At 39.3% G+C, this 72,089-nt stretch overlaps 1 long non-coding RNA gene and 2 pseudogenes across 1 annotated transcript in view; 2 read left to right on the forward strand and 1 right to left on the reverse strand.

The window, feature by feature from the left end:
* The first annotated feature begins 8,888 nt into the window (after positions 1-8,888).
* LOC138411818 (tissue factor-like) lies at positions 8,889-14,880 on the forward strand (annotated as a pseudogene).
* Positions 14,881-38,531: 23,651 nt separating this feature from the next.
* Positions 38,532-45,932, forward strand: LOC138411817 (tissue factor-like; annotated as a pseudogene).
* A 22,831-nt stretch (positions 45,933-68,763) lies between these two features.
* LOC138411819 (uncharacterized) overlaps positions 68,764-72,089 on the reverse strand; it is a 7,140-nt gene continuing 3,814 nt past the window's right edge. Inside the window, exon 3 of the long non-coding RNA XR_011244298.1 lies at positions 68,764-68,876. This is a non-coding gene — a long non-coding RNA (uncharacterized lncRNA). The remainder of the gene's footprint in view (positions 68,877-72,089) is intronic.

Consider the following 72,089-nt stretch of genomic DNA (forward strand, 5'->3'; position numbering starts at 1 on the left):
TTATTAGAGTAAACAGGTTGGTGATCTGAGAGGAGGTCACAGAGTTAAGGAGTAGTGTTTGTTGATTTTAATACACTTGTTATATTGGGTTCTGACGTCGAGCTCATGATTTAACAAACTATGATATAATATAGTAAATAGAGTTTTGCACTGGAGATGTGACTGGGACTGAAGGACTGAGACCTGAGCCAGGATAATCTCGACACTGCAATGAATCTGCTTTAATAAGAGAAAAAAAAAAAGAGAGAGTGAGAGAAGTTCTCAACCGCCAAAGGTAAGTAAAGGTAAGTAAATTTAAGTAAACTTAAGTATATTAGGGGTATAATTGGTTTTTTGAGGTTATTAAGAAAGACTTAAATCCTAAAATTAAAATCCTAAAAACAAATTTTTAACAAAAGGAAATTAAAAAGAAAGAACGGATTAAAATAAATTAGGGAATTTCTAAATGTCTTTTCCCATATCAGCATAACTTTGGTCTTCCAAATTTTGTATTTTGTTGAACAAATTGGGAGTTTAAATTGATAAATAAGAGTTGTGTTAAAACTGCTGAGACAACCTACTAGAGAAATGGGTTTAAACATCTGTAAAGGAAAGAAAGATAAGGAAAATGCTAATCCACTTCAGCTTTCTTTTCTTAATGTTCAGTATATGTTAATAAGTGATGGTAAGCGTAGAGTTAGAGAGGAAAGAGTTAGAGAGGAATGAGTTAGTGGGGACAAATTAGAAGGAAAAAAGAAATGTAGGGATATTTGTACTGGAGCGTGTGAATTTTGGTTAACTGAAGTGAATATCAGGGACAGTTTGCAAAAGGTAGGGATTGAACTAATCTCCAAGTCTCAGTGTGTCCGACTAGACCCTGATCTGGACTCAGCTCCACCGAGAGGACAACCACAGCCAGCAGCGGTGCAGTGTGATGACCAGCAGGACACTCAGCTGCTACCGGTGCAGAGGGCGCAGGCGGCAGCTCCAGCCGTCCCTAACCTCCATCCAGACCTCGACCTTGTTGCAGCAGAGGAGGTGGACAGGCCTCCATCATGCACCACTCCATATGTGGCAGCACATACTCCACGGCGCACCGGGAAGGAGGCAATTTATGATTTGAATGCAACCCCGCAAGCACCGATGGTGGAGGTGGCTGCAGGAGATGGAAACACTCAGCTGATCTATAGACCATGGACATTCACCAATATGAAAGAACCTACCATTTCATCTCTCCCACAAGTGTTAAGTGGGGGAGCGGTATGCAGTGCAACTGGAACCAGCACTGAACAGCAGAGACTGCTGATGACTGAGATGGGGACTCAGTATTCGAAAGTGGCAAGATCCGTCTCTGCACAGGAGCGGAGAATGGTGAATCCAGCATGGGGTCATGCTGATCATGCAGAAAAACTCTTGAACAGCAAGAAAAAGAAAAAGGCAACGCAGTTGACAGAGGGACTGCAGTGGCACAGCTGACAGCATATCGAAACCAAGTCTGCGGGCACAAGAAAGGTCATGGAGGGAGAGGAAGGGGACGTGGAAGAACTGACGCTTGTTTCAAATGTGGCAAAATTGGACATTGGATCAGGGATTGCCCTGAGAACCAATACACATAGTGCGATTGAGTAGCGGTGGAGCTGGGGACAGTGAAGGATTCATCTGGTGCAGACGCGGAGACAGAGAGAAAGTTTCAACCTACTCACCAAATTCGTAAGAGCACTGTAACACGCACACCATGTGAATTACTGTTAGAACTTATGCATATATGCAAAAACACACAATCAAAGTAAATGGTAAAGACACCACATTTTTGGTAGATTCAGGTGAAACAGAATCAGTCATTTAATGTGAAGAGTTTAATATAACTCCAAAAATGAATGTTAGAGATGTTTTAAAACAATTGAAGCAACAGGTACGACAGTGCTAGAGAGATACACTGTACCATTGTTTTAAAAAAAAAAAAATGAGGTTAAGGAAATTTTAAACATTAATTTTTGTTGTCACCACGCTGGCTGATAGATATTATTGGTAGAGATTTGATGTGTTCATTGAGTAATATGCTAATTTTAACATCACAAGGCGTAGATGTAACTAGAGGATTTGATATATGCATATCAATTGAAGATTCTGAACTCTTCCCTCACCTCTGTAAGTAACACTTTCTTGTGAGATGCTGAGGTACTCACCCAGATGTAATTACAGATGTTATGCTAACACAAAGGATGGTAGAGAAGGTTAGAGTAAGTAGTTAAAGAATGTGATAGAGAAAGTTAGATTAAAGATTAACGATAGGTTAGGTTGGTTATACTAGAACAGTAATCACTGTGTTGTCTCAGTAGCTTAGATTGACTCACTGGACAAATTGTTTAAGGTATCAAATTCTGATCTCCATGTTCTATTAAGCAAAGGAGAACAAAAACAATTGGTATTGAAAGTTTTGGAACTTTGGACCAAAAGGGGTTATGGGAAGGGAAAAAACATCAGATCCCAATAATAAAAATAACTTAATCAGAGGTTTAGAGGTAAATCACAAAAGATTTCTGCAGTGATAAATGCAATTAGGACTGTGGAATTTATTATTGTCAGACTGAACACTTTTCAAAAGCTAAGTGACTCAGATACAGTACAGCTGATAAATGCAGATATGAAGCTGTTTGTGGACAACTCAGCATTAAAAGATCCAGCAACTGGTAGAAGCCAAGTGGGTTTTGACGTTACAACTTTGTATGACAAATTTGGCTGAATCACTCATTACATTATTCTGCAGAAGCTGCAGAATTGGTTGCATTGATTGAGAAATGCAAATATGTAAGTGACAGGTGTCAACATATACACTGGTAGCAGGTATGCATTGGGAGTGGTATATGATTTGGCAGATTTTTGGCTAAAGGGAAATTCTCAAACCCATTACCTACCATACATTGGTTGCTGTTCTGATTGATGCTGTGTTGTTATTCAAACTAATTGCGTTCTGCAAATGTGAAGCATTATTTTTTTAAAGACTTTTCAGTTTCACAGGGGAATGTGAGAGCAGAAGCTGCTGCAAAAGCTGCAGCAAAGCACAGTCTGCTTGTCCGAGGCGTTTCTGAATCTGATAGGTCATTAACACCTAATGTATTTGATGGGTCATTAACATTTAAATACAGATTTACAGGAGCTGCAGATAAGGGCAGCTCAGTTAAAAACAAACAAAAAAACAGTTTGAAGGAAAGTGGATTGTTTGGTGGCTATACATTTTGGTCTGGAACAAATAGGAAATCCTGTTTAGAAAGATATCTGTTTCCTCATAGTTGACACATGGTCAGAACCAAGTGTCAAAGGGGGGATGCCAAATGTAGGAAGAGATACAGATATATTGGTTTACAAAAGAATTGTCAAACTCACAAATTACTCACAAATTATTTAAAAATTTTCATTAGAGTTATATAATTGGTACTATAATAATATACAAAGAGGAATCCAGATTATATAAAGTGAACTGTTTGAGGGATTTTATGGAAGAACAAAGTGAGGGAAAGCAATACTGTCTTGGTTTTATTGACATGTGTGTTTCTCCACATTTAAACAGGACTCTTCAGCAGTTGCGAAGGCACTGCTCAGGGAAATGTTTTATTGTGCAACCTGTCCCCTATGCTTTTTGAGATCCACAGATAGGTGAAGGAAGCCCTACCAAAATCCATAGATGGCAGTGAAGGCTGCTGAAAGATCAACTTGGATGTTTGCAAGCCATTGCAGGGAGGTTCCTGAGCAAGGAGTGGATTCTTCAGAACACAGCGTGCATTGATGTCAGTGAGTGCACCTCAGCCTTCAACTGCTTTGTGTCCGCGAGCAAGGAGGGGGTGGAAATCTCTAGGTCCACACGTCTCCAATCTCACGAAGAGGCGGCACATTGATTAGGGGGTTGGCTAGGGTGACGCTGCTGATAAACGATGACGCCGACAGACAAAAAGTGACACCTGATGGGACGACTGGGATGCAGTTCGAGGGAAAAGATGTGTTCCCTGTCCTTGCTCACAGTCATCATCGTCCTGCCAACATTGCTATGGCAGGTGAAACCTTGGCAGGAAGAACAACACCAAACTAAACTGAGCATCATAAGCAAAAACAAAAAATGGAAACTCTTGTTTGAACTGACAAAGCCTGAAGTCAATTCATGGTATGCAGCCATGAAGACAACTGCGAGGAAAGATCATCAATGAGAGACCTAACCTCACTTACTTCCATACAGATTGCACTCACTATTATGAAGATTTGAGTGTTCCACATTGAAAGTGTCTCCAAAGGATTTGGGGGACTCTTCCCATGGTGGGGAAATGTGCGAACAACACACACAGAATAGATGGGAGTGTACTTAGTGGGGGTTGGGTTTTCATTTTTGTTTCTCCCAATATTCAGGGCCTCAGAAATGTGGCTCTGCGAAATAGGATGGCTTTGGACATTATGCTCACCAGCCAAGGAGGTGTTGGTCACATAATCTGATCTGATTGCTGCACATACATACATACATACATCTGACAATTTGATGCATACTGTTTTTCATTTAAATTGCCTATTGTTTGAGGAAAAGAACAAGGACACACAGATTCCTGAAGCATGGAATTGGTGGTCATAGTGAATTTTAAATGTGAAAAAATGTGTCATTGGAATTTTTGACATCGATTCAGATTTTTGTTTGTATTTAAGTGTTGTTGGTCTGGTGTATTGATTGTGTACTATTTGTGTACTTTAATCAAGAATGCAATTGGATATGTTAAATTTCCGGGCCCTCATCTAGAATGAAATTCTCAATTTCAAGATGATGCGTTTGTCTAAAAATGATTGTTGTTTAGTGAGCATGAAATGCTCAAAGGGGGGAAATGTAATGGAAATTTTACATTTGTCAGAATCAGAATCAGAATTCTTTTATTTGCCAAGTATGTTTGCACATACAGGAAATTGCCTTGGTGTCATTGGTGCACTACTTATGTACATAAACAACAATATAAAAAAACAACAATATGTAAGAAATTGAATAAAATAAAATAGAATAAAATAAAATAAAATAAAATAAAATAAAATAAAATAAAGAATATACATATATACATTAACAGATTAACAGGGTTATGGGCACGTGCTGTGCGAAGGTGCAGAGATTGGTGATAATGCCAGTGGTATATAAGTAATAAATTATAAATTATGTGCAGGGGGTGGGGTGTGGTGGGGTAGAGTCAGTGTGGTGCAGAGTCAGTGGGATGCAGGGGGCTTGTTTGTTTCCCCACTGCTACGGGGAAAAAACTGTTCAGATGGCGAGAGGTTTTAGTCCTGATGGCCCGAAACCTTTTTCCGGAGGAAAGTCTCTGGAACAGGTGGTGACCGGGATGTGAAGGATCAGCAATGATCTTGCCTGCTCTCCTACTGGTCCTGGAGTGGAACAGGTCTAGGAGGGCCGGCAGGTCACAGCCGATGACCTTCTCAGCTGACCTTATGATCCGCTGCAGTCTGCCCTTGTCCTTGGCAGTGGAGGCAGCGAACCAGACGGTGATTGATGAGGTGAGGATGGACTCAATGATGGCTGTGTAGAATTCAACCATCACTTTCTGCGGCATGTTGAATTTCCTCAGTTGCCGCAGGAAGAACATCCTCTGCTGGGCCTTCTTGGTGACGGAGGTGATGTTCTCCGCCCACCTCAAGTCCTGTGCAATGATGGTCCCCAGGAATCTGAAGGACTCCACTGTTTTAACTGGGGAGTTGCACAGGCTGAGGGGGGCAGTTTGGGCTGGGCTCCTCCTGAAGTCTGCCACCATCTCTACAGTTTTCAAAGCGTTCAGCTCCAGGTGGTTCTGGCTGCACCAGGAAGCCAGGCTGTTAACTTCCTCTCTGTAGGCGGCTTCGTCCCCATTGGTGATTAATCCGATGAGGGTCGTGTCGTCTGCAAACTTCAGGAGTTTGAAAGAGGGATGGCTGGAGGTGCAGTTGTTGGTGTAGAGGGAGAACAGTAGAGGGGAGAGCACACAACCTTGTGGGGCTCCAGTGCTGATGGTCCGTGACTCCGAGACAAGCTTGCCCAGCCTCACGCGCTGCTTCCTGTCAGTCAGGAAGTTAGAGATCCACCTACAGGTGGGCTCAGGCACGCTCAGCTGTGTCAGCTTGTCCCGGAGAAGAGCTGGGGCGATGGTGTTGAATGCGGAGCTGAAGTCCACAAACAGGATCCTGGCGTAGGTGCTGGGGGAGTCGAGGTGCTGGAGGATGAAGTGGAGTCCCATGTTGACTGCGTCATCTACGGACCTGTTGGCTCTGTAGGCAAACTGCAGTGGGTCGAGGAGGTGGTTGGTTATTGTCTTGAGGTGGGTCAGCACGAGGCGCTCAAAGGTCTTCATTACTACAGAGGTCAGGGCGACCGGTCTGTAGTCATTAAGGCCTGTGATCCTCTGCTTCTTGGGAACGGGGATGATGGTGGATGTTTTGAGACAGGCGGGTACAGCACATTCAGCCAGTGAGGTGTTAAAAATGTTCGTGAACACTGGCGAAAGCTGGTCTGCACAGTGCCTCAGTGTGGAGGGGGAGACAGCGTCGGGTCCAGGTGCCTTGCGGGGGTTCAACTTCTTCAGAAGCTTGTTTACATCTCTCTCCTGAATAGAGAGAGGTGTGATGGGGGGGAGGGGGGTTGAGTCTTTGTCCAGGCTGGGGTGAAGAGGTGTAATAGCTGTGTGGGGGGGCTCGGAGTCTGGGTTAGAACTGGTCCATTGTCTTTCAAATCTACAGTAAAAGTCATTCAGTTCATTTGCAAGTTTCAGGTCTTCCACAGAGTGGGGGGATTTGGTTTTGCAGCCGGTGATCACTCGCAGCCCCTTCCAGACTGACGAGGAGTCGTTGGCTGCAAACTGTTGTTCCAGCTTCTTTGAGTACTGTCGTTTGGCCTCCTTAATCTCCTTGCCAAACGAGTATTTTGCCAGTCTGAAACTATCCATGTCCCCACTCTTGAAGGCCGCCTCCTTCTCCAAACAAAGCTGTTTGAGTTTTGCAGTGAACCAGGGCTTGTCGTTGTTATAGCTCACCCTGGTGCGTGTTGGGATACATCTGTCTTCACAGAAGCTGATGTATGACGTCACTGCATCTGTGTATTCATCGAGGCTGTTGGAAGCAGTTCTAAAAATGTCCCAGTCAGTGTTATCCAGGCAATCACGCAGCTCCTCCACAGCTTCTCTGTTGCTCCAGTTCTTGGATCTCAGCACAGCAGGTTTAGAAAGTTTGAGTTTCTGCCTGTAAGCTGGGATCAGGTGAATAAGAGCGTGGTCGGACAGGCCCAGAGCAGCGCGGGTAACTGCATGATACGCCTTGGTGATGATGCTGTAGCAGTGATCAAGAGTGTTCTCCCCCCTGGTCGGGCATTTGATCAACTGTTTATATTTCGGGAGTTCCTGAGATAAGTTCCCCTTATTAAAGTCCCCGAGGACAATAACAGGGGAATAAGTGTTCTCTCTCCTCCTCTCCACCCCCAGTACCTGCTCGGCGAGTAGTCTTTGTGCTTCGCGCACGTCAGCTTGCGGGGAGATGTACACGCCGGCCAGGGTGAAAGAGGTGAACTCACGGGGAGAGTAGAACGGTCGGCAGGTAATGAAAAAAGTTTCCAGGTCCGGAGAACAGGACTGTAAAATGACTTTCACATCGCTGCACCAGCCCTGGTTTATATAAAAACAAATCCCTCCGCCTTTTGCCTTGTGTGAGAGGATCGGGTCGCGGTCCGCGCGTAACAGCTGGAAGCCGGTCATCTGTGCGGCGGAGTCCGGTGTGGCTTCAGTCAACCACGATTCCGTGAAACACAAGACAGAAGTAAGGGAAAAGTCTCTATTTGTCCGGATGAGGAGGCGCAGTTCGTCCATCTTATTGCACAGCGAGCGGACATTGGAGAGGAGGATGCTCGGGAGAGGTGAGCGTAATCCCCGCTCCCTGAAGCGCACCAGGGCCCCAGCGCGCTTCCCTCGTCGTCTCCGCCGGAGTCTCACTGCGTGTCCGAGGACCACCGCACCTTTGATGAGTAAGTCCACTAAATCCACGGAAGAGGCGATAAAGTTGGGACATAAATCGGATGGTGTTGTGTCCCTGATGGAAAGAAGCTCGTCCATCGTGAAAGTAATCCGAGTAGGGTCGCAGTAAACAGAATTAAATACTAAAAACAAACACAAAAGTGCACACCAACACACCGAGGCGACCGTTCGTGGCGCCATCTTGGTATTGTGAATGTGTAATTGCATGAGCAGACATGTATGTGGATGACTGACCAAATGGTTCACCAAATTGTTTATCTGAAAGGGCAACCTTAAGGTTTACGATGGTGGCTTAAGAGACTTGAGTTGTATGGCCCCGAGAAACCAAAACTTTATGGTGTCTCATGGTATCTCTGATTGGGATCTCACACCTGGGGTCTCACAGGGGGGTCATCCACAGAACATGTAAACAAATGGACAGGACGTCTCCTCCACTGAGTGAAACTACAGGAGGGTAATATACCTTTGAATGCTTAGTGGGAGGGGGCAGAGAGTTATAAGAACACAGATTCTCCTATGTTCTTTGCTCATTTGTGCATGTCATTCAGGTGATGTGTACTGATGAGTCCATCTGCAGATGCTGAATTAAACTTTCAGAAAGAAGTGTTTGACTTTGTGCTTGTTTCACAGAAATTGCCACCACACTGACCAAAACGTCGAAATAATAATAACAATAACAACAACAATAATAATAATAATAACAATAATATGAATAACAATAATAACTAATAATACATCAGTAAGGTTGATTGCGTGGCGGATGACCTCAGCAGGACAGCATGCTGTATAGTAATTTGCAATACTGTGGCTGTGTCAGTCTGGTGACGCCACGGCCGGACGCTCCATATTTGGCTATGCCCCGCTTGTTGCTAAAACCACTGGTTTCCAGCAAGAGAGTCAGACGATCGACAGACTGCACAGGGTACTCGCTCAGTAGCAGCACAGACACAGAACAGAACCTTTAGGAATACATCAGAGGAGATGATGTCAGTCACAGCAGCTCTCGTCTCTACACTCTTCTTTCTCTCCACACGCTCCGCCTCAGGTGAGTCCACGCTGCTCGCCCTTCATTCCACGCGTTCTCTCAAATGACCTTAAAGTCAAATTGTAGTAGCGCGACATATGATATGTACATACAATATCAAATACTATGATTCTCTGTGTGGAGCAGTTTGTTTTGTAGTATTGTGAGTGTGAAAATGTAAATGTATAGCAAATGTAAAGTTGGATTCACATGAACAGATCTACATGAACAGGTCACTGGAGGAGCAGCATTCAGTCATTCGTTTAGTGTTTATGTTTAGATTTCCGGCACACATAGAAATACTCTTTACATGTCTTATAGAGTTTTCAGTACAAGTCACTACACACTTTGCAGGATTAATATTTGAAAAAAAATGTTTGAACACCAGTGGACACTCGTGCTTAATAGGCTGTAAATCACATTTAAGAATTTAAGATTACCTGTAACAATTTAATGTTGAGGCATTTGTTAGTACCTAAAACATTATGTAACATGAGGGGGGGGGGGGGGGACTGCTGTTTCTTCTCAGTATTTGCTCACACTGCGAAGAAACAGCAATGACTTACCACAGTGTATAGCTGTTGTTAATAAGAAATGACTGATCTGACTTAAACAACTCAGGTAAGGTAAGGTAACAGACTGCTGATATAAAAACAGCCCTTCTCTTATGTTCTTTGGGCGCCACACTTTCTACTGCTGCTTTGTAGTCATAAAAACCACACATTTGTGGTTGTGACAGAACAGTCAGTCCAATAAAATATAGGACCAAGGATATTTTACACTGACAATCGCAATGTGCTCTATTCACAACATTATCTTATCTCACTGACAAAGTGCTGTATCTGAACTTGTGGCTTTTTTAATTATTTCTGGTCCAAGCTTTTTTCTCTCTAATGAATGTGTGTAGTCCTACATATTGTGACGGGCCTCAATTAAGGTGTTAAGTGTTTATTACTTAAAAGTGTAGTTTAGTGTTAAATAGTGTTCAGTGTGTAGAATTTTGTGATATCTAGTGTTGAAATTGCATTTTGCAACTGATTACCCCTCACCTCACGCTCTCTTTCCAAACATGAAAAAGAAACTGAAGCAGCCTTTAATTGTCATGAAAACTCAAAAGGTGTTTAGTTTGTTCAGTCTGGACTAATGTAAAAAACATAGTGGCCTCTGTAGAGAGGGTCCCCTCGAAGTATTTAAATTTAAAGGGCCTTTTCTGGGGTAAGGAAACTACAATTCATACAATTTAGATGAAATAAACTAGTGAAAACATTATGAGAATTATTCAACATTAAATAATAGTTCCCTTTCACTTAAATCTTACACACTGGGCCTTTAATAGTTTAAAACTTATGGCACTAAGGCCCTATCACTGTGTGACAGTCCCCTGTACAGCTCACCTATGGAAATTACTTGTATAAGTTAATAAAGTATATAAAACACCTTTGGTGTATTGTTTTCTTTCATAATGACAGGAGTCAACATTTGTGTGTCACTATAACCTTCATTTAAATCATGTTAGTATAGTATCTTACACAAATTGTCTCATTTTCCAGGCTCCTATCCCCAAGCACAAAATTGGAAATCAACCAACTTTAAAACCATTTTGTCCTGGGAACCAAAACCATCAGCCACTTACAGCTACACTGTGGAGTACTCTACGTAAGTACCTGCATCCGAACCCTCACCCTTTAACTCTTTTAACAAATGGCATTTAATTCCCAGAAACATTCATCTTGTCAGTGTGTCCACGGAAAGCAAATGCCCTCACACTTTCCCGCTATGTGACCTTGCAGGAATGAGTCTTTCCATTATTGATTCAGTAAAAGCTTTTACTGGAATGTATATTTTAGGCCAGAGCTCTTTAAATAGTAAGATAACTAAAAGACAATTGACCTTTGTGATTCAATAAGAGAAAAATGAAAGAGGCAAGAGCAATGTCAACAATCAAATAGAATTAACAAATGCCAACAGCTGCAAACAGCTCTTTCAGCTCATTGTTCCACAGTATATTCACATCAATGTTATTTTGCACAGATAATAAATTATTTATTTCTGACTGTATGCGTTATAAATGATACCCAGACTAGACAGACTTAAGACCTAATTTATTGCTCATCTGGTGTCTATTATAGACTAAATAAGACTATTTTCATCCATCATTCATGTCCATATGAAACTTGTCAAATTTTACAGGGTTTCAGGGAACAATCAGAGGACTCCTCACTGTATCCAGACCACAGAAACAGTGTGTGATCTGTCCAGCTCTCTGACTGACCTGAACGCCTACTACACAGCTGACGTCCTGTCCGAAACCCCGAGGGGGCCACCACTGACCTCATTGAGTCCCCTCACACCAGCACACCACGGTTCTGCCCCTACAAAGACAGTACGTTCTTCTGCTACACTCGTGAAGACTTTTTTCTAATTGACAAAACGTGTTGGAAATAACAGCTGTTAAATTGTCCCAGAGCCTGTCAGTGCTCCGGTCCTTCCCAATGACCTCTTGTTGCAGCGCAGCTCTGTCTTTCTCAAGCTGCTTTCTGACATGCACCGAACTCAGCAGTTCCTCAGTATATTTGCCAGAGGAGGTGCATGTGTGAATGCAAATGTCCAAGTGAGACACTCCCCAGTTTTTGCAGACTTTCTCCTCCTGGCCTCCTAGTATAATGTCCGTAGAATTTCAGGAGAATTCTACGGAAGTGTATTGCATTCACTTGAAAAAAAAAAAAAACAGTTTTTTCTGAGTAATTTATTTTTTGGTTTGTTTTTTGAATATTTTTTTCTGTTTTTCTGACAATTTTTTTTTTCTGTTTTTCGCAGTAATTCTTATCTGTTTTTCGGAGTAGTTTTTTTTCTGAATTTCTGAATTATCGAGATACTTCGAACTCCCTCGGAACCTCCAACCTGCAAGTGACTCCCATGGACCTATGGTGACTCCTGCCTGCACATACATGCCCCATCTCAGCAGATCTGAATGGGCTTTCCTTCTGAGCAACCGCAAAGTCCTCAGGTGCCTGCGTAGATTCGACAAACTAATGATAATACCATCTATATGACTTAAAGACAGGACTATCTCCCAGTGTCTTAAACCCAGATCAAAGTAAAACTTGATTAAACTAAACAAGCAGGTCATGTTTGTTTCCATTACATCTAGCTCTCAATAAAGGAATGAAAGCGTCTATTGTTTCAAATGCTCTCTAAACGCAGAAAAAAAAAAATAGTCCGAAAAACAGAAGAAAAATTACTCCAAAAAATAGGGAAAAAAAAAGTGAGAAAAACTGAAAAAAATATTGATTTAGACATGCATTGTAAACAGAGTTTTTTTTTTTTTTCAAGTGAATGCAATACGCTTCCATTCAATGTGAAAGCACTGTGAGAGAGAGTGTTTGTGTGTGTGTTGCTGTTGTGAACATGTCTGTGCAGAGAACCTCCTGTTGTGTTGTGCATGTTTGAAAGTCAGACTATGGGTAAACTCTGTAGCCAATATTGCTCACTTTACCTGTCATATCTAAAAATGGCTTCAGCGTTGTCAATGCTCACAATTTTTTGGCCTCTAACATAATTAAAATGGTAACTTCCATGAGAGATACAGTGGTGTACATGCACAGGTGACAGTCTCCCTCCCTTCTCCATAGCTGAGATAGGCAAACCTGACTTCAAGCTGGAGGTGATTGAAAGCCAAAAGAAAACCACCCTGTATGTGACTGACCCACTCACCGCCCTGTTTAAAGATGGCCACCAGCTGAACATCAGGGACATCTTTGCTGACCAGCTGCACTATAAAGTCACCTATCGGAAAAACAAAAGCACTGGAAAGGTGAGTAAAAGGAGACATCACGATATCGGTCTCAAACAGGCATACATTTTTACTCATTACATACTGCATGTTTTCCATTCTGTGTTTTCTGCAGAAAGCCCACATCTCTAAGACCAATTTAATAGAACTGACTGATCTGGACTTGCCTGTATGCCAGATGCGTCAGTGGAGAGCAACACACACAGCAGTAGTCTAGTCCTGACACTGAAGTTTTGGTGGCATTTACTTTTCATTGGTATTCTGTGTGAACTTACACACCAAATAAGACATTGTGAAGTATTTTTGCTCAAAACCAAGCATGCAGTTAAAATCTCTATAGCTTCTTGATGTCAACAGTGTTATTTTCTACATGAATAGACTGGAGCATCTAAATGGAATTGAAATGAAAGTTGTGCGAAAGGATGGAAACAGGATGTATCCCTATATACCCTGTTTTATTCGTGGCAAAGCAAAGAATCAGTTAAAGCCGGATCTGACAGGACACTGGGTGTATTGCTGTGTGTGTGTGTGTGTGGGTGTAGCTGAAAAAAAAGCAGACAATCGCAATGTCCCTTCTCGGGTTAAATAAAATGGTTGGCTGGTCTGGGAGTATGTCTAGATATACCACATGGCTCTATTCAAAAGATGCAAGCATCATATGCAAATCAAAACTCGTAATTTAGTCATCTAAACATGGCACTGGTTTTTGTTATGTTGCTACGCACGGGTCCTTTATCTAAAACTCTCTAAGTTTTACATTAACTGGAGCTGGGGACCATCAGTGAAGTAGAGGTAGCTGGCCACTGCCTCATATAATAATAGCCATGCTCATCCTGCCATTCAGATGAGTTTTGATTTCTGTAGCATTAATTTGATCATGTTTTGGTCTGGAATTTAGTTCCTGTCAGCCTTATCAGTTGAATTTCTTTTTTGTTTTAGTTCTTTATAAATTACTTTTTGTTAGAAAAACCTGATCCATCATGTGTCTTCCCTTATTTAGTGCCAGATGACTCTGATGCGCCAAACCAAGTTATAAATTGCCTGTGAAAATAAAACTGAAAATCTTGTAATTGGTACTGATGTTCAAGGACAAAAGATTATCAGCAAAGTTGGAGCAGCAAAACAAATCAAAAATAAAGAACCTGGGTGTTACTCAGGACTAGATTTTAATCCGCACATAAACAATGTCACAAAGATTGCCTTTTATCATTTAAGAAACATTGCAAGAGTAAGACTGTACCTCACTTTGGAAACTGCCAAAAAGTTCATTCATGCTTTTATACTTTCTCGCCTGGACTACTGTAATGCACTATATTCAGGATTACCAAAAAAATCCATCGTTAGCCTACAGCTTTTGCAAAATTCAGCAGCCATGGTTTTAATGAGAAATAGGAAAAGATTCCATATTACTCTTATTTTAGTGTCTTTACACTGGCTTCGAACATCACTGAGGATTGATTTTAAAATTATTTTACTTGTTTTTAATTCTCTTAATGGTACAGCACCGTCATACATCTCTGACTGTTTATCGGAATATGTTACGAATCATTCCCTCAGGTCGTCTACAGCGGGCTTGCTCAATGTCCCCAAAACAAACTATAAAAGGTTTGGGGAAGCAGCAGGAAAGCTGTCTCAAAAGCCATCCTCCTGGGAAAGTAGATACAGTAAACACAAAGATCGATGTCATGAAGAAAAGCAGGAACTTGAAAGGTGCAAAAAAATATCAAAAGAAATAGAGAAAACAACAACAATTTTCTTCTACAACTCCCAACATGCACTGAACTGTGCCTGTGGCCCCATATTTTTCTCATATTACTTCATGTAACTAAAGTCCATTGTTTGTGCTTCCATCTCTCTATCTCTCTCCCTCTCTCTCCAAATTTCACTACTAATACTACCACCATATTATGATTATGATGATGATGATAAACTGTTATTATTAATAATATAATTGCATCTCAATGTATCACTATTCATTATATTTATATTTTTATGACAACAGTCTCTCTCTGTCTCTCTCTCTCTCTTCTCTCCCCTCTTATCCATTCATCTCTCCTCTCCTCCATTACTCTCCTCTAGTCAAGGCAGATGGGCGCCCACACTGATTCCAGAAACTTGTTGTCGTCACTCACTCATAGTAAACTCACTTGAATACTATAATAATAATAATAATATTGATACTACTACTACTACTACTAGTAATACACTTTATTCATATAGCACTTTAAAAAAACGGAAGTGCTTTGACTGAAAAGCAAGCAAAGTAAATAAAAACTTGAACAAATAAAAGCAGTAATATGACAATCAAATATTAGTTTGGTCCAATTTTGAGTGAAAATGGCAGAGCAGATGTTTTGGTTGCAAACCTAACAATGCTCTACTTGGCTCTACTATTGCACTACTACTTACTTGTATGCAAGTAAAGCTATAATTCATCCTGCACATTGAGGCCTCCATCATGAAATACAATGCACAACAAAAGACATAAAACAGTTTATATTTTGTTACATGTGTAAAACATTACATACAGTACAAAATACTATGAATATACACATTTCACTTAATAGTAACATGCCATCGCCCAAAGATATCAGTAATCATATCTTCAGTTTTAGAGCATTCCATTACTTCTGACTATACGTTTTGGCAGCTCTGTGCGGTAAACACATTTCCCATTAGTCTGCATGAAGGTGACTGTCATCTTATGCTCAGTGACCTGGAAGTAAGCCACGCCTCCTATTGTGTGATTGACAGGACTGGAGTAGAGCTGCCAGGACTGAGGAACACTGTCCTTGTGAGTGGTGTCAGGATCGCTGACCACCCCACTCCCACTGACTACATATGAGCTCCCATCATCCTCTCTGATGAACTGTTAAAAATACAGAGACAGACAGCATTAAAGGCATCAATGTTGTGCTCAATTAGACCAAGATACAGCGACAAAATTCATTAAAGGTTCAGTGTGTAAGATTTAGGTGAAAGGGAGCAGAAACTGAATACAAAGTAATCCTAGTGATGTTTTCACTAGTGTGTTTTAACTAAATTGTACGATTGTTGTTTTCTTAGAATGAGCCATTTATATTTAAATACTTTATATTTACATGGGGAGCAGGTCCTCTCTACAGAGGCCACCATGTTTTTACAGTAGTAAAAACTGGACAAACTAAACGCCTCTTGAGTTTTTATGACAAGTGAAGGCTGCCACAGGTACTCTTTCATGTTTGGAATTCAGGAAGACTTTCTCATAAACCGTTCCTGGCAGAGGCCGTCCACACAGAGCCCAGTTCTGCCGGAGGTTTCTTACACCTGGGAGTTTTTCCTCCCCGCTGTTGCTCATGCTTGCTTGGTGTGGAACAAGTTGGATTTTGTGTTTCTTCTTGGACTTGGACTTTTGTGCAGCACCCTTAGACAACTGCTTGTTGTGATACCGTGCTATATAAATTTGAAATTTGAAATATTCAATTACTCACAAATCTATCTCTCTATATATATTTCTTCTTATTAATCAGCTTTGGGCATTTTGAATGGCCATTCAGATATTGCCACAATCTCATCCAGCCAGTCGTGCGGTTGTGATTAAATTTGAAATCCTTTCTCCTCTCTCCGGCAGTCAGCTGTCATTAGTGATCCGCTGTAACTCCCCTTCAACCCAATCTCCTCCGGTTTAATCCGAAGCCATGGTCCAGTCCAGCAGAGTCATTCATAATTATTTCTCCATCAACCCCTCTGATGCCGATGACATCACATAGGGGTCAAAATGCCAAAAGACTTAATTGCATAGAAATAAAAAAAAATATTCAACTGTCAAGTTAAAGTCTCTCCCGATTGAACTGTTTTCATATCCACCACTTGTTTCCAATCTTATTTCATTGTAGGGCTTTATGCAGCACATTGATTCCCTCTTACACTGACACACACATATTGACAATCAACACATCTGTATGCTTAGACTGCAACACTCACGTTGCACAGTAGATTCCTCTTGCTCCAACGTGTTTTACAGACACACAGATCACTTTATAATGTTGAGGTAATTATAAAATTAAATATAAAACCATATCATACAAGTGGTAGATTAAGTTACCAGATATTCCATCACAGTGTATCATTCTATGTTATTGTTTCCATCTTTTCAATCCCCCCTCCCTTTCTGCTTCTGTTGTGCAGTGACTTTAGTTTTTTTACGGTCATTTTGTGCCATACAGACTTGCATAGTGAAGATAAGGCTTACAGTGTACCATTCTTAATGCTGTCTTTACTCAGTAGCCATCACATTGTGCAATCATTTATTTCATTGACATGAGTTGAAGCCAATTGTTGGACTGTAAGTTATACTACTGCAGGAAAAACAAATGCTCATCTTCCTGGAACAATATGTCAACACTGTGCTCATATAAAATAAATAAGATTTCATCTTTATGACTAATTATATTGATCAGTAATATCCGTTGAAACAAAGTATCATTTAACCCAATAACTATCTGGATGGTTTCTAATTTTTGGAAATGTATAAAACCTGTGATTGTGTAATGTGGGCACATGCCAGTCTTGGTGCCAGAAAATGATGCAAACTAGCTTTGAACTATCAACAAGTACAGTCTTTGTAGCACCCACTAGTGAATGCCACCTCCTGTACAGAGAGGGGCAATCTTGCACATACTCTTCTCAAACACAGTGTGATAAGTGGGATATGAAAAAGAATAAATAACTGTCAAAGAGACAGACAGACAAATAACAACACACTGAGATACACTTTCTTGATGAATCTATGTACACATGATATTTTTTATGATTGAGCGTGCACTCACTTACATACCTGCAGATTGTGGTCATGGCCAGACAAGTACACAGTGACTCTGTATTTCTTCAGCAGGGGCCTCAGTCTGTTGACCAGACAGGATGTTGGTCCGTGATGGCCGATGGACCAGACAGGATAATGACCAGCCACCACAACATAGGCTGATCTGACACATGTCATACATACTGGCACTTCAGTTAAAAGGCAACAACAGAGCAAAATGTAACTGTATCACATTTTAGAGAACAACCACAGTTCTGTCTCATTTGCTTCTGTTTCTGTATGTTAATTGAGAGTGGCATGATGATGCAGAAATCGTTTGTATTTAGTGCCGTGCAAAAATATTATAATTAATAACATGCATAATACAATCATGCACATAGCAATGACTCCAAACATATAGCCTTATAAAGATTTATCAAGAACTATCTTCACAGATAAGAGAAACAAGTAGCTCTTCACATCATCGAGTTATTTTTTGACAGCATGACGTAACAGAGGAATGTTTTTTGAGCAATGTTGCAGACCATCAAACACATTTTAATATAAGGTAAAGACAATGTGAGTACATCATTGGATTTATTGAAAGGAAAGAGTTAATCTAAATCCCCCATTGAAAGGTAATCCACCCCAAAACCTAAATACTGTTCTATTTGCAATAACTTTAAGTCTTTTACATCCCTGTGGAGGAATGTTTGAACCATTGCCATTGCAGGACTTTTTAAAATCCAGCACATAGGTTTTTGAGCATGAACTGTACATTCATGCTGTACTCTAAAGTCTTGCCACAGCATCATAACCGGGTTCAAGTTGAGAGCTAACATTTGGTGTTTGTCCTGATGCCTATGTAATTACGTGCTCAGGACATTATGTGTTGCTCTACAAATTGTTTGGAGTGTCCAGGCAGTTGTTATTGGCAGTTTGCTACCGCATGGCGTAAGTTTGGTTGCTTTGCAGCTTGTTTTTTCGAATTTAACTGTTGCTTGTGGGTATCGTTGTGTTATTGTGAAGTTGTGGTCTCCCTGTTGTTAAAAAAAATCCACTGTGTGTGTGTGTATGTGTGTGCAGAGGTGATAAAAGCACACACATTCTTTACTCAAGTAGAGGTACAGATACTTGTATTAAAAATAACTTGAGCTGAAGTTTAACCACTGTTTCGGCTTCTTTAACCAAGTAAAAGTATAAAAGTACAGGTTCTGAAATGTACTTTGACTTCTTTAACTGAACTACTCTTACTTCAAATAAAGTAAAAAACAATTCACTTAAACGGAGGGTTAAAGCAAAGATTTTTGAGCATGAAAAACTGTCCACAAGAAAATGAGTACAATGTATTGAATAAAGTATTTTCTTAAAAGGTCCAGTGTATAAGACTTAGGAGAAAGTGATCTATTGGCAAGAATTGAATATAAAATAATCCACCAGTGGGCAATCGTCAAAATTGTACAGATTGAACAGAATGGGCCCTGCTAGATTTAAATACTTTATATTTACATCAGGAGCGCGTCCAAACTTGACAAACTAAAGCTTTTGAGTTTTTATGTCAGCTGAAGTTCACCACAGGTTCTACTTCCCACCTCTGAGAGTGTTTATGTACATATGATATTCATTAGCGATATTCACTGCCACTAGATGTCGCACTAGCAGCAGTATCTCAAACCATAGCAAATGTGGAGGTAATCCTGTAATTCTCCATTTACTTTATTTAAATCTCAATAGGTATATGTTTATATCAGTGATGTAAGTGTGGATATTTCAGTGGATAAGATGCATGGTGCTAAAAAGGGAACCTTTTTATTAAGAGCACCTGCTAAAATGCAAAAATTAGACTTTTTTTCTTTTAATTTTTTCTTTGCCCAAACAACACCTAGCATAATATAAGGAGATTCACTTGGGGGTTGGGGGTTTACAGATAGCAAGTGGCTGATCCCTTATTCAGTAGAACATGTACTTGTACAATGTAACTTGTACAATGCTCAATTATATAGATATCCATTTCAGATTTCTGCAACATACTTTGTAATTTTATCCATAATTAATTATGAAAATAAATCCAGTTTATGATTTGTGATATATGACAATTTGATTCTGACTGATCATAATTCAAAATCAGCTTTAATTTGCCTCAATTCAAGATACTTTAAATTAAGTTTAAAGTGAGAATGTCATCGTAGAAATCCTGAACTTGAATTGTGACTAATGAAGCATTGTGTTAGTTCATGCAGAACACAGAGTCATGTGCTCAGCTACCGATAGGTTCATGGGTGCTCGTCAGTCACCCACCAATCACAGCCCATTCTCTCACCAAAGCGGTCTCTTTAAATACGACCTCATCCTCCCGCAAATTAGCTGAAGTAGCAGAGTAACATTAAATTTCTCATATTCTAATACTAGAGCATATTCATGTTATGGTTGTAATGTTTACTGTCAGTTGCAGCACTTAGAGAACAGTTCAAAAAGTTATTCTAACACCAGCAGCAGTAAGAGCATGTGTAGTTACCCTAACCAGACATTTGAACCCAAAAGGCCCCAAATTTGACCTGCAACACCCAGAGCTTTTTTTTTTTTTTTCAATTATCTTTTTTATTGATTCCACATATCAATATTCCATCAATATTTTACATAATGTGTATAATTTTACAACAGTATAAAACATTCCTATACTTCCACCGCAGAGCAGAGACATAATTGGACATGAATTCTCAAGTAAAGTTACAGTAGAGTAAATGTGAAGTAAAATGAACCGCTTTTTCACTCTTGTCCTTATTTTCACACCTCTCCTGCATTGTTCCTTGTCTCCTGATTGGGGTAAACAACTCTTTTCCCAAATATAAAACTTCAAATGAAAGTGGAATTTGCACTTTCAGAATTGTTTCCATACTCTTCTTTAACTCTTGCCAAAAAGGTATAATACAAGGGCATCCCCAAAAGATATGAAAATGGTTGGCCTTATTTTCCCCACACAGTCTCCAACGTCGTGTGTCTTGAGATTTCTGTTGTGTTGGTGTAATAAAGTATCTTACAATGTTCTTCCAACCATATTCTCTCCATGAGAGGGAGCATGTTGTTTTCCACTGTCCTTCATTTACCTTGTTCCATTCCTCCTCTGATAATTGCCACCCAGCCTCTTTTCCCCACTTTTCTTTTATATATGTCATATTGTTACCCTTTAATCTTTCCACTTCTTTATATAGTTTTATGATTAGTTTCTTTCCCTGGTCTGAATCATATGCTGAGATAAAGAACTTAATGATTCCTGACTCAGGCTCATCTGAATTAAACTTTTTTATAGTTTTCTCCATATAATACCGCATCTGTAGATATCTGTATAAATCTTGATTGTTTAATCCATACTGATTTTTTAGATCCTGAAAACTTTTGATGGTCTTCTTTTTAAAAAGTTCCCAAAATATTTTTGGTCCCGCGTCCCATCTACTGAATCTACTATCTGCTGTGTTTGGTGTGAAGTCTGAATCATATGCGATTCATCTCAATACCTTACTCTGTTCAATCACTTTATTCTTTGATATAATCTCAAGAAATTCCCTCAAGCAGTCCAAGTTACCAGATATAATGAAATTCCCTACTGACAGTCCTAACATATCACATTCACAGTGATGTTACTCTGACCTTTAACTTCAAAGGGAATACAATCCTTCATCTTTGAATTGAAGTTAATATTTTTACCAAGTTTGACGACATTCCCATGAGCTGATCTTTAGATATCAATTTAAGGAAAAATATTTACATACTTTGTGAGAACACTGTGACATTTGGCTACCAAAATGAAACCCAAATTCATGTGAATGTGAAAGGCATTTGGGATATATCACATTTATTAGGCAAGTAGTGTGCTTTGTGAGGTCCTAGTGACCTTGCCATTTGATCTTTGACAACTGAATTCTATTCAAGTCATCATTGAGTCCAAATGAATGTTTGTGCCACATGTGATAATATCCTGGACAATCCTGATAAATTGTATTCAAAACAATGCAAAGTCATGTGAGCTTGACCTTTTGACCTTTGACTAACATAACGTAGTTGTTCATGAGATATCGCATTCATATGAATGGGCAAAACAGATGGATGGACAACCTGAAAACATAATGCCTCTGGCCATACTGAATGTGAAAATGGTAAAGAAATAAATATAGCAATACATGATAAATAATTTGTTCCATGTTCTTTTATTTTACATGGATGATTTCTTGACAAAACAAGCCAACTCTATAAATGTGAACTGAGTGTCAGAAATTAACATGACATTCATAGCATCTGCAAACAATTTTTCCCAACAAATTTCTGTAACTTTCTGAGAATCTACATCACAGTATATTGTAAAATATCATGTGTTTCAATACTCACCTTATTGATGGAACCTCAGTGATGTCTACTGTCCCTGGCTCAGACACTCTCTCAAACATCTACAGTACATGTCAAGACAGGTAATGGTAGCATTAAAATAACATTAGATATCTACAATTCAGTTGAACTATTATAGTTTGGTATATATTACCCTTCTGTAGTTTCACTCAGTGGAGGAGACGTCCTGTCCTTTTGTTTACATGTTCTGTGGATGACCCCCCCCCCCCCCCTGCGAGATCCCAGTTGTTTGATCCCAATCAGAGATACAACGAGATACCATAAAGTTGTGGTTTCTGGAGGCCATAAAACTCAAGTCTCTTAAACCACCATCGTAAACCTTAAAGTTGCCCTTTTAGATTAACAATTTGGTCAACCATTTGGTCAGTCCTCCACATACAGTACATGTCTGCTCATGCAATTATACATACACAAATGCAAAATTTCCATTACAGTGCTAAAAGTGTTATAGCTGAGCAGGGATCAGTGAGGATGAGGTCGTATTTAAACGGACCGCTTTGGTGAGAGAATGGGCTGTGATTGGTGAGTGACTGACGAGCACCCATAAACCTATCAGTAGCTGAGCACATGACTCCGTGTCCTGCATGAACTAACACAATGCTTCATTAGTCACTATTCAAGTTCAGGATTTCCACAATGACATTCTCACTTTAAACTTAATTTAGGTATCTCAAATTGAGGCAAATTAAAGCTGACCTTGAAATATGATCAGTCACAATCAAATTGTCATATATCACAAATCATAAACTGGATTTATTTACATAATTAATTATGGATAAAATTACAAAGTATGTTGCAGAAATCTGGAATGGATATCTATATCATTGAGCATTGTACAAGATGACAAGTAAATTATTTTTAAACAAACAGCATGGAACATGGACATGTTACTACATGTTCTACTGAATAAGGGATCAGCCACTTGCTATCTGTAATGCAAACAGTCATCATCAGGGACATAGTCATCAGAGAGATCATAGTTAATAATCATCCCAAGGTACTTGTTCCGTAGTTCTTTACAAAGTCTACCACCTGCCCCTTGATGATAGTACTCTGAGAGTTTGAGGGCTGATGCCTAAAACTCATGTCCTTGGTTTTGTCACATTTAGTACTAAAAATGCACAGTCACACCAATACAGATTCACAATCCACAATGGGACCATGGCTGTTCTCATCCACATGGAGGAGACTTACTGTCACAGAGTCATCAGCAAATTTGAAAAGTAATCTGTTGTCATGCCAGCTGCGGCAGTCATCAGTATACACATTACAGAGTGAAACGATCAGGAGAAGACCCTGTGAATGATGACAATGTCTCTTAGGTGCATTTGTTTACCCTCACTTTCTGTGTTAGTTGTCAGTTGCAGCTTGAGGTATCATGCATGTATCCAAAATTATCTTTTCCAGGCACTATACTGGTACTGTATTCACTACAAGTTACGCACATTCCATTTTGCCTGGGGACATTTAAAACAAACCAGTCTACAACACAGTTAACATCACATGAAAATCAACCGTCCTCCTCATCTTTTCATATTTTTTTATTCCTCAATTTTTTGATGTGGATTTAGAATTTGATACTGAGCATAGCCATTTCTATTGGCTCCCCAATAGAAATGGTACAAGTTGTCAAACTTATGTTACCTACATAAATCCCCACAGATTTCAAAAACATTCTCAGAACACAGTTTACATCACAGTATATTATAAGGTATCACATTTTTAATTACTCACCTTATTGATGGAACCTCAACCATATTTACTGTCCCTGGCTCAGACTCTCTCTCAAGCATCTACAGTAGGTGTTTTCGGTCCCAAAACACAGGCTCTCTTGTGGTTCCAAGAGTCTGTAAGAATAGAAGAGGAGAGAGAGATATACTTAACACCTTTCGTCAAAAAGTGACAGTTTTACGACTTTGAACTTTTACCTAGTGAGGTCACGAGAAGGGGGGGGGGGGGGGGAAGAGAAGAGGAGGAGAAGGGGGGTTTAGGAAGTGGGGGGTCATAAAAAAAATAATATATATATATATATGTACAAAAGTGAGGGGGATTAAAAACCAGATACGGGGTGAGGTCAGAGAGCGCACTTAGCTGCAGGAGAACTCAGTATGTAAACATCCAAAGAATAACAACAGGTGTGATTGTATGGCTCCTCTCTCTCACAGACAGAGGCCCAAATGATGCAGAAAAATAAAAAACTAAATGGGTAAAACAGGAACAAGGGTCCAAGTTGACTTTCTATGGCTTTGACTGTCTCAGATTTGGTCAAGCTTGTCAGGGTGTGTTATCACAGATCAAAAATGTTATGACTTTTTATTTTAAGGCTGGAGGTTCCCTATCTATCTATCTATCTATCTATCTATCTATCACAAACTGAACTAAATTCTCAAACACTTCCTGTGTGCTCAAAAGTCCTGTTCGTTTAATAGAGTCTAGAGCTCTAACTACTACCACAAACTAAATCCTCCAGGCTGCTCGTTTACCAGCCAGCTCACAGTATGTAATGTGTAAATCAGACAGTGTTAGAGTTTAAAAAAAAAAAAAAAATTTACACTATGTAGCTAGGCTTGCAGTTCCAGTCTTTATGGTATCAAAGCTTATCATATCCTAGACCTGACACTGTTTGATGCACAGAGCTACAGTATCTTCTCATGTGAGTGACGTTGCTGCAAACTAGTACTTTTCCAAAGCTGTCCGTGATAATGTGGGGTGCAGTGTCATACTGTGCACTTCGAGTATTCTCAAAATAAATCCACTCAATTTACCAAAAATCTGATGAGCCATCAAATGCACTCATCAAACAGAATCAGAACAAGAGATTGATGTATACACAATGTATTTGTATCAGACAAACTGAAAGGACATTTTGTTACTTTCTAAATATTAAACTGTAAAACATTACACAGCCTTTTATCACTATACTTTGCTCTTAATTTCATATTGTTTCAAATAATTGTACATTTTATTTTCAGATATGTTGAACTGTTTTCTATTATTATTATTAACAACATTTTTTTTTTGTGCTAATTAAACTCATGGATCTTGTGAAAGATCATGCTGATTACAGATAACCCCCTTCTGATGTATGTAGCAAAGGGCCAGGAGTGATTAGGCAGCCAACTAGTGTGGGAAAAGCGGTGACTCACAGGTTATGCAACTGAAAATCACCTGAAGTAGTGGTTTGAATATGATTATATATGTTATCTAAATGAATGGGACCTTTAGTCTGAGTTATTCTTTGACCCTAAATAATAATAAACCAAGGGTATGGAAGTGCCTAATCAATGATTAACTTATTTTAATTTTACTTTTACTTTAAAATTGATCCTTGAACACAACTTTTGTTCCAGGTGAAGACTCAGGTACAGTTTAAGCTAATTAATTGATTTTTATAAGGACATAGATTTTTGTCTGTGAGCACTGGATGTGTGCTAATTGTTATCTTGGGTTTCAATGAAACCTTATTAAACAATTGGACAAATGAAGTCTTATATTTATGTAACCCAGATCTCCTAGGCCTGAGTTCGTAAACACAAAAAAAAATGAATATGATCTCAGAAGAATATTTGAAACGAATCTTATCTTTTGTTTAAATTCCTCTAATTAATATTAAAGACCACCACAACTGTATTTTAAAAGTCAAAACCTTCACAGGTGTTTATTTACAATAGGAAATAAATGAAAAGGCTGTGAATTCCTCTCAGGAAGTAAAATATTTACAAAACAAAATAAATGCACAAAATAAAATACAGGGTCTCTTTAAATTGTTTAAACTGTTCCTTTGACTTCTCAATTTACCCTTTAATTCACTGGTTAAATAAAATCTTTACCTTTCACAGGTCTCTGAATAAAAACAAACACAATTCCTATCAACTGTAAATTAACTCACAAACATCACATGTGGGCCCACTTCAGAAATGATCAACTTGAAACTTAGTTGCAGGCCTGTAGTGATGCTCGGGTGCGGTGAGGCCTGAAAACTGAGTGGCCACTTCACTCAATCAAGAGCATAAAATAAAAGCATGTGCATTGTCATATCAGTTCGATACTCACAGGTCCAAAACGAGGAGCAATGGGGCAACGACAGTCACAGAAAGGGGTGATGGCAGTCACAATCCGAACACAGGCAGCACACACAGTGGCGAAAATCCAGGGAAGAATAAAACAGCAGGGTCCATCCACCAGCAACCATCTCAGTTTCTCTCTCTCTTCACAGACGTCCGTCTCCTTTAATTACATGAACTCTATTGAGCCATAATATCATCACGCTAAATCGTACTGACTTAACGTTAGCCCGTTTTAGCATTGAAAACAACAGTGCTAAAGCTAAGATATACAGACACATTTCAACCTTTAGAATTGGCTCTCCTACAACTGAACCAGAACCCCTCCCCTCCAATCCCCAGTTTGCCTCATCTGCATGCTGAAGTGTCCTTGAATAGAAAAAAAAAGTTCTGCTAATAGACGCACTGTATGAATGTGTGTGAACGACAATGAATGGCAAACTGTAGTGTAAAGCGCTCTGAGTGGTCATCAAGACTAGAAAAGCTCTATATGAATACAAACCATTTACCATCACTTGTCATCCTCTCCCTGTCAGAGGCCGGAGAGAAGTGAGGAAAGGCATGGGCACAATAAAGATAGGCATGCTGCAGATCATTGCAACCAACCTCCACCTACCATGGTAGTCAATAATTACCATCTCTCCTGAAGTACTGTGGTTTCATTTCTGTCCGGGTGTATTTGTCAACGTAAATGAGCTGAAACCAACACCAAGGTTACTGGCAGCACTACTTGCACACAGCAACACAGCCATTCACCCAATCAAGTTTACCTGGGTTTTAGTCAAGGTATATATGCTTCAGTGGGATACAGCTGACAGGCCTAATGGTCAATTTCTTTTGAATTGACCAATTGACCTTAGGAACAAATCATTTAACCAGTACTTCACATACTGCGAAGTAACACTATGAACTTAAAAACATTAGATGCACAAGTTACCATGTAAAATAAACACTATATAAAAAGAAAACAATGGTAGCCTTGTCATAGCACCACATTACACCGCTTACACATATATAAAGTTTTACCTTAAACAGACCATTAGTTTTAGCCATTAATTTTCAACAATATTTTAAGGTATTAAACAGTATAGTAGATTACATACAAATCATTAAAAAAAACAGTAATACAAAATCTGTCTGCAGGCAGAGCATTAATCATTAATCATTAAGGAATGATAAAGGAATGACAAAAGAAATGTAAATATTTTCTTTCCAGTCACTGTGACCTTTGGCCACTGAAATCTAACATATTCATCTTTGAATCAAAGTGGATCAAATAAATTAACTCTTGAGTCCAACTAAATGTGAAATGATTCCCTCAAGGTGTTCCGGAGATACTGTGTCATGTTCACAAAATAATTTGCTTGTGAGGCTACAGTGACATTGACCGTTGACCACCAAAATCTAATCAGGTCACACTTAAGTCCAAGTGAATGATCTGTGCCAAATTTGTAGAAATTCTCTCAAGACGTTCTCGACATATATGACAAGAATGGGAAAAAAATACCTAAAACATATTGACATTGGCTGTCAGGACAGGAAAATAGAAATCTGAAGCTGTGAGATGGTCATTATTTATGAATCATCAAATGGCATTAAAATGACATTAATTATCCCTTCTATGTAGTCTTATGTTTTGCTTTATATGTGGGTTTTAAGATGGGAGATGTTTGTACATAAATTTGCAGAGATAATAGTGTAACTTAAAAGATTACATGAGCTAGTCCATTCATGTGATAGATAACAAACTCTACAGAAACTCAGTCAATTCCCTTGAGTTTCAGTTCGTCTTCAACTCGGCTGAGGTAATCAGGATCTGGGTATCCATAGCTGCAAAGACAATGACAGAAAATAAATGACTTTATATGGACAGTTTCCTATCAATGAAAATCTGTACGCATGATTGGTGGTCATTAGCCCTGTAGCATGCTGCCAGCAAAAACACAAGACTTGTGTACAGATGATTACATTTAGGTCACATGAATAAGTTTCTCTTTTCACAAATACACAGATTATATACATTTTATTATATACATATTTTATATGTGATTTGCGGCTGTGGCTGCAGGGGTAGAGAGGTGGACCTCTAACCAGTAGGTCGGTGGTTCTATCTGCATGCCATACTGTCCTTGGGCAAGATACTGAACCCAGAATTACACACTCATAGAAAAAGTGCTGCCCCTAGATGCAGTGTATGAATGTGTGAATGGGTGAATGGCAATAAATTGTACTGTAAAGCTCTTTGAGTGGTCATCAAGACTAGAAAAGCTCTATATAAATACAGACCAATTACCATTTCTGTCACAGCCCTCTTACTTAGGCTCCGGCCATAATGAACTGATTACAGGGAAGGCCGTTTTGTTCTTGTGAATGTGTCTGAGCAGAGAATCTCCTGCTACGTTGTTTATATGTGGAAAACAAACTGGGGAATGTCTTTGCACATTCTAAGTGACAGTCTTGTGAAAACACCTCCTACTTTTCTCCATCTCTGTTGGTCGTTCGTAGTATTATAAGCAACCAAGTGCGGAGTAGACAATCTACTTCCTGTTCACACTGGCCTGGTGTCATGATAAACGTTTTTGTACCAGTCAGATACAGGCTACTTAACTGTTGTTAAATGTTTAAGATAAAAGTACTTGTTTGACCTATTATTCTATCATTTTATTAATCTACATTATGTCATTAGACCATTTATACTGAAGTAGCTGAGTAAGCAGCAAGTGAAGCTACAGTAAAATACATTATAAACTGTTTTATAAACAGAAATGTTAGATATATTGTGGGAGCTTGTTTCTCTTTGATTTGTGGTGAGTTACTGGATCATTTAAGCTTCTGAGAACTTCAGATGGAAAAAAAAAAAAAAAAAAGCTTTAAACGACGAGAATTATTTTTCAGAAACAAAAAATGTTCAAAACCACTCGTAAAGTCTTTAACAACGTGTTTAACAGCTTGTTATATTGTTTGAAATCTTCATTTTAAAGTAAGCTGTCAAATAAATGCAATGCAGTATAACATACAATATTTCTCTCTGAAATGAACAAGAGTACAATTTTGAAGTAGTGTTAAGTGCTTTTATGTTGTGAAATAAAAAAGAAATATTGACAATGCACGTGCTTTTATTTTATGCTCTTGATTGAGTGAAGTGGCCACTCAGTTTTCAGGCCTCACCGCACCCGAGCATCACTACAGGCCTGCAACTAAGTTTCAAGTTGATCATTTCTGAAGTGGGCCCACATGTGATGTTTGTGAGTTAATTTACAGTTGATAGGAATTGTGTTTGTTTTTATTCAGAGACCTGTGAAAGGTAAAGATTTTATTTAACCAGTGAATTAAAGGGTAAATTGAGAAGTCAAAGGAACAGTTTAAACAATTTAAAGAGACCCTGTATTTTATTTTGTGCATTTATTTTGTTTTGTAAATATTTTACTTCCTGAGAAGAATTCACAGCCTTTTCATTTATTTCCTATTGTAAATAAACACCTGTGAAGGTTTTGACTTTTAAAATACAGTTGTGGTGGTCTTTAATATTAATTAGAGGAATTTAAACAAAAGATAAGATTCGTTTCAAATATTCTTCTGAGATCATATTCATTTTTTTTTGTGTTTACGAACTCAGGCCTAGGAGATCTGGGTTACATAAATATAAGACTTCATTTGTCCAATTGTTTAATAAGGTTTCATTGAAACCCAAGATAACAATTAGCACACATCCAGTGCTCACAGACAAAAATCTATGTCCTTATAAAAATCAATTAATTAGCTTAAACTGTACCTGAGTCTTCACCTGGAACAAAAGTTGTGTTCAAGGATCAATTTTAAAGTAAAAGTAAAATTAAAATAAGTTAATCATTGATTAGGCACTTCCATGCCCTTGGTTTATTATTATTTAGGGTCAAAGAATAACTCAGACTAAAGGTCCCATTCATTTAGATAACATATATAATCATATTCAAACCACTACTTCAGGTGATTTTCAGTTGCATAACCTGTGAGTCACCGCTTTTCCCACACTAGTTGGCTGCCTAATCACTCCTGGCCCTTTGCTACATACATCAGAAGGGGGTTATCTGTAATCAGCATGATCTTTCACAAGATCCATGAGTTTAATTAGCACAAAAAAAAAATGTTGTTAATAATAATAATAGAAAACAGTTCAACATATCTGAAAATAAAATGTACAATTATTTGAAACAATATGAAATTAAGAGCAAAGTATAGTGATAAAAGGCTGTGTAATGTTTTACAGTTTAATATTTAGAAAGTAACAAAATGTCCTTTCAGTTTGTCTGATACAAATACATTGTGTATACATCAATCTCTTGTTCTGATTCTGTTTGATGAGTGCATTTGATGGCTCATCAGATTTTTGGTAAATTGAGTGGATTTATTTTGAGAATACTCGAAGTGCACAGTATGACACTGCACCCCACATTTTCACGGACAGCTTTGGAAAAGTACTAGTTTGCAGCAACGTCACTCACATGAGAAGATACTGTAGCTCTGTGCATCAAACAGTGTCAGGTCTAGGATATGATAAGCTTTGATACCATAAAGACTGGAACTGCAAGCCTAGCTACATAGTGTAAATATATATATTTTTTTTTTAAACTCTCACATTGTCTGATTTACACATTACATACTCTGAGCTGGCTGGTAAACGAGCAGCCAGGAGGATTTAGTTTGTGGTAGTAGTTAGAGCTCTAGACTCTATTAAACGAACAGGACTTTTGAGCACACAGGAAGTGTTTGAGAATTTAGTTCAGTTTGTGATAGATAGATAGATAGATAGATAGATAGGGAACCTCCAGCCTTAAAATAAAAAGTCATAACATTTTTGATCTGTGATAACACACCCTGACAAGCTTGACCAAATCTGAGACAGTCAAAGCCATAGAAAGTCAACTTGGACCCTTGTTCCTGTTTTACCCATTTAGTTTTTTATTTTTCTGCATCATTTGGGCCTCTGTCTGTGAGAGAGAGGAGCCATACAATCACACCTGTTGTTATTCTTTGGATGTTTACATACTGAGTTCTCCTGCAGCTAAGTGCGCTCTCTGACCTCACCCCGTATCTGGTTTTTAATCCCCCTCACTTTTGTATATATATATATATATATATATATTTTTATGACCCCCCACTTCCTAAACCCCCCTTCTCCTCCTCTTCTCTTCCCCCCTCTTCCCCCCCCCCTCTTCTCGTGACCTCACTAGGTAAAAGTTCAAAGTCGTAAAACTGTCACTTTTTGACGAAAGGTGTTAAGTATATCTCTCTCTGAGGAGGTAGAGCATTCAGCTACCAGGCAGACAACTTCTGTGCATTTACAGTTAAACTTAAAACATTCCTTTTTGATAAAGCCTGGCTGGATCAGGTGAGTCCTGAACCATCCCTTAAGCTGCTATAGGTCTCTATAGCATAGAAACTCCCATCATCCACAGAGCACTTCTCTCTGTCTCTCTGCCCCCCCCCCCCATCCCTGTAAGTGAGGGAGTTTTACTCTTCACAGTCACCAAAGTCTGCTCATTGTGGGAACTGTTAGGTTTCTTTATATTAAACAAGATTTGAAGGTCTTGACCTTCTATGTAAAGTTCCTTGAGATAATGTATATTATGATTTGGCGCTATACAAATAAACACTCTCGGACATGGAATATCGTGAATCGTCTCCATAAAAGTGACACTAAAAACTCAAAGTACTCTTCAAATAAAGTTTCTCCAAACGTGTTTGTTATTTTATGTAGTTAGTAACACGATATTCCATGTCCAAGAGTCCATTTCCCCGGATAAGATGGGTTTTATTCGTTATTTACCACTATAAACACACTCTGACCTCTTCGAGCTTTTATTTTGGGACTTCCTGTTACCGGCATTTGAATTTGCATATTAGTTAAATATTTAGTTTCACCCAAAACATTCAGATTTAACATTTAGATTTAACATTTAGATTTAACATTTAGATTTAACATTTAGATTTAGATTCAGATTTAACATTTAGATTTAACATTTAGATTTAACATTTAGATTTAACATTTAGATTTAGATTTATCATTTAGATTTAGATTCAGATTTAACATTTAGTTTTAGATTTAACATTTAGTTTTAGATTTAACATTGAGATTTAACATTTAGATTTAGATTTATTATTTAGATTGCACATTTAGATTTAGATTTAAATTTAACATTTAGATTTAGATTCAACATTTAAGTGTAACTTTTAACATTTGGATTTAAATATTTAAAATATCTCTAAGTTGACAAATATTGTTGTAAATGTGCAAAAAATTGACTCTCAAAAATTCACACAAGTTTTTTAAACATGGTTTGAAGCTAAATGTGACAAAATGTTGCTGTTATTTTCAGCGTGAGCTGCTTAACAAACTGCACCCCGTAAAAGAAGAGTTGAAGTAGCGTACAAAATTGCCGTGGTATTAATGATAAACTAATCGCATGAGGGATCGTCTCAGTTGTTAATTTGGAAAAAGGGAAACTGTAATAAAGTTATTGCATTACCTGAAAGGGACCTGTCTGCCCCTGCTGCCTTCTAGCCGTATAACGTTATTAAAAATTAAAAACAAGAAAGATCTTACCTTTGCACCTTTCCTGCCACACATGGAAAGACAACGCCTCCACGACACACACAAATGAAACTTATCTCTCTCTCACGTGTCTGTGTGTGTGTGTGTGTGCGTCGGGTCAGATCAAGGTGGTCAGCGGGGCCTTTCATGTGACTCCTGCATTTAGAGACGCGGTCTTTCCCTGCGTGGAGTTGGAGAGAGCGAGCGACCTTCGGTGACCACGGACAATGATATTCCGGCTGAAATCTTGATACGGACACACAGGGGATGCAGAGGACGCAAAAAACTACGGAGGAAAAGGGAGGCTGTGAAACAACAAAGACTTATCAAGAAGAGCTATAAGCCGAGTCTTCCCTCCATTGTCATGGGAAACGTGAGATCGCTGGGGAATAAGATGGACGAGCTGACTGCACTGGTCCAAAGTCAGAAGGAGTATCGTGAGTGTAGTTTAATATGCTTTACGGAGACATGGCTGCACCAGGATGTTCCCGACGAAAACACCACCATCAAGGGCTTCCATACTGTGCGCGTGGACAGAGACAGCATTCAGAGCGGTAAGTGCAAAGGAGGGGGTCTTTGCAGGCGACTGAAAGACCGCGTCTCTAAATGCAGGTGTCACATGAAAGGTCCCGCTGATCACCTTGATCTGACCCGAAACACACAGACACGTGAGAGAGAGAGAGAGAGAGATAAGTTTCATTTCTGATGAAAGTGTGTGTCGTGGAGGCGTGGTCTTCCCCTTTGTAGGAGAGGTGTATAGGCTGGTAAGATCTTTTTTGTTTTTTAATTTTTAATAACGTTATATGGATTACATTATAGCGTAACGAGTTGATATGATGCGGAGCTCCCGTGTGTTGTTTTCCAATTGCTGGTGGAAGTGAAGAGGGTTAACCCCGCAGTAAGCAACATCACCTTCGGCCCTGGATGGAACACACCTCTGGCTACGACCGGTGAGCTGAAGCAGGAACGATTAACAAGAGGAAAGTGACTGAAGGAAAGTGTGAAAGACATTCACAGATTCAGACTTTTCGGATCAATAGCAGACTCGCAAGGGGATTCGTATCAAGTTACATTGTGAAACCTTTCAGGTAATGCAATAACTTTATTACAGTTTCCCTTTTTCTAAATGAACAACTGAGACGATCCCTCATGTGATTAGTTTATCATTAATACCACGGTCATTTTATACTCCACTTCAACTCTTCTTTACCCATCTTTCACACTTTACTGCAGTAATTTCCTCCTGTCCTCAACCAGAAATATGTCACGCTATAATGTGATCCGTATAATGTTATTAAAAATGTATAAAACACCCAACACTTGAGAACAAACACAGTTAAGATCTGTTGTTATATAGATAGTATGCTTGAATGTTGTTATATAGTATTGTTTGCAGATGCTATGAATGTGTTGTTAATTTTATGACACTCAGCCCACAGTTATAGGTTGGTGTGTGCATAATATGAAATGGAAAATATTTTCATGAAAGAAAAAAAAACATATTCTTTTTGTACAGTTTACTGAATATATTGTGATACTACTGCTCAATTAATTATTGTTATTATTATCCCATCACCTATTCAATTCAATTCAATTTTATTTGTATAGTGCCAAATCATAATATACATTATCTCAAGACCTTCAAATTTTGTTTGATATAAAGAAACATAACAGTTCCCACAATGAGCAGACTTTGGTGACTGTGAAGAGTAAAAACTCCCTCACTTACAGGGAGAAACCTCTAGCAGAACCAGGCTCAATGTGGACGATCATCTGCCTGGATCATCTGGTATCAGCTCTTACTAGTTAAAATGTAAACAATAACAGTGTAAAGAAGTTATTGATTATCAATGATAGCAGCAACAATTAATATAATAATCAATTAAGTATTGTTGTTAACAATAATAATAATAATAATAGTTGTTCTCCTTCAGTTCTGGAGTCAGAGGTATCTGCAATGAGAGAGAGAAAGAGAGAGAGGGACTATGGGAGAAAAGAGACACGTCAATAACATAGTTTTTGACATTTACTCAAAAAAATAAATGAGTGTGGGGTGGGGGGAGGCAGAGAGACAGAGAGAAGTGGAGAAGTGCTCTGTGGATGATGGGAGTTTCCCCTGCAGTCTAGACCTATAGCAGCTTAAGGGATGGTTCAGGACTCACCTGATCCAGCAAGGCTTTATCAAAAAGGAATGTTTTAAGTTTAACCATAAATGCACAGAAGTTGTCTGCCTGGTAGCTGAATGCTCTACCTCCTGTTCTACTCTTACAGACTCTTGGAACCACAAGAGAGCCTGTGTTTTGGGAATGAAAACACCTACTGTAGATGCTTGAGAGAGAGTCTGAGCCAGGGACAGTAAATATGGTTGAGGTTCCATCAATAAGGTGAGTAATAAAAAATGTGATACCTTACAATATACTGTGATGTTAACTGTGTTCTGAGAATGTTTTTGAAATCTGTGGGGATTTATGTAGATAACATTTATTTGACAACTTGTACCATTTCTATTTGGGGGGGCAATTTCACGGCTATGCTCAGTATTAAATTCTAAATCCACATTAAAAAATGGAGGAGTAAAAAAATATGAAAAGATGAGGAGGGAGGTTGATTTTCATGTGATTTTTATTGTGTTGTAGACTGGTTTGTTTTAAATGTCCCCCAGGCAAAATGGAACATGCGTAACTTGTAGTGACTACAGTATCAGTATAGTGCCTGGAAAAGATAATTTTGGATACATGCCTCGAGCTGCAACTGACAACTGACACAGAAAGTAATGCATGTAAGACACATTGTCATCATCCACAGGGTCTCCTCCTGTGTCCTTTCACCTCCCCTCTATAATGTGTATACTGATGACTGCCGCAGCTGGCATGACAACAGATTACTTTTCAAATTTGCTGATGACTCTGTGACAGTCAGTCTCCTCCATGCAGATGAGAACAACCATGGTCCCATTGTGGATTGTGAATCTGTATTGGTGTGACTGCATTTTTACTACTAAATGTGACAAAAACCAAGGACATAAGTTTTAGGCATCAGTCCTCAAACTCTTAGAATACTATCATCAAGGGACATGTGGTAGACTTTGTAGAGAACTACAAGTACCTTGGGATGATTATTAACTATGATCTCTCTGATGTTCCTGATGATGGCTGTTTGTATTACAGATAGCAAGTGGCTGATCCCTTATTCAGTAGAACATGTACTTGTACAATGTAACTTGTACAATGCTCAATGATATAGATATCCATTTCAAATTTCTGCAACATACTTTGTAATTGTATCCATAATTAATTATGAAAATAAATCCAGTTTATGATTTGTGATATATGACAATTTGATTCTGACTGATTATAATTCAAGGTCAGCTTTAATTTGCCTCAATTCAAGATACTTTAAATTAAGTTTAAAGTGAGAATGTCATCGTAGAAATCCTGAACTTGAATTGTGACTAATGAAGCATTGTGTTAGTTCATGCAGAACACAGAGTCATATGCTCAGCTACCGATAGGTTTATGGGTGCTCGTCAGTCACGAACCAATCACAGCCCATTCTCTCACCAAAGTGGCCTCTTTAAAAACGACCTCATCCTCACTGATCCCTGCTCAGCTCGAACACTTTTAGCACTGTAATGGAAATGTTACATTTGTGTATGTATAATTGCATGAGCAAAGATATATGTGGAAGACTGACCAAATGGTTGACCAAATTGTTAATCGAAAAGGGCAACTTTAAGGTTTACGATGGTGGCTTACTGACTGACTCCCAGCAGACCTCAGTTTACACACTGTCTCCTTCCATTAGACAGACAATCCCCATTCCCGCAGCTTGTCAATATTATTCAAAGGTTTATTGTAAAGTTGTTTAATGTTGTCAATAGATATTTAAGGACCCGTGACTTGCCAATTCATTTACATGAAATACTAAGATGACCACATCCTCTCTTAGAGGATGCAGGCTTATGCTCCTGGTAAATATGCCATAAGTAACAAGTTTGCAAAACAGGAAGTGCTGGATGACGCCCAGCCTCACAGGCCTTTGTCTTTGACATTTCCTCAATAGAATAAGAGAAGAAATTTGAATATCCTTTTATCTTTCAACAACATAAAAAGAGAGGATGGCACAGTGTTAAATAAACATCTGCCCCCAGCTGGTAAATTTAAAGAGAACAATTAATCCTGATGACTTTGTGAGAATTATGGTGTTAGGTATCGATCTTCACATTTTATCGGAGGTGATCATTTTTGTCAGTGAATAATTACTTAAGAAAGAGTAATTGTTTTCTTATTGTCTTGAACTCTCCCTCAGCTCTCTCTCTCTTTCCAATTCATGTCCATCACTGTGGTGTAAAGGCAATTTCATTATTAACTGAACATAATAACAAATCCATGTTGCTGTTTAAACTCTGCAATAAATCTGCAGAAAGAGCATGGCCAGTGTAGTTCATTATGAAACCTTTCACTGAACTTCTCATCTCGGGACAGTAGCTCAGGTTGTCACTGCATATTTACACATTACACTGTGTTACTCAGAGGTGGCAAAGGTACTCACATTCTTTACTAAAGTAGAAATACAGATACTTGAGTAAAAAAAGACTCTGGTAAAAGTAAAAGTACTGATACAACTCCTTAACTCAAGTACAGGCTCTGAAATGTTCTCAAGTATATGAGTAAAAAGTAAAAATGAATTTTTAACTTCAATGATACACAATGCTTTTTCTAGGATATAGGATAGTTTTCCTCTTTTGGTATCAACCTACACAGAACTGGTACTGAGAAAAAAAATCACTGGACACACATCTAGTTTTGCTGCCAAATTTCAGACAGAATAATAAAGACTACAGGGAATAAATGGATGTGGAATGTGTTCGGGTTGATTAAGTCCCTGCCCTTTGTACACACCACCTGTCACTACCATAGATTGGATGGTTTAGTGAGGTCCTCTCTGTGTTGATGTGTTTTCTTATGTCGTGTTGTCATCCGTGGAGGTTGAAACAAGTAACGAGCCAGTTTTGAGAATTTAAGGAGTAGATACCTGAAAAATCTACTTAAGTACAGTAATGAAATATTTGTACTTTGTTACTTCCCACCTCTGGTTTTACTCATTTGATAAACTGATAGATGGATGAGACACATTGGCTGTGAAAGGATATTCACTCTAAAGACCATTTGGAGAAACTTTCTAAAGCATTATTCAGATTCAGAAAATAAAAGTAGTCTGCAATTGGTTGATTATAGTAACAGGGACTTAAGGGATGTAAAGTGTCCCAGAAAGAGTTGTTGTTGGATTTGTCTGTACTGTATATTGTGATAAATACCTCTATTGTGTTGGGGGGGGAAGCAGAACCCTCAGAACCCAAACACACTTTGGCCCAATGGGCTGCAGTTGAAAAGGACTGCTGAAGATTATACACTGAAAATAAAAGGAAAATAAATCTCAGGTGGATCCAACAGTGTTTGACACCCAGATATACTGTATGGCTGCACCTCCCCCTTACCACTTTTTACACTTTGCACTTTTCCGTGTTGCATCTTCATTATAGCCCCTTGATAACATACCTCAAAATTTGAATAGAAGAAGAAAAAGAAGAATTACTTTTATTGTCATGAATACACTCTGTCACACTGTGAATTTCATTTTATTTTCATTTTATTTTATTTTATTTATTCATTTATTTTTTCTTATACAACTTATAGGTCCATTGTCTGTCTGTATATGTTGTTTCCATTGTTGTTGTTTGTTTGCACTATTTGTTGTTTGTTATAAGTTGTGTGTTATATATTACTTGCACATTTGGAGTATGGGGAAACGCAATTTGAATCCTCTGTGACCTGTTGCATTGTTTGGTTGACAATAAAGTTCACTGAGACTAAGACTAAAGAAGCAATGGAACACAGAGCCAAGTGAATGCTTGATTGCTGCACTGAAGTCAGTACTATAAAGGTAAGATTTTTTGGGGGGAGAAATTGAAATAGAATTACATAATTCACCAGGGTCTGGGAGCATTAAGCTTTTCTCTGGTATTTAAATTTAATCTCACCCATCAACACAGATCACTAAACTCTGCTGTTGTTGCTTTTCTTGACATGTGTGCGTGTGCAGGTATGTGTGCATGTGTTCCTGAAGCTTTATCCTGTGTAAACAGTTGGTGGACTCATTTAGTCATTTGGATTCAGTCCTTCCCTTCGGAGTGTTCCTTGGTATTCAAGCCACGGTGAAGTGTAATACAGCCAGGCCCCTCACTGCCAGGGGTGGGGGGGGCTTGTGGGACTAGAAGGATAATGGGGCAGGGGGAGGAGCTCTGGCAAAGTGCCACATGTGCCAACTCCATGGGAAGAAAAACTGCCGTCTACATTAAACAACCACTGTCTCTGCTTTGAAATTTGCTACAAATCATTGACAGTCCTTCCTAATCATCTCACAAAGCTATAGTGTTGTACATGCATTCCAACCTTCCTGCTGCTAGTTTCACTTGATTTAATCTGCATGTGAAACTGAATTTGCAGAGATTTTATTACAGTTACATTGTTGAACAGGTTACCGTGTGTGGTGAAGTAATGTAGTAGTAAGACTGATTTGAAAAGGCTGGCCACCCTGTACATATGAGAGCAAAGACAAACAACAGAGGGCTTCCCTTTCAGTAACGTGGAATATTAACTGTGGTTAACACAGTATAAACCTCTCTATTAACATACCACAGTCCAAACTCACTCTCAGTGTCTCTGTATGTCTGGAAGCATAACTCTAAACCACTCAGTCTATGAATAGACCTCCAGATCACCCACTTGAGCTCTTAGTGGAAGTCCTGACTAATGTCCTCTGCAGAGACATGATGATGCCATCGACCTGGTCAGAGCTTGTAAGCTTCTAGAATATTTAGGTTCTCTCACGCTGTAGTAAGGGTTGTATGGTCAACATACCATCGGGAAGCATGTCATCCATTCCATTCCCACTATGACGACACTGAACCTACTATACCTCTCGGTTTGAGTCACATTACCAACATCTTTGTGTCGGTTGAACATTGACCAACCAAATTAAAATTTTTATAAATCTGTCATGAAACATATTCACCACCTGTTACATCTTTTTAAAACTTCTTGTGGTAATTAAAATAATAAGCAAATATATAAATATTGAGCCAAATGAAAAACTCATTTTGAGATAAATAAGTCTAATGAATTATTTTGCATACAATAAATACTGGGGGGAAACTATTGTGTTGTTTATCACAAACCACCTTTTTTTAAAAAAAACCTGGATTTGTTTTTTTAAACAGTGGAATATAATAGCATCTGATATGTTCCTGGTCGAACTCAAGTGTAATAGTTTCGTCAACTTGGAAAATACATATGATTGAATTATTAACATTTGGAAACTTAATTCAATCACAAGATTGAATCATGTTATTGAACATTACACCGCAACAGTGTCACTAAAAATAACAAGTCAACCATTACAAGGTTGCAATATGTAAGTTTTTGCATGTGCCTGATTATTTGATCTCTTTTGTCTGTGAGGGTTGTAGAGCAGCGTGGAATGAATGTTGAACTGTTGAATACTGAAGAAGAGTTCAGGTGTTGGTAGCAGAAATATTCACAGAAACCACTGCGACTCAGGTGGACTATTGTAACGTTGGCCTATAAACTGTCTCTCACCTTCACAGAACAAGAAAACTTGTTATATCAGGCCTTTTGTGTTGAGGTAATAGAAGCCCTTGATTTGGAGCATGCATTGTAATTTGAGGACTTTGTTGCAACAATGGTTTTTCTGAAATCAGCCTCAGTTACTTACTTGGAATTTGTTACAGATGTTCCATGTTTCTTTCTTTCACTTGATTTCAAAGAATCTGCCAGGTGAAGTGAGAGAATGAATGAATGAATAGAGCTGATTTCATAGCTGTGATTGGTTGGTGTCCAATAATTATATGCTGACTGACCAAAACGTCGAAATAATAATAACAACAACAATAACAACAACAACAATAATAATAATAATAACAACAATAATATGAATAACAATAATAACTAATAATACATCAGTAAGGTTGATTACGTGGCGGATGACCTCAGCAGGACAGCATGCTGTATAGTAATTTGCAATACTGTGGCTGTGTCAGTCTGGTGACGCTCCATATTTGGCTATGCCCCGCTTGTTGCTAAAACCACTGGTTTCCAGCAAGAGAGTCAGACGATCGACAGACTGCACAGGGTACTCGCTCAGTAGCAGCACAGACACAGAACAGAACCTTTAGGAATACATCAGAGGAGATGATGTCAGTCACAGCAGCTCTCGTCTCTACACTCTTCTTTCTCTCCACACGCTCCGCCTCAGGTGAGTCCACGCTGCTCGCCCTTCATTCCACGCGTTCTCTCAAATGACCTTAAAGTCAAATTGTAGTAGCGCGACATATGATATGTACATACAATATCAAATACTATGATTCTCTGTGTGGAGCAGTTTGTTTTGTAGTATTGTGAGTGTGAAAATGTAAATGTATAGCAAATGTAAAGTTGGATTCACATGAACAGATCTACATGAACAGGTCACTGGAGGAGCAGCATACAGTCATTCATTTAGTGTTTATGTTTAGATTTCCGGCACACATAGAAATACTCTTTACAGTTTTCATGTCTTATAGAGTTTTCAGTACAAGTCACTACACACTTTGTAGGATTAATATTTGAAAAAAAATGTTTGAACACCAGTGGACACTCGTGCTTTATAGGCTGTAAATCACATTTAAGAATTTAAGATTACCTGTAACAATTTAATGTTGAGGTATTTGTTAGTACCTAAAACATTATGTAACATGAGGGGGGGGGGGGGGACTGCTGTTTCTTCTCAGTATTTGCTCATACTGCGAAGAAACAGCAATGACTTACCACACTGTATATAGCTGTTGTTAATAAGAAATGACTGAATGACTGATCTGACTCAGGTAAGGTAAGGTAACAGACTGCTGATATAAAAACAGCCCTTCTCTTATGTTCTTTGGGCGCCACACTTTCTACTGCTGCTTTGTAATCATAAAAACCACACATTTGTGGTTGTGACAGAACAGTCAGTCCAATAAAATATAGGACCAAGGATATTTTACACTGACAATCGCAACGTGCTCTATTCACAACATTAACATTATCTTATCTCACTGACAAAGTGCTGTATCTGAACTTGTGGCTTTTTTAATTTTTTCTGGTCCACAGTGCCTCATTTGTGCAAAGCTTTTTTCTCTCTAATGAATGTGTGTAGTCCTACATATTGTGACGGGCCTCAATTAAGGTGTTAAGTGTTTATTACTTAAAAGTGTAGTTTAGTGTTAAATAGTGTTCAGTGTGTAGAATTTTGTGATATCTAGTGTTGAAATTGCATTTTGCAACTGATTACCCCTCACCTCACGCTCTCTTTCCAAACATGAAAAAGAAACTGAAGCAGCCTTTAATTGTCATGAAAACTCAAAAGGTGTTTAGTTTGTTCAGTCTGGACTAATGTAAAAAACATAGTGGCCTCTGTAGAGAGGGTCCCCTCGAAGTATTTAAATTTAAAGGGCCTTTTCTGGGGTAAGGAAACTACAATTCATACAATTTAGATGAAATAAACTAGTGAAAACATTATGAGAATTATTCAACATTAAATAATAGTTCCCTTTCACTTAAATCTTACACACTGGGCCTTTAATAGTTTAAAACTTATGGCACTAAGGCCCTATCACTGTGTGACAGTCCCCTGTACAGCTCACCTATGGAAATTACTTGTATAAGTTAATAAAGTATATAAAACACCTTTGGTGTATTGTTTTCTTTCATAATGACAGGAGTCAACATTTGTGTGTCACTATAACCTTCATTTAAATCATGTTAGTATAGTATCTTACACAAATTGTCTCATTTTCCAGGCTCCTATCCCCAAGCACAAAATTGGAAATCAACCAACTTTAAAACCATTTTGTCCTGGGAACCAAAACCATCAGCCACTTACAGCTACACTGTGGAGTACTCTACGTAAGTACCTGCATCCGAACCCTCACCCTTTAACTCTTTTAACAAATGGCATTTAATTCCCAGAAACATTCATCTTGTCAGTGTGTCCACGGAAAGCAAATGCCCTCACACTTTCCCGCTATGTGACCTTGCAGGAATGAGTCTTTCCATTATTGATTCAGTAAAAGCTTTTACTGGAATGTATATTTTAGGCCAGAGCTCTTTAAATAGTAAGATAACTAAAAGACAATTGACCTTTGTGATTCAATAAGAGAAAAATGAAAGAGGCAAGAGCAATGTCAACAATCAAATAGAATTAACAAATGCCAACAGCTGCAAACAGCTCTTTCAGCTCATTGTTCCACAGTATATTCACATCAATGTTATTTTGCACAGATAATAAATTATTTATTTCTGACTGTATGCGTTATAAATGATACCCAGACTAGACAGACTTAAGACCTAATTTATTGCTCATCTGGTGTCTATTATAGACTAAATAAGACTATTTTCATCCATCATTCATGTCCATATGAAACTTGTCAAATTTTACAGGGTTTCAGGGAACAATCAGAGGACTCCTCACTGTATCCAGACCAAAGAAACAGTGTGTGATCTGTCCAGCTCTCTGACTGACCTGAACGCCTACTACACAGCTGACGTCCTGTCCGAAACCCCGAGGGGGCCACCACTGACCTCATTGAGTCCCCTCACACCAGCACACCACGGTTCTGCCCCTACAAAGACAGTACGTTCTTCTGCTACACTCGTGAAGACTTTTTTCTAATTGACAAAATGTGTTGGAAATAACAGCTGTTAAATTGTCCCAGAGCCCGTCAGGGCTCCGGTCCTTCCCAATGACCTCTTGTTGCAGCTCAGCTCTGTCTTTCTCAACCTGCTTTCTGACATGCACCAAACTCAGCAGTTCCTCAGTATATTTGCCAGAGGAGGTGCATGTGTGAATGCAAATGTCCAAGTGAGACGCTCCCCAGTTTTTGCAGACTTTCTCCTCCTGGCCTCCTAGTATAATGTCCGTAGAATTTCAGGAGAATTCTACGGAAGTGTATTGCATTCACTTGAAAAAAAAAAAAAACAGTTTTTTCTGAGTAATTTATTTTTTGGTTTGTTTTTTTGAATATTTTTTTCTGTTTTTCTGAATATTTTTTTCTGTTTTTCTGACAATTTTTTTTCTTCTGTTTTTCACAGTAATTCTTATCTGTTTTTCGGAGTAGTTTTTTTTCTGAATTTCTGAATTATCGAGATACTTCGAACTCCCTCGGAACCTCCAACCTGCAAGTGACTCCCATGGACCTATGGTGACTCCTGCCCGCACATACATGCCCCATCTCAGCAGATCTGAATAGGCTTTCCTTCTGAGCAACCGCAAAGTCCTCAGGTGCCTGCGTAGATTCGACAAACTAATGATAATACCATCTATATGACTTAAAGACAGGACTATCTCCCAGTGTCTTAAACCCAGATCAAAGTAAAACTTGATTAAACTAAACAAGCAGGTCATGTTTGTTTCCATTACATCTAGCTCTCAATAAAGGAATGAAAGCGTCTATTGTTTCAAATGCTCTCTGAACGCAGAAAAAAAAAAATAGTCCGAAAAACAGAAGAAAAATTACTCCAAAAAATGAAAAAAAAAAGTGAGAAAAACTGAAAAAAATATTGATTTAGACATGCATTGTAAACAGAGTTTTTTTTTTTTTTCAAGTGAATGCAATGCGCTTCCGTTCAATGTGAAAGCACTGTGAGAGAGAGTGTTTGTGTGTGTGTTGCTGTTGTGAACATGTCTGTGCAGAGAACCTCCTGTTGTTTTGTGCATGTTTGAAAGTCAGACTATGGGTAAACTCTGTAGCCAATACTGCTCACTTTACCTGTCATATCTAAAAATGGCTTCAGCGTTGTCAATGCTCACAATTTTTTGGCCTCTAACATAATTAAAATGGTAACTTCCATGAGAGATTGTTGAGTTTTATCAGCAGAGTGGTGCTGCTGACGATGCGTAGGAAGGAGTCTGTCGACTTCTCTCATTTAAGGACATTTATTTAGGAACAATGAAATGTGGCCATCTGCCAGTTGGGTTGAGCGCGGACTGACTGGAATATGAAAGGTCACGCATAAAAATGTCCATGTACGGGAAGTCGATTAGGTCACATACAATACATGAACATTCATCACATTAATTATTGTGTGTGCTCTTGCGCCCTCTTGTGTCGCTAAGAGTAAACAACATTTACAGTCATATAACCTGAGAACATAAGAAATAGGCTTACATTTTAACAGTCATACAGTGGTGTACACGCACAGGTGACAGTCTCCCTCCCTTCTCCACAGCTGAGATAGGCAAACCTGACTTCAAGCTGGAGGTGATTGAAAGCCAAAAGAAAACCACCCTGTATGTGACTGACCCACTCACCGCCCTGTTTAAAGATGGCCACCAGCTGAACATCAGGGACATCTTTGCTGACCAGCTGCACTATAAAGTCACCTATCGGAAAAACAAAAGCACTGGAAAGGTGAGTAAAAGGAGACATCACGATATCGGTCTCAAACAGGCATACATTTTTACTCATTACAAACTGCATGTTTTCCATTCTGTGTTTTCTGCAGAAAGTCCACATCTCTAAGACCAATTTAATAGAACTGACTGATCTGGACTTGCCTGTATGTCAGATGCGTCAGTGGAGAGCAACACACACAGCAGTAGTCTAGTCCTGACACTGAAGTTTTGGTGGCATTTACTTTTCATTGGTATTCTGTGTGAACTTACACACCAAATAAGACATTGTGAAGTATTTTTGCTCAAAACCAAGCATGCAGTTAAAATCTCTATAGCTTCTTGATGTCAACAGTGTTATATTCTACATGAATAGACTGGAGCATCTAAATGGAATTGAAATGAAAGTTGTGCGAAAGGATGGAAACAGGATGTATCCCTATATACCCTGTTTTATTCGTGGCAAAGCAAAGAATCAGTTAAAGCCGGATCTGACAGGACACTGGGTGTATTGCTGTGTGTGTGTGTGTGGGTGTAGCTGAAAAAAAAGCAGTCAATCGCAATGTCCCTTCTCGGGTTAAATAAAATGGTTGGCTGGTCTGGGAGTATGTCTAGATATACCACATGGCTCTCTTCAAAAGATGCAAGCATCATATGCAAATCAAAACTCGTAATTTAGTCATCTAAACATGGCACTGGTTTTTGTTAGGTTGCTACGCATGGGTCCTTTATCTAAAACTCTCTAAGTTTTACATTAACTGGAGCTGGGGACCATCAGTGAAGTAGAGGTAGCTGGCCACTGCCTCATATAATAATAGCCATGCTCATCCTGCCATTCAGATGAGTTTTGATTTCTGTAGCATTAATTTGATCTTGTTTTGGTCTGGAATTCAGTTCCTGTCAGCCTTATCAGTTGAATTTCTTTTTTGTTTTAGTTCTTTATAAATTACTTTTTGTTAGAAAAATCTGATCCATCATGTGTCTTCCCTTATTTAGTGCCAGATGACTCTGATGCGCCAAACCAAGTTATAAATTGCCTGTGAAAATAAAACTGAAAATCTTGTAATTGGTACTGATGTTCAAGGACAAAAGATTATCAGCAAAGTTGGAGCAGCAAAACAAATCAAAAATAAAGAACCTGGGTGTTACTCAGGACTAGATTTTAATCCACACATAAACAATGTCACAAAGATTGCCTTTTATCATTTAAGAAACATTGCAAGAGTAAGACTGTTCCTCACTTTGGAAACTGCCAAAAGTTGATTCATGCTTTTATACTTTCTCGCCTGGACTACTGTAATGCACTATATTCAGGTTTACCGAAAAAATCCATCGATCGCCTACAGCTTTTGCAAAATCCAGCAGCCATGGTTTTAATGAGAAATAGGAAAAGATTCCATATTACTTTTATTTTAGTGTCTTTACACTGGCTTCTAGCATCACTGAGGATTGATTTTAAAATTATTTTACTTGTTTTTAATTCTCTTAATGGTACAGCACCGTCATACATCTCTGACTGTTTATCGGAATATGTTACGAATCATTCCCTCAGGTCGTCTACAGCGGGCTTGCTCAATGTCCCCAAAACAAACTATAAAAGGTTTGGGGAAGCAGCAGGAAAGCTGTCTCAAAAGCCATCCTCCTGGGAAAGTAGATACAGTAAACACAAAGATCGATGTCATGAAGAAAAGCAGGAACTTGAAAGGTGCATAAAAATATCAAAAGAAATAGAGAAAACAACAACAATTTTCTTCTACAACTCCCAACATGCACTGAACTGTGCCTGTGGCCCCATATTTTTATCATATTACTTCATGTAACTAAAGTCCATTGTTTGTGCTTCCATCTCTCTATCTCTCTCCCTCTCTCTCCAAATTTCACTACTAATACTACCACCATATTATGATTATGATGATGATGATAAACTGTTATTATTAATAATATAATTGCATCTCAATGTATCACTATTCATTATATTTATATTTTTATGACAACAGTCTCTCTCTGTCTCTCTCTCTCTCTTCTCTCCCCTCTTATCCACTCATCTCTCCTCTCCTCCATTATTCTCCTCTAGTCAAGGCAGATGGGCGCCCACACTGATTCCAGAAACTTTTTTTTTTGATAAGTCTGTTTATTGAGCATTAGCGATACAAATTGAAGACATAAAAGAGATACTAAACAATGCTCACATTTTTCCCAGTTTTACAATTTACAGTACCCCCCACCCCCCCTCCCACGCACCCACCCACACCTCATACCCCTGTAGAGGTCCCACCCCTACCTGTCTCTAGGTGAAGTGAAAAAAAAAGAGAAAAGTAAAAAAGTAATGATTCCAGAAACTTGTTGTCGTCACTCACTCATAGTAAACTCACTTGAATACTATAATAATAATAATAATATTGATACTACTACTACTACTACTAGTAATACACTTTATTCATATAGCACTTTAAAAAAACGGAAGTGCTTTGACTGAAAAGCAAGCAAAGTAAATAAAAACTTGAACAAATAAAAGCAGTAATATGACAATCAAATATTAATTTGGTCCAATTTTGAGTGAAAATGGCAGAGCAGATGTTTTGGTTGCAAACCTAACAATGCTCTACTTGGCTCTACTATTGCTCTACTACTTACTTGTATGCAAGTAGAGCTATAATTCATCCTGCACATTGAGGCCTCCATCATGAAATACAATGCACAACAAAAGACATAAAACAGTTTATATTTTGTTACATGTGTAAAACATTACATACAGTACAAAATACTATGAATATACACATTTCACTTAATAGTAACATGCCATCTCCCAAAGATATCAGTAATCATATCTTCAGTTTTAGAGCATTCCATTACTTCTGACTATACGTTTTGGCAGCTCTGTGCGGTAAACATTTCCCATTAGTCTGCATGAAGGTGACTGTCATCTTATGCTCAGTGACCTGGAAGTAAGCCACGCCTCCTATTGTGTGATTGACAGGACTGGAGTAGAGCTGCCAGGACTGAGGAACACTGTCCTTGTGAGTGGTGTCAGGATCGCTGACCACCCCACTCCCACTGACTATATATGAGCTCCCATCATCCTCTCTGATGAACTGTTAAAAATACAGAGACAGATATTTCAGTGGATAAGATGCATGGTGCTAAAAAGGGAAAATTTTTATTAAGAGCACCTGCTAAAATGCAAAAATTAGACTTTTTTTCTTTTAATTTTTTCTTTGCCCAAACAACACCTAGCATAATATAAGGAGATTCACTTGGGGGTTGGGGGTTTACAGATAGCAAGTGGCTGATCCCTTATTCAGTAGAACATGTACTTGTACAATGTAACTTGTACAATGCTCAATTATATAGATATCCATTTCAGATTTCTGCAACATACTTTGTAATTTTATCCATAATTAATTATGAAAATAAATCCAGTTTATGATTTGTGATATATGACAATTTGATTGTGACTGATCATAATTCAAGGTCAGCTTTATTTGCCTCAATTCAAGATACTTTAAATGAGGTTTAAAGTGAGAATGTCATCGTAGAAATCCTGAACTTGAATTGTGACTAATGAAGCATTGTGTTAGTTCATGCAGGACACAGAGTCATGTGCTCAGCTACCGATAGGTTTATGGGTGCTCGTCAGTCACCCACCAATCACAGCCCATTCTCTCACCAAAGTGGTCTCTTTAAATACGACCTCATCCTCACTGATCCCTGCTCAGCTCTAACACTTTTAGCACTGTAATGGAAATGTTACATTTTTGTATGTATAATTGCATGAGCAAAGATGTATGTGGAGGATTGACCAAATGGTTGACCAAATTGTTAATCGAAAAGGGCAACTTTAAGGTTTACGATGGTGGCTTAAGAGACTTGAGTTTTATGGCCTTGAGAAACCACAACTTTATGGTATCTTTTAGTATCTCTGATTGGGATCAAACAACTGGGTTCTCACAGGGGGGGTCATCCACAGAACATGTAAACAAAAGGACAGGATGTCTCCTCCACTGAGTGAAACTACAGAAGGGTAATATATACCTTTGCATGCTTAGTGGGAGGGGGCTGTGAGTTATAAGAACATAGATTCTCCTATGTTCTTTGCTCATTTGTGCATGTCAATCAGGTGATGTGTATTAATGAGTCCATCTGCAGATGCTGAATTAAACTTACAGAAAGAAGTGTTTGACTTACATTACATTTATCATGTTGCGGGTAATTTTGACCCGTATTGTGTAAATCCACTCAAAACAGTCAAAGATGAAGTTAAACCAATAAGAACTTAATTTTAGATTAAACAAACATTTATAAGAGATGAGAAGAAGAGATATTCAATTCCAACAATATATTAAAGAGCTCCTGATTTCAATTTTTCCCAATTCACAAACCTTTTTTTTTCATTTAACTTGCCCCATTATTTCCCGATTTTCAATGTTCAACATTTTCAGTGTTCCCCACATGATGGACAGAATGTGACTGTGTGCTTTCTGCAGATGTACCACTTGCACCTCACACAACAGGTACTTGTTTTACTGTCATCTCGGGAGGGACAGACTTGGCATCTTTTGCGTTTCTTTGCACCTGTATCCAAAGGATCCATTGTGGGTTGGTCAGATGCCCTGCCCTGGACCTTTGCGGTGACAGCTGCAGCTGCTGGGTATCGAGCTGGCCTGGCCCGGTTCTGGATCTTGGGAGTGACGAGTGCTTTGCCTAGTTCTTCCAGGAAAAGTCGACGTCGGTACAGTTTGCTGGCATTCCACTGCTGTTGCTATGACTTTGTCAAGATTGTCAACTCAATTGTTGTAACCAATTGGAGTTGTAATCCAGGATAATTTGCTGCTTCATGTCCTCTCTTGTGCTCAGAGATTCATCTTTGTGCATTGTGCTCATCACAAGAACATTCTTGTTTCTCTTTGGGTAGTAAGAAACAAGTGTTGTTTTGTCAAGAATTATCTTCTCTATGGGTTTGGATATGTAGAGCTGAAATGCTGATTCAATATCATCAACTCTTGCGACAGCAAATCTTGTCGGACCAGGAGTCATTTTGATGACATTAGAAGATGACAATCTGTCTCTGCATTGGTGTGGTGATGTTGATCATTTTATTTTACCATCTTTAGATGTACATGTCCCCTCTGTGGATGACAATTGTTGCGTTTCTTGGTTTTCATCTGATGAAGGGACACCGGCAGAATCCTCCTCTGAATCCTCCTCATCGTGGGAAAATTGACAATCTGGATCATCAATAGCATTGTCCTCTGTTTCTGAAATCTCTTCCTCTACATTACTTTCCCAGTTCATAAGCTGCGATAAAACTTCTTCAGCTGTAAATCATCTGGAGCTCATTTTTGTTGTATTTCTCAAAGAAAGGGCATGGAAACAGTGACAAGGAAAGGGGAGAGGAAGTCTCTCTTCCACACACACCTGGTTCTGAATGGCTATTCAGAGGCAATCAAATTAAAGTTTATCAAAGAGACATGTTTATTTTTGATTTTAACAGCTACTTTGTGTCCGGGTCAAAATGACCCGCAACATTATCTTTGTATACAAACTCAGTGCAGACACTCCACAACACATCTAAGTGTCCAGATTTTACACAGCAGTTCATGACACTAGATGAGGAAAAGTCATACAATTTCATGAAAAAAAAATAAGGATAACCTACACTTTGGTCAATGCAAAAATTGAAATGGGTCAAATTGACCCTTAACATAACATAAGGGTTAAATGGTTAATATCTGAAACTATAATAGTTCAACTGAATTGTAGAAATCTAATGTTATTTTAATGGTACCATTACCTGTCTTGACATGTACTGTAGATGCTTGAGAGAGTGTCTGAGCCAGGGACAGTAGACATCACTGAGGTTCCATCAATAAGGTGGAACCTCAGTGATGGAACCTCACTGAGGTTCCATCACTGTATCTTAATGTTTTTCATTTGTGTGTGTTTTGTTCATATCCTTTATGTTTCTTGAATTGCAATGACAGTCTCTTTGCTTACTTATTTATTTAATTTTTATTTTTTTAACTGTCACATGACCCGAGACCCACCCTCAATATCCCACCCCAAGAACGGCGAGAGAAGCTTAAAAATGCAACCTTAGTTCAGAAGATGTACTTTTGTTCACAAAGTGGCTCTGAGTGCACAAAACAGCTGGAAACATTAGCTCTGTGTGCACAAAAGCGCTGGAAACGGCGAGAGAAGCTTAAAAATGCAACCTTAGTTCAGAAGATTTACTTTTGTTCACAAAGTGGTTCTGAGTATAAAAAACAGCTGGAAACAGTAGCTCTGCATGCACAAAAGCGCTGGAAACGGCGAGAGAAGCTTAAAAATGCAACCTTAAAAATGATATTTTACAATATACTGTGATGTAGATTCTCAGAAAGTTACAGAAATTTGTGGGGAAAAATTGTTTGCAGATGCTATGAATGTCATGTTAATTTCTGACACTCAGTTCACATTTATAGAGTTGGCTTGTTTTGTCAAGAAATCATCCATGTAAAATAAAAGAACATGGAACAAATTATTTATCATGTATTCCTATAATTATTTCTTTACCATTTTCACATTCAGTATGGCCAGAGGCATTATGTTTTCAAGTTGTTTATCCATCTGTCTGTCCCATTCATGTGAATGCAATATCTCATGAACAACTACGTTATGTTAGTCAAAGGTCAAAAGGTCAAGCTCACATGACTTTGCATTGTTTTGAATACAATTTATCAAGATTGTCCAAAGGAAATATCATTACATTTGGCACAAACATTCAATTGGACTCAATGATGACTTGAATAGAATTCAGTTGTCAAAGATCAAATGGCAAGGTCACTAGGACCTCACAAAGCACACTACTTGCGCTGGAAACGGCGAGAGAAGCTTAAAAATGCAACCTTAGTTCAGAAGATTTACTTTTGTTCACAAAGTGGTTCTGAGTGCACAAAACAGCTGGAAACAGTAGCTCTGCGTGCACAAAAGCGCTGGAAATAGCGAGAGAAGCTTAAAAATGCAACCTTAGTTCAGAAGATTTACTTTTGTTCACAAAGTGGCTCTGCGTGCACAAAAGCGCTGGAAATGGCGAGAGAAATTAAAAATGCAACATTAGTTCAGAAGATTTACTTTTGTTCACAAAGTGGTTCTGAGTGCACAAAACAGCTGGAAACAGTAGCTCTGCGTGCACAAAAGCGCTGGAAACGGCAAGAGAAGCTTAAAAATGCAACCTTAGTTCAGAAGATTAACTTTTGTTCACAAAGTGGCTCTGCGTGCACAAAAGCGCTGGAAACGGCGAGAGAAGCTTAAAAATGCAACCTTACTTCAGAAGATTTACTTTTGTTCACAAAGTATTTCTGAGTGCACAAAACAGCTGGAAACAGTAGCTCTGCGTGCACAAAAGCGCTGGAAACGGCGAGAGAAGCTTAAAAATGCAACCTTAGTTCAGGAGATTTACTTTTGTTCACAAAGTGGTTCTGCGTGCAAAAAAGTTCTGGAAACGGCGAGAGAAGCTTAAAAATGCAACCTTAGTTCAGAAGATTTACTTTTGTTCACAAAGTGGCTATGCGTGCACAAAAGCGCTGGAAACGGCGAGAGAAGCTTAAAAATGCAACCTTACTTCAGAAGATTTACTTTTGTTCACAAAGTATTTCTGAGTGCACAAAACAGCTGGAAACAGTAGCTCTGCGTGCACAAAAGCGCTGGAAACGGCGAGAGAAGCTTAAAATGCAACCTTAGTTCAGAAGATTTACTTTTGTTCACAAAGTGGCTCTGCGTGCAAAAAAGCGCTGGAAACGGCGAGAGAAGCTTAAAAATGCAACCTTGGTTCAGAAGATTTACTTTTGTTCACAAAGTGGTTCTGAGAGCACAAAACAGCTGGAAACAGTAGCTCTGCGTGCACAAAAGCGCTGGAAACGGCGAGAGAAGCTTAAAAATGCAACCTTAGTTCAGAAGATTTACTTTTGTTCACAAAGTGGCTCTGCGTGCACAAAAGCGCTGGAAACGGCGAGAGAAGCTTAAAAATGCAACCTTAGTTCAGAAGATTTACTTTTGTTCACAAAGTGGTTCTGAGAGCACAAAACAGCTGGAAACAGTAGGTCTGCGTGCACAAAAGCGCTGGAAACGGCGAGAGAAGCTTAAAAATGCAACCTTAGTTCAGTAGATTAACTTTTGTTCACAAAGTGGTTCTGCGTGCAAAAAAGCGCTGGAAACGGCGAGAGAAGCTTAAAAATGCAACCTTAGTTCAGAACATTTACTTTTGTTCACAAAGTGGCTCTGCGTGCAAAAAAGCGCTGGAAACGGCGAGAGAAGCTTAAAAATGCAACCTTAGTTCAGAAGATTTACTTTTGTTCACAAAGTGGTTCTGAGTGCACTAAACAGCTGGAAACAGTAGCTCTGCGTGCACAAAAGCGCTGGAAACGGCGAGAGAAGCTTAAAAATGCAACCTTAGTTCAGAAGATTTACTTTTGTTCACAAAGTGGTTCTGAGTATAAAAAACAGCTGGAAGCAGTAGCTCTGCGTGCACAAAAGCGCTGGAAACGGCGAGAGAAGCTTAAAATGCAACCTTAGTTCAGAAGATTTACTTTTGTTCACAAAGTGGCTCTGCGTGCACAAAAGCGCTGGAAACGGCGAGAGAAGCTTAAAAATGCAACCTTGGTTCAGAAGATTTACTTTTGTTCACAAAGTGGTTCTGAGAGCACAAAACAGCTGGAAACAGTAGCTCTGCGTGCACAAAAGCGCTGGAAATGGCGAGAGAAGCTTAAAAATGCAACCTTAGTTCAGAAGATTTACTTTTGTTCACAAAGTGGCTCTGCGTGCACAAAAGCGCTGGAAACGGCGAGAGAAGCTTAAAAATGCAACCTTAGTTCAGAAGATTTACTTTTGTTCACAAAGTGGTTCTGAGTGCACAAAAGAGCTGGAAACAGTAGCTCTGCGTGCACAAAAGCGCTGGAAACGGCGAGAGAAGCTTAAAAATGCAACCTTAGTTCAGAAGATTTACTTTTGTTCACAAAGTGGCTCTGAGTGCACAAAACAGCTGGAAACATTAGCTCTGCGTGCACAAAAGCGCTGGAAACGGCGAGAGAAGCTTAAAAATGCAACCTTAGTTCAGGAGATTTACTTTTGTTCACAAAGTGGTTCTGCGTGCAAAAAAGCGCTGGAAACGGCGAGAGAAGCTTAAAAATGCAACCTTAGTTCAGAAGATTTACTTTTGTTCACAAAGTGGCTCTGAGTGCACAAAACAGCTGGAAACATTAGCTCTGCGTGCACAAAAGCGCTGGAAACGGCGAGAGAAGCTTAAAAATGCAACCTTAGTTCAGAAGATTTACTTTTGTTCACAAAGTGGTTCTGAGTGCACAAAAGAGCTGGAAACAGTAGGTCTGCGTGCACAAAAGCGCTGGAAACGGCGAGAGAAGCTTAAAAATGCAACCTTAGTTCAGTAGATTAACTTTTGTTGACAAAGTGGTTCTGCGTGCAAAAAAGCGCTGGAAACGGCGAGAGAAGCTTAAAAATGCAACCTTAGTTCAGAACATTTACTTTTGTTCACAAAGTGGCTCTGCGTGCAAAAAAGCGCTGGAAACGGCGAGAGAAGCTTAAAAATGCAACCTTAGTTCAGAAGATTTACTTTTGTTCACAAAGTGGTTCTGAGTGCACTAAACAGCAGGAAACAGTAGCTCTGCGTGCACAAAAGCGCTGGAAACGGCGAGAGAAGCTTAAAAATGCAACCTTAGTTCAGAAGATTTACTTTTGTTCACAAAGTGGCTCTGCGTGCACAAAAGCGCTGGAAACGGCGAGAGAAGCTTAAAAATGCAACCTTAGTTCAGAAGATTTACTTTTGTTCACAAAGTGGTTCTGAGTGCACAAAAGAGCTGGAAACAGTAGCTCTGCGTGCACAAAAGCGCTGGAAACGGCGAGAGAAGCTTAAAAATGCAACCTTACTTCAGAAGATTTACTTTTGTTCACAAAGTGGTTCTGAGAGCACAAAACAGCTGGAAACAGTAGCTCTGCGTGCACAAAAGCGCTGGAAACGGCGAGAGAAGCTTAAAAATGCAACCTTAGTTCAGAAGATTTACTTTTGTTCACAAAGTATTTCTGAGTGCACAAAACAGCTGGAAACAGTAGCTCTGCGTGCACAAAAGCGCTGGAAATGGCGAGAGAAGCTTAAAAATGCAACCTTAGTTCAGAAGATTTACTTTTGTTCACAAAGTAGTTCTGCGTGCAAAAAAGCGCTGGAAACGGCGAGAGAAGCTTAAAAATGCAACCTTAGTTCAGAAGATTTACTTTTGTTCACAAAGTGGTTCTGAGAGCACAAAACAGCTGGAAACAGTAGCTCTGCGTGCACAAAAGCGCTGGAAACGGCAAGAGAAGCTTAAAAATGCAACCTTAGTTCAGAAGATTTACTTTTGTTCACAAAGTGGCTCTGAGTGCACAAAACAGCTGGAAACATTAGCTCTGTGTGCACAAAAGCGCTGGAAACGGCGAGAGCAGCTTAAAAATGCAACCTTAGTTCAGAAGATTTACTTTTGTTCACAAAGTGGCTCTGCGTGCAAAAAAGCGCTGGAAACGGCGAGAGAAGCTTAAAAATGCAACCTTAGTTCAGAAGATTTACTTTTGTTCAGAAAGTGGTTCTGAGAGCACAAAACAGCTGGAAACAGTAGCTCTGTGTGCACAAAAGCGCTGGAAACGGCGAGAGAAGCTTAAAAATGCAACCTTAGTTCAGAAGATTTACTTTTGTTCACAAATTGGTTCTGAGAGCACAAAACAGCTGGAAACAGTAGGTCTGCGTGCACAAAAGCGCTGGAAATGGCGAGAGAAGCTTAAAAATGCAACCTTAGTTAAGAAGATTTACTTTTGTTCACAAAGTGGTTCTGAGAGCACAAAACAGCTGGAAACAGTAGCTCTGCGTGCACAAAAGCGCTGGAAACGGCGAGAGAAGCTTAAAAATGCAACCTTAGTTCAGAAGATTTACTTTTGTTTCACAAAGTGGCTCTGCGTGCACAAAAGCGCTGGAAACGGCGAGAGAAGCTTAAAAATGCAACCTTAGTTCAGAAGATTTACTTTTGTTCACAAAGTGGCTCTGAGTGCACAAAACAGCTGGAAACATTAGCTCTGCGTGCACAAAAGCGCTGGAAACGGCGAGAGAAGCTTAAAAATGCAACCTTAGTTCAGAAGATTAACTTTTGTTCACAAATTGGCTCTGCGTGCACAAAAGCGCTGGAAACGGCGAGAGAAGCTTAAAAATGCAACCTTAGTTCAGAAGATTTACTTTTGTTCACAAAGTGGCTCTGAGTGCACAAAACAGCTGGAAACAGTAGCTCTGCGTGCACAAAAGCGCTGGAAACGGCAAGAGAAGCTTAAAAATGCAACCTTAGTTCAGAAGATTTACTTTTGTTCACAAAGTGGTTCTGAGTGCACTAAACAGCTGGAAACAGTAGCTCTGCGTGCACAAAGGCGCTGGAAACGGCGAGAGAAGCTTAAAAATGCAACCTTAGTTCAGAAGATTTACTTTTGTTCACAAAGTGGCTCTGCGTGCAAAAAAGCGCTGGAAACGGCGAGAGAAGCTTAAAAATGCAACCTTAGTTCAGAAGATTTACTTTTGTTCACAAAGTGGTTCTGAGAGCACAAAACAGCTGGAAACAGTAGCTCTGCGTGCACAAAAGCGCTGGAAAAGGCGAGAGAAGCTTAAAAATGCAACCTTAGTTCAGAAGATTTACTTTTGTTCACAAAGTGGTTCTGAGAGCACAAAACAGCTGGAAACAGTAGCTCTGCGTGCACAAAAGCGCTGGAAACGGCGAGAGAAGCTTAAAAATGCAACCTTAGTTCAGAAGATTTACTTTTGTTCACAAAGTGGCTCTGCGTGCACAAAAGCGCTGGAAACGGCGAGAGAAGCTTAAAAATGCAACCTTAGTTCAGAAGATTTACTTTTGTTCACAAAGTGGTTCTGAGAGCACAAAACAGCTGGAAACAGTAGCTCTGCGTGCACAAAAGCGCTGGAAACGGCGAGAGAAGCTTAAAAATGCAACCTTAGTTCAGAAGATTTACTTTTGTTCACAAAGTGGCTCTGCGTGCACACAAGCGCTGGAAACGGCGAGAGCAGCTTAAAAATGCAACCTTAGTTCAGGAGATTTACTTTTGTTCACAAAGTGGTTCTGAGAGCACAAAACAGCTGGAAACAGTAGGTCTGCGTGCACAAAAGCGCTGGAAATGGCGAGAGAAGCTTAAAAATGCAACCTTAGTTCAGAAGATTTACTTTTGTTTCACAAAGTGGCTCTGCGTGCACAAAAGCGCTGGAAACGGCGAGAGAAGCTTAAAAATGCAACCTTAGTTCAGAAGATTTACTTTTGTTCACAAAGTGGCTCTGCGTGCACAAAAGCGCTGGAAACGGCGAGAGAAGCTTAAAAATGCAACCTTAGTTCAGAAGATTTACTTTTGTTCACAAAGTGGCTCTGCGTGCACAAAAGCGCTGGAAACGGCGAGAGAAGCTTAAAAATGCAACCTTAGTTCAGGAGATTTACTTTTGTTCACAAAGTGGTTCTGCGTGCAAAAAAGCGCTGGAAACGGCGAGAGAAGCTTAAAAATGCAACCTTAGTTCAGAAGATTTACTTTTGTTCACAAAGTGGCTTTGAGTGCACAAAACAGCTGGAAACATTAGCTCTGCGTGCACAAAAGCGCTGGAAACGGCGAGAGAAGCTTAAAAATGCAACCTTAGTTCAGAAGATTAACTTTTGTTCACAAAGTGGCTCTGCGTGCACAAAAGCGCTGGAAACGGCGAGAGAAGCTTAAAAATGCAACCTTAGTTCAGAAGATTTACTTTTGTTCACAAAGTGGCTCTGAGTGCACAAAACAGCTGGAAACATTAGCTCTGCGTGCACAAAAGCGCTGGAAATGGCGAGAGAAGCTTAAAAATGCAACCTTAGTTCAGAAGATTTACTTTTGTTCACAAAGTGGCTCTGAGTGCACAAAACAGCTGGAAACATTAGCTCTGTGTGCACAAAAGCGCTGGAAACGGCGAGAGCAGCTTAAAAATGCAACCTTAGTTCAGAAGATTTACTTTTGTTCACAAAGTGGCTCTGCGTGCAAAAAAGCGCTGGAAACGGCGAGAGAAGCTTAAAAATGCAACCTTAGTTCAGAAGATTTACTTTTGTTCACAAAGTGGTTCTGAGAGCACAAAACAGCTGGAAACAGTAGCTCTGCGTGCACAAAAGCGCTGGAAACGGCGAGAGAAGCTTAAAAATGCAACCTTAGTTCAGAAGATTTACTTTTGTTCACAAAGTGGTTCTGAGAGCACAAAACAGCTGGAAACAGTAGCTCTGCGTGCACAAAAGCGCTGGAAACGGCGAGAGAAGCTTAAAAATGCAACCTTAGTTCAGAAGATTTACTTTTGTTCACAAAGTGGCTCTGCGTGCAAAAAAGCGCTGGAAACGGCGAGAGAAGCTTAAAAATGCAACCTTAGTTCAGAAGATTTACTTTTGTTCACAAAGTGGTTCTGAGAGCACAAAACAGCTGGAAACAGTAGCTCTGCGTGCACAAAAGCGCTGGAAACGGCGAGAGAAGCTTAAAAATGCAACCTTAGTTCAGAAGATTTACTTTTGTTCACAAAGTGGCTCTGCGTGCACAAAAGCGCTGGAAACGGCGAGAGAAGCTTAAAAATGCAACCTTAGTTCAGAAGATTTACTTTTGTTCACAAAGTGGCTCTGCGTGCACAAAAGCGCTGGAAACGGCGAGAGAAGCTTAAAATGCAACCTTAGTTCAGAAGATTTACTTTTGTTCACAAAGTGGTTCTGAGAGCACAAAACAGCTGGAAACAGTAGCTCTGCGTGCACAAAAGCGCTGGAAACGGCAAGAGAAGCTTAAAAATGCAATCTTAGTTCAGAAGATTTACTTTTGTTCACAAAGTGGCTCTGCGTGCACAAAAGCGCTGGAAACGGCGAGAGCAGCTTAAAAATGCAACCTTAGTTCAGAAGATTTACTTTTGTTCACAAAGTGGCTCTGCGTGCAAAAAAGCGCTGGAAACGGCGAGAGAAGCTTAAAAATGCAACCTTAGTTCAGAAGATTTACTTTTGTTCACAAAGTGGTTCTGAGAGCACAAAACAGCTGGAAACAGTAGCTCTGCGTGCACAAAAGCGCTGGAAACGGCGAGAGAAGCTTAAAAATGCAACCTTAGTTCAGAAGATTTACTTTTGTTCACAAAGTGGCTCTGCGTGCACAAAAGCGCTGGAAACGGCGAGAGAAGCTTAAAAATGCAACCTTAGTTCAGAAGATTTACTTTTGTTCACAAAGTGGCTCTGCGTGCAAAAAAGCGCTGGAAACGGCGAGAGAAGCTTAAAAATGCAACCTTAGTTCAGAAGATTTACTTTTGTTCAGAAAGTGGTTCTGAGAGCACAAAACCGCTGGAAACAGTAGCTCTGCGTGCACAAAAGCGCTGGAAACGGCGAGAGAAGCTTAAAAATGCAACCTTAGTTCAGAAGATTTACTTTTGTTTCACAAAGTGGCTCTGCGTGCACAAAAGCGCTGGAAACGGCGAGAGAAGCTTAAAAATGCAACCTTAGTTCAGAAGATTTACTTTTGTTCACAAAGTGGTTCTGAGAGCACAAAACAGCTGGAAACAGTAGCTCTGCGTGCACAAAAGCGCTGGAAATGGCGAGAGAAGCTTAAAAATGCAACCTTAGTTCAGAAGATTTACTTTTGTTCACAAAGTGGTTCTGAGAGCACAAAACAGCTGGAAACAGTAGCTCTGCGTGCACAAAAGCGCTGGAAACGGCGAGAGAAGCTTAAAAATGCAACCTTAGTTCAGAAGATTTACTTTTGTTCACAAAGTGGCTCTGCGTGCACAAAAGCGCTGGAAACGGCGAGAGAAGCTTAAAAATGCAACCTTAGTTCAGAAGATTTACTTTTGTTCACAAAGTGGTTCTGAGAGCACAAAACAGCTGGAAACAGTAGCTCTGCGTGCACAAAAGCGCTGGAAACGGCGAGAGAAGCTTAAAAATGCAACCTTAGTTCAGAAGATTTACTTTTGTTCACAAAGTGGCTCTGCGTGCACAAAAGCGCTGGAAACGGCGAGAGAAGCTTAAAAATGCAACCTTAGTTCAGAAGATTAACTTTTGTTCACAAAGTGGCTCTGCGTGCACAAAAGCGCTGGAAACGGCGAGAGAAGCTTAAAAATGCAACCTTAGTTCAGAAGATTTACTTTTGTTCACAAAGTGGTTCTGAGAGCACAAAACAGCTGGAAACAGTAGCTCTGCGTGCACAAAAGCGCTTGAAACGGCAAGAGAAGCTTAAAAATGCAACCTTAGTTCAGAAGATTTACTTTTGTTCACAAAGTGGCTCTGCGTGCACAAAAGCGCTGGAAACGGCGAGAGCAGCTTAAAAATGCAACCTTAGTTCAGAAGATTTACTTTTGTTCACAAAGTGGCTCTGCGTGCAAAAAAGCGCTGGAAACGGCGAGAGAAGCTTAAAAATGCAACCTTAGTTCAGAAGATTTACTTTTGTTCACAAAGTGGCTCTGCGTGCAAAAAAGCGCTGGAAACGGCGAGAGAAGCTTAAAAATGCAACCTTAGTTCAGAAGATTTACTTTTGTTCAGAAAGTGGTTCTGAGAGCACAAAACAGCTGGAAACAGTAGCTCTGCGTGCACAAAAGCGCTGGAAACGGCGAGAGAAGCTTAAAAATGCAACCTTAGTTCAGAAGATTTACTTTTGTTTCACAAAGTGGCTCTGCGTGCACAAAAGCGCTGGAAACGGCGAGAGAAGCTTAAAAATGCAACCTTAGTTCAGAAGATTTACTTTTGTTCACAAAGTGGTTCTGAGAGCACAAAACAGCTGGAAACAGTAGCTCTGCGTGCACAAAAGCGCTGGAAATGGCGAGAGAAGCTTAAAAATGCAACCTTAGTTCAGAAGATTTACTTTTGTTCACAAAGTGGTTCTGAGAGCACAAAACAGCTGGAAACAGTAGCTCTGCGTGCACAAAAGCGCTGGAAACGGCGAGAGAAGCTTAAAAATGCAACCTTAGTTCAGAAGATTTACTTTTGTTCACAAAGTGGCTCTGCGTGCACAAAAGCGCTGGAAACGGCGAGAGAAGCTTAAAAATGCAACCTTAGTTCAGAAGATTTACTTTTGTTCACAAAGTGGTTCTGAGAGCACAAAACAGCTGGAAACAGTAGCTCTGCGTGCACAAAAGCGCTGGAAACGGCGAGAGAAGCTTAAAAATGCAACCTTAGTTCAGAAGATTTACTTTTGTTCACAAAGTGGCTCTGCGTGCACAAAAGCGCTGGAAACGGCGAGAGAAGCTTAAAAATGCAACCTTAGTTCAGAAGATTTACTTTTGTTCACAAAGTGGTTCTGAGAGCACAAAACAGCTGGAAACAGTAGCTCTGCGTGCACAAAAGCGCTGGAAACGGCGAGAGAAGCTTAAAAATGCAACCTTAGTTCAGAAGATTTACTTTTGTTCACAAAGTGGCTCTGCGTGCACAAAAGCGCTGGAAACGGCGAGAGCAGCTTAAAAATGCAACCTTAGTTCAGAAGATTTACTTTTGTTCACAAAGTGGCTCTGCGTGCAAAAAAGCGCTGGAAACGGCGAGAGAAGCTTAAAAATGCAACCTTAGTTCAGAAGATTTACTTTTGTTCACAAAGTGGTTCTGAGAGCACAAAACAGCTGGAAACAGTAGCTCTGCGTGCACAAAAGCGCTGGAAACGGCGAGAGAAGCTTAAAAATGCAACCTTAGTTCAGAAGATTTACTTTTGTTCACAAAGTGGCTCTGCGTGCACAAAAGCGCTGGAAACGGCGAGAGCAGCTTAAAAATGCAACCTTAGTTCAGAAGATTTACTTTTGTTCACAAAGTGGCTCTGCGTGCAAAAAAGCGCTGGAAACGGCGAGAGAAGCTTAAAAATGCAACCTTAGTTCAGAAGATTTACTTTTGTTCACAAATTGGTTCTGAGAGCACAAAACAGCTGGAAACAGTAGGTCTGTGTGCACAAAAGCGCTGGAAATGGCGAGAGAAGCTTAAAAATGCAACCTTAGTTAAGAAGATTTACTTTTGTTCACAAAGTGGTTCTGAGAGCACAAAACAGCTGGAAACAGTAGCTCTGCGTGCACAAAAGCGCTGGAAACGGCGAGAGAAGCTTAAAAATGCAACCTTAGTTCAGAAGATTTACTTTTGTTCACAAAGTGGTTCTGAGAGCACAAAACAGCTGGAAACAGTAGCTCTGCGTGCACAAAAGCGCTGGAAACGGCGAGAGAAGCTTAAAAATGCAACCTTAGTTCAGAAGATTTACTTTTGTTCACAAAGTGGCTCTGCGTGCACAAAAGCGCTGGAAACGGCGAGAGAAGCTTAAAAATGCAACCTTAGTTCAGAAGATTTACTTTTGTTCACAAAGTGGTTCTGAGAGCACAAAACAGCTGGAAACAGTAGCTCTGCGTGCACAAAAGCGCTGGAAACGGCGAGAGAAGCTTAAAAATGCAACCTTAGTTCAGAAGATTTACTTTTGTTCACAAAGTGGCTCTGCGTGCACAAAAGCGCTGGAAACGGCGAGAGAAGCTTAAAAATGCAACCTTAGTTCAGAAGATTTACTTTTGTTCACAAAGTGGTTCTGAGAGCACAAAACAGCTGGAAACAGTAGCTCTGCGTGCACAAAAGCGCTGGAAACGGCGAGAGAAGCTTAAAAATGCAACCTTAGTTCAGAAGATTTACTTTTGTTCACAAAGTGGCTCTGCGTGCACAAAAGCGCTGGAAACGGCGAGAGCAGCTTAAAAATGCAACCTTAGTTCAGAAGATTTACTTTTGTTCACAAAGTGGCTCTGCGTGCAAAAAAGCGCTGGAAACGGCGAGAGAAGCTTAAAAATGCAACCTTAGTTCAGAAGATTTACTTTTGTTCACAAAGTGGTTCTGAGAGCACAAAACAGCTGGAAACAGTAGCTCTGCGTGCACAAAAGCGCTGGAAACGGCGAGAGAAGCTTAAAAATGCAACCTTAGTTCAGAAGATTTACTTTTGTTCACAAAGTGGCTCTGCGTGCACAAAAGCGCTGGAAACGGCGAGAGCAGCTTAAAAATGCAACCTTAGTTCAGAAGATTTACTTTTGTTCACAAAGTGGCTCTGCGTGCAAAAAAGCGCTGGAAACGGCGAGAGAAGCTTAAAAATGCAACCTTAGTTCAGAAGATTTACTTTTGTTCACAAATTGGTTCTGAGAGCACAAAACAGCTGGAAACAGTAGGTCTGTGTGCACAAAAGCGCTGGAAATGGCGAGAGAAGCTTAAAAATGCAACCTTAGTTAAGAAGATTTACTTTTGTTCACAAAGTGGTTCTGAGAGCACAAAACAGCTGGAAACAGTAGCTCTGCGTGCACAAAAGCGCTGGAAACGGCGAGAGAAGCTTAAAAATGCAACCTTAGTTCAGAAGATTTACTTTTGTTCACAAAGTGGTTCTGAGAGCACAAAACAGCTGGAAACAGTAGCTCTGCGTGCACAAAAGCGCTGGAAACGGCGAGAGAAGCTTAAAAATGCAACCTTAGTTCAGAAGATTTACTTTTGTTCACAAAGTGGCTCTGCGTGCACAAAAGCGCTGGAAACGGCGAGAGAAGCTTAAAAATGCAACCTTAGTTCAGAAGATTTACTTTTGTTCACAAAGTGGTTCTGAGAGCACAAAACAGCTGGAAACAGTAGCTCTGCGTGCACAAAAGCGCTGGAAACGGCAAGAGAAGCTTAAAAATGCAACCTTAGTTCAGAAGATTTACTTTTGTTCACAAAGTGGCTCTGCGTGCACAAAAGCGCTGGAAACGGCGAGAGAAGCTTAAAAATGCAACCTTAGTTCAGAAGATTTACTTTTGTTCAGAAAGTGGTTCTGAGAGCACAAAACAGCTGGAAACAGTAGCTCTGCGTGCACAAAAGCGCTGGAAACGGCGAGAGAAGCTTAAAAATGCAACCTTAGTTCAGAAGATTTACTTTTGTTCACAAAGTGGTTCTGAGAGCACAAAACAGCTGGAAACAGTAGCTCTGCGTGCACAAAAGCGCTGGAAATGGCGAGAGAAGCTTAAAAATGCAACCTTAGTTCAGAAGATTTACTTTTGTTCACAAAGTGGTTCTGAGAGCACAAAACAGCTGGAAACAGTAGCTCTGCGTGCACAAAAGCGCTGGAAATGGCGAGAGAAGCTTAAAAATGCAACCTTAGTTCAGAAGATTTACTTTTGTTCACAAAGTGGTTCTGAGAGCACAAAACAGCTGGAAACAGTAGCTCTGCGTGCACAAAAGCGCTGGAAACGGCGAGAGAAGCTTAAAAATGCAACCTTAGTTCAGAAGATTTACTTTTGTTCACAAAGTGGTTCTGAGTGCACAAAAGCACTGGAAACGGCGAGAGAGGCTTAAAATTGCCACTTTGGTCCAGATGATGAATTTTTAATGACTAAAGGTGAAAATCAGAACACACGAGTAGTGGATGGTCACCTTGAACAAGGCTCAGGTGAAATATCCCTGTCAACTTTAAAATAATTTTGTAAAGTAATGTTTTCAAGTTTTTAATTCCATAATGTAAATAGTCGAGCTGTTGACTTCTTAATCTAATATTTGCTCAAAGTTGATTAAAATTGCTTAAGACAGTGAGATAAGGATATATTTGCTACAATGAATAAGATATTGATTTTCTTAATAAAGATTAACCTTAAAAAGACTTCCCCCCACTCTTGTTTAGGATGACCCTCACTATCTGAATGTAAAATCTCACGTAATTTTGCTGTACGCATTTTGAGTAAATTCAAGGGAAAGTCAGTTAAATTTTAATTATGGCATCCATAACCTTCTCCTATTATGTGTTAGGATAGGTCTTTTTTTTACCTAAAAAAAAAAATCCTTAAGAGCTGACTTAGAATCTTCACCTCATCCTCGTTCAGGATGATGCCCACTATTTGTTTATAATATTTCAATTTTTTTTACGAACATTTTTTGAGAAAGTGAAAGGCAGCTCAATTTTCATTATGGCAAAAATATTAACCCAAAAAAGTCCTTAAAAGGTAACCCTAACCCTCTAAACATTGTTAAGACTAAATTCATATAAGGTCACTGTGAACCTTGACCCTTGACCACTTTAATTTGTTTGAGTCCAAGTGACTCCATTGAGAAGGAATTCCCTCAAGCAGTGAGTCCAAGTTACCAGATATAATGAAATTCCCTACTGACAGTCCTAATATATCACATTCACAGTGACGTGAGGTAACTCTGACCTTTAACTTCGAAGGGAATAAAATCCTTCATCTTTGAGTTTAAGTTAATGTTTTTACCAAGTTTGACGACATTCCCATGAGCTGATCTTTAGATATCAATTTAAGGAAAAATATTTACATACTTTGTGAGAACACTGTGACATTTGGCTACCAAAATGAAATCCAAATTCATGTGAATGTTTGTGCCAAATATGAAAGAATTCCCTGAAGGCATTTTGGATATATATTGCATATACAAGGCAAGAAGTGTGCTTTGTGAGGTGCTAGTGACCTTGCCATTTGATCTTTGATCCTTCATCAATCACATCCAAAAGATGTCCCTACTTTTGGTGTATGTCTGACAATGATAAAGTCTAATCAGGAAGGAGCTCAACACTCCTAATTGCATTTATCACTGCATAAATATTTTGTGATTTACTTCTTAACATCTGTTTAAATCATCATTATTATTATTGAGATCACATGTCTTTTCCCCTCCCATAACCCCTTTTGGTCCAAAGTTCTAAAACTTTAAATCCCATTTGTTCAACAAAATACAAAATTTGGAGGACCAAAGTTATGCTGATATGGGAAAAACATTAGAAATTCCCAAATTATTTCCAATTTACTTTTCTTAAAATTTGTTTTTTATTTATTTTTTATTTTAGGATTGAATTCTTTGTTAATAACGTCAAAAAGCCAATGATGCCCCTAATATACTTAAATTTACTTACCTTTACTTACCTTTGGCAGTTGAGAACTCCTCTCTCTCTCTTTTTTTCCCCTGTCTGCTTAAAGCAGATTGACTGCAGCGTCGATATAATCCTGGCTCAGGTCTCAGTCCTCCAGTCCTAGCCACATCTCTGGTGCAAAACTCTATTACCTATATAATATCATAGTTTGTTAAATCATGAGCCCGACTTCAGAACCCAATATAACAAGTGTATTAAATCAACAAACACTCCGTATAGTTATACTCCTTAACTCTGTGACCTCCTCTTAGATCATCAGCATGTTTATTCCAATACTCTTCAGTTAACCCAGTTAACTACGTGATCTCCAAGATCACCAACAGGCTTATTCTCTATTCCTTAGTTAACCCAATTAACTCCGTGATCTCCAAGACCACCTGAAGCTTCCTTGATTCTACATCGGTTCCAAACCACGCCATGCAGACACGTCGGTCACTCACCCAGTGAGAGAATCGTTTCCCTTCTGAATTTGTCTTCCCAGAAAGACAGTGTCTCTGTGCTACTTGGTCCCCCAGATTACAGCAGTGAGAGCACTCTTTGGTTCTCAGGCATCAGGCCCTCACGTCTCTACCCTCTTTTGTCAGGGAGGTTGAGGTCAGAGACCCAGACTACCTGCGCAGTTTTACCTCTCATCCCTGAGATCCAGAGTGTCCTCTCATACGAGTGATCCTGCCGACAACGCCAAAATTGTGGTGGAAATTTCTGTGAAACAAGCACAAAGTCAAACACTTCTTTTCACCTGAATGACATGCACAAATGAGCAAAGAACTTAGGTGAATCTGTGTTCTTACAACTCGCAGCCCCTTTCCACTAAGCATGCAAAGGTATATATTACCCTCCTGTAGTTTCACTCAGTGGAGGAGACATCCCGTCCTTTTGTTTACATGTTCTGTGGATGACCCCCCCTGTGAGAACACAGTTGTTTGATCCCAATCAGAGATACTAAAAGATACCATAAAGTTGTGGTTTCTCAAGGCCATAAAACTCAAGTCTCTTAAGCCACCATCGTAAACCTTAAAGTTGCCCTTTCTGATTAACAATTTGGTCAACCATTTGGTCAGTCCTCAACATACAGTACATGTCTGCTCATGCAATTATACATACACAAATGTAACATTTCCATTACAGTGCTAAAAGTGTTATAGCTGAGCAGGGATCAGTGAGGATGAGGTCGTATTTAAAGGGACTGCTTTGGTGAGAGAATGGGCTGTGATTGGTGAGTGACTGACGAGCACCCATGAACCTATCGTTAGCTGAGCACATGACTCCGTGTCCTGCATGAACTAACACAATGCTTCATTAGTCACAATTCAAGTTCAGGATTTCTACTATGACATTCTCACTTTAAACTTAATTTAAAGTATCTTGAATTGAGGCAAATTAAAGCTGACCTTGAATAATGATCAGTCACAATCAAATTGTCATATATCACAAATCATAAACTGGATTTATTTTCATAATTAATTATGGATACAATTACAAAGTATGTTGCAGAAATCTGAAATGGATATCTATATATGGGGGCAGCAGTAGCATAATGATTTGGTTTGGGAACCGGAGGGTGGCCGGTTCAAGTCCAGCATGGACCATAAGCATAGAAGGTGGACTGGTAGCTGGAGAGGTGCCAGTTCACCTCCTGGGCACTGCTGAGGTGCCCTTGAGCAAGGCACCGTACCCCCCAATTGCTCATAGGGCGCTTTTCCTGGGGGCTGCCCATCACTCTACCATCTCTCTCCAAAAATATGCATGTCTTTGAGCCCTGTGTGTGTGTGTGGGATTGTGGGTTAATGCATGTATTAAAAATGAAAAACATGAGTGTAAAAAGAATTTCCCCTTGTGGGATCAATAAAGGAAGTTTAAGTTTAAGTTATATCATTGAGCATTGTAACAAGTTACATTGTACAAGTACATGTTCTGCTGAATAAGGGATCAGCCACTTGCTATCTGTAATACAAACAGCCATCATCAGGAACATCAGAGATATCATAGTTAATAATCATCCCAAGGTACTTGTAGTTCTCTACAATGTCTACCACATGTCCCTTGATGATAGTATTCTAAGAGTTTGAGGACTGATGCCTAAAACTCATGTCCTTGGTTTTTGTCACATTTAGTAGTAAAAATGCACAGTCACACCACTACAGATTCACAATCCACAATGGGACCATGGTTGTTCTCATCTGCATGGAGGAAACTGACTGTCACAGAGTCATCAGCAAATTTGAAAAGTAATCTGTTGTCATGCCAGCTGCGGCAGTCATCAGTATACACATTATAGAGGGGAGGTGAAAGGACACAGGAGGAGACCCTGTGGATGATGACAATGTGTCTTACATGCATTACTTTCTGCGTCAGTTGCCAGTTGCAGCTCAACGCATGTATCCAAAATTATCTTTTCCAGGCACTATACTGATACTGTAGTCACTACAAGTTACGCACGTTCCAGTTTGCCTGGGGGACATTTAAAACAAACCAGTCTACAACACAATAAAAATCACATGAAAATCAACCTCCCTCCTCATCTTTTCATATTTTTTTCTCCTCAATTTTTTAATGTGGATTTAGAATTTGATACTGAGCATAGCCGTGAAATTGCCCCCCCCCCAAATAGAAATGGTACAAGTTGTCAAATAAATGTTATCTACATAAATCCCCACAGATTTCAAAAACATTCTCAGAACACAGTTAACATCACAGTATATTGTAAGGTATCACATTTTTTATTACTCACCTTATTGATGGAACCTCAACCATATTTACTGTCCCTGGCTCAGACTCTCTCTCAAGCATCTACAGTAGGTGTTTTCATTCCCAAAACACAGGCTCTCTTGTGGTTCCAAGAGTCTGTAAGAGTAGAACAGGAGGTAGAGCATTCAGCTACCAGGCAGACAACTTCTGTGCATTTACGGTTAAACTTAAAACATTCCTTTTTGATAAAGCCTTGCTGGATCAGGTGAGTCCTGAACCATCCCTTAAGCTGCTATAGGTCTAGACTGCAGGGGAAACTCCCATCATCCACAGAGCACTTCTCCACTTCTCTCTGTCTCTCTGCCCCCCCCCCCCCCCCCACCCCACACTCATTTATTTTTTTAATAAATGTCAAAAACTATGTTATTGTTGTGTCTCTTTTCTCCCATAGTCCCCCTCTCTCTTTCTCTCTCTCATTGCAGATACCTCTGACTCCAGAACTGAAGGAGAACAACTATTATTATTATTAACAACAATACTTAATTAATTATTATATTAATTGTTGCTGCTATCATTGATAATCAATAACTTCTTTACACTGTTATTGTTTACATTTTAACTAGTAAGAGCTGATACCAGATGATCCAGGCAGATGATCGTCCACATTGAGCCTGGTTCTGCTAGAGGTTTCTCCCTGTAAGTGAAGGAGTTTTTACTCTTCACAGTCACCAAAGTCTGCTCATTGTGGGAACTGTTAGGTTTCTTTATATTAAACAAGATTTGAAGGTCTTGACCTTCTATGTAAAGTTCCTTGAGATAATGTATATTATGATTTGGCGCTATACAAATAAAATTGAATTGAATTGAATAGGTGATGGGATAATAATAACAATAATTAATTGAGCAGTAGTATTGCAATATATTCAGTAAACTGTACAGAAATAATATGTTTTTTTTCTTTCATGAACATATTTTCCATTTCATATTACGCACACACCAACCTTTAACTGTGGGCTGAGTTTCCTGAGCACATATACACATTCACCTATTTGCCCATGTACAACTGCTGCTATATATACTACCTGATGTTGTGTGTTTCTGTTTGCTTGTTTGTTTGTCCTCTCTTTGGAGTTAAATCTTGTGCTACTGCTGTAACATGTGAATTTCCCCACTGAGGGACAATAAAGGAAATCTAAATCTAAATCTAAATCTAACACACTGGTAAATATTAACCCTTACTATGAGGAACTCATACCTGAAAAAGGGAGTATTTGAATGAACGATACATGGACACAAACTTTTCTCAAATCATGTGCATTATGACTGAAGGGAGTAAGTGAGGTGTCTCTTAATGTTCCTCAAAAGCTACATGCTCCCTCTCCTGGATCCCTCTGGTAACTACACCTGCTCTTACTGCTGCTGGTGTTAGAATAACTTGTTGAACATAAAACACAAGAATACACAAAAATACTGTTCTCTAACTGCTGCAACTGACAGTAAACATTATAACCATAACATGAATATGCTCAAGTATTAGAATATGAGAAATTTAATGGTACTCTGCTACTTCAGCTAACTTGCGGGTAAAGCACAATATTCCTTGTGTCACAAAAAGCAACAAGTGTCAGAACCTGTCTGACTGCCTAATTCAACCAGGCACAACTTTTTTTCTTTCGCGCCTGCGGACACCAGGCCGAAATAGGTGGATGGGCTTTCTGTAAAGAAGGCTCCTGTCGTGGTTTCAAAGCTCTACGTGCTTTCTGGCATTTGCTGGAGGCCCGTCAAATTGCAATCTATAATGAAAGGGGAATCAGAAGTTAGTGTAAATCCCATTATCAATGCCTAGAATATGCTGGCCCCTCATTTCAGCCAAAAAAGCCTCAAACTGTTTGAAAGTTACACCGTTGCGATCATTAGGCCCCAGATCAACATTCTTCCCTCTCATACCCGTATGTACTCTGTACGGCTATCAAAATGGAGCCCGTAGAAATGGGCTTAATTGATACCAAAGGTCACAAAGGTCACCTGGGCCCTTCTGCGGTTTTGGTGAAAATCGGTAATGCAGGCTCAAAGAGCCCCTTGTGACCAGTGGGTCAAATTTGGGGCTCCTAGGCACCTGGGAAGGCCCCGAAAGGGATCGTAATTTCCCCAAAAATCTCCAGAACCAAGAGGCTGCGAACCCTGTTTAGGCCCCTGACCAGCTAGAGGGCTGAAATCCAAGTGACAACTCATGTAGCGTTGATAAGAAATTCCCTCAAGCATTCCAAGTTACCAGATATAATGAAATTCCCTACTGACAGTCCTAACATATCACATTCACAGTGACGTTACTCTGACCTTTAACTTCGAAGGGAATAAAATTCTTCATCTTTGAATTGAAGTTAATATTTTTACCAAGTTTGACGACATTCCCATGAGCTGATCTTTAGATATCAATTTAAGGAAAAATATTTACATGCTTTGTGAGAACACTGTGACATTTGGCTACCAAAATGAAACCCAAATTCATATGAATGTTTGTGCCAAATGTGAAAGAATTCCCTGAAGGCCTTTTGGATATATCGCATTTACAAGGCAAATAGTGTGCTTTGTGAGGTCCTAGTGACCTTGCCATTTGATCTTTGACAACTGAATTCTATTCAAGTCATCATTGAGTCCAAATGAATGTTTGTGCCACATGTAATGATATTTCCTTTGGACAATCCTGATAAATTGTATTCAAAACAATGCAAAGTCATGTGAGCTTGACCTTTTGAACTTTGACTAACATAACGTAGTTGTACATGAGATATTGCATTCACATGAATTGGCAAGACAGATGGATGGACAACCTGAAAACGTAATGCCTCTGGCCATACTGAATGTGAAAATAGTAAAGAAAGAAATATAGCAATACATGATAAATAATTTGTTCCATGTTCTTTTATTTTACATGGATGATTTCTTGACAAAACAAGCCAACTCTATAAATGTGAACTGAGTGTCAGAAATTAACATGACATTCATAGCATCTGCAAACAATTTTTCCCCACAAATTTCTGTAACTTTCTGAGAATCTACATCACAGTATATTGTAAAATATCATGTGTTTCAATACTCTCCTTATTGATGGAACCTCAGTGATGTCTACTGTCCCTGGCTCAGACACTCTCTCAAGCATCTACAGTACATGTCAAGAAAGGTAATGGTAACATTAAAATAACATTTGATATCTACAATTCAGTTGAACTATTATAGTTTCAGATATTTCTTTCTGTAAGTTCAATTCAGCATCTGCAGATGGACTCATTAGTACACGTCACCTGATTGACATGCACAAATGAGCAAAGAACATAGGAGAATCTGTGTTCTTATAACTCACAGCCCCCT

This window comes from Paralichthys olivaceus, chromosome 10, assembly GCF_024713975.1.
Source record: "Paralichthys olivaceus isolate ysfri-2021 chromosome 10, ASM2471397v2, whole genome shotgun sequence".
Lineage (NCBI taxonomy): Eukaryota > Metazoa > Chordata > Actinopteri > Pleuronectiformes > Paralichthyidae > Paralichthys > Paralichthys olivaceus.